Source organism: Brachionichthys hirsutus, chromosome 5, assembly GCF_040956055.1.
Source record: "Brachionichthys hirsutus isolate HB-005 chromosome 5, CSIRO-AGI_Bhir_v1, whole genome shotgun sequence".
Taxonomy (NCBI): domain Eukaryota; kingdom Metazoa; phylum Chordata; class Actinopteri; order Lophiiformes; family Brachionichthyidae; genus Brachionichthys; species Brachionichthys hirsutus.
In genome coordinates this window covers 9,650,141-9,721,441 of record NC_090901.1, presented here as the reverse complement: position 1 = coordinate 9,721,441, position 71,301 = coordinate 9,650,141, and the positions used below count along the sequence as shown (strand labels likewise).

Sequence of the window (71,301 nt, the reverse complement as noted above, 5' to 3'; positions counted from 1 at the left end):
CCTACGCAAAGTGGAAATCAGGCAGCAAATTATTGCGTGCCAGTCAGAGGTTCCTTCCCGCATGTTTTAGTTGCTTACCAACAAGAAAATATCAATCCTACCACTTCTATGAAAGCAAATGTGTGCATGCAACCTTTCAATGAAAATGTTATACATGTGTCAATGACAACCTGAAGGACACCTGGAAGTACAGGGGGTCTCCTCTAAGTGTCCTCAGACACCCCATTGTTCAGACAGTATCTAGTTGTTTTCACCTTTTTATTGACACTTCATCATCCAAAGGAGTGTCTGGGCTAATCAGGCGTTTGAGTTGTATGCAAATGAAGCGTTAGGGTTAGGGTTGGCCAAGGGCCATGCCGGTCACCAGTCGAATTGTCTGAACATAGGGGTGTCTGAGCAATGTTGTTATCCCGAGGTACAGAGACTGTATGTATTTTGCCCATAAGTGGCATTTGAATTAGCTTTTATTCATACTCTTTGCCCGAATGTGAGGTTGTGCTCCGAAGAGTTCCACGTTGGAGGGAGTTTGAGACAAATGGATGGATGAAACATGCAGGAAACTGGTGGTTCTCTCTCTCTCTTTCTCTCTCTCTCTCTCATTCTCTCTGAATGAGGGGAACATAAAAATAGATCGTTATCAAAGGAAAAGTCCATGTAAAAAGATGGAGCTGACATTACCGTCCCCGGTGTGCGTATGTTTCAGGAGGGTAACTGGACTAGATGTAAATGATGCTGGGACCTCTTGACCTTCACCTCAGTGGTAGCTGTCGGCTAATAGCTGGGCATTCCATTCATTTGAAGAACCCTGTTGCTGTGAATCTGTTTCTAAAGTCTAATGAAGGAAACAATAGAAAATCCAACAGCCGTTAGCGAGATACAAGTGTCTAAATGAGGTAAAATGTACTGTACAAAGCTAAATAAGAGATGTATTAAAGTTATTCTGCCCACAAATCAAAGATAGTACGAGTAAAATTAAATCTTGTTGATGGAGTCTATAAAAATGTGACTCTGTCTGCCCTTCTATGGAATGTAGCGTTGTCTCTGATAAGCGCGAGATCTCGCCGCCAAGCGTGAACATGCCATGAGGGGCATATTGATCTAATGATATGCTACACTTTTACTTTGCATCTCTGCCAAAAGAGTTCAGAGCAAGGGGCAATGCACAAAAGAGCAACCCCCATTTAAAAAACACATTTCTTTTTTCAATTAAGATAGAAAAATCTCTTACTGTGCCTGTTCCCCATATATCATTTTGAGATTTTTTTCTACTTGAGTAGCTTTTAGCTTCAGGCCACAGGGCCACTGCCATAGCAGTCAATGAAACTGTGGATTGGAACTTTATCTATAGTCAAAACTAATGAATTACAGAAAATGAAAATATGAAACTCCATTCTAATCTCTAATAATAATAAAGTACAGGCCAGCGATTTATGTCAAATGACCTATCTCCATGTCAGCCGTGGTTGCCAAGTATAGCTTAGCAACCACAGGTAACATGGAGTTCAAGACTAATCTGAGGATAGCAGAGATGTTATTAACTCTGGGTATGCTGTGTGTGTTGTGTGTATGTGTGCGATAACATTGCCAGAAGTCTCGACAAAATATAATTTCTGACTCAAATTAGCCTAGGGCAACTGAAATAGTTGTTTTTGAATGGACAGTGTCAAAGACTTCAGTGCAATATGGGGTCAAATGTTGCATGTTTGTAAAAGGTTGCAAACTGTTGTCACATACGTGATCATAAGCCCAACACCGCTGCACTGGTTTCAATTTCTTTCAATGTGCAGGCGCCTTGAGTGCATGCGAAATAACTGGTTTAACCAATCCAATAAACTGTTATTATCTCATATATGTTTACTGCCAACCCATTCCATTCAGTCTGGTTAGTGGTGCTAGAAAAAGGTGAAGGAAGAAGAATGGCTGTTAGAGAGTCAGGGGTTGTGTTAACAAATGTAAAGCTTAATGCTTTGAACGTTAAGGCATTTCCTTTGTGTATGTTAGTGACATGAATTTAGCATCTTCTGGGGATTGGCCATCTGAAAGCAATCATACCAGAATGAATGAAAAGCCTTGGGAGGAAGGTTTTGTTTTTCAGACATAAAAAAAGCCACAGAACGTGTTGATGATTATGTTTAGTAATGCTGACAAAACATTGCTGCCTGGAATAGTTTTTATAGGGGGGGTAACAAAAAAGATTCATGAGATTTTGAACCTTACATAAGCACATTTAAGAGAAGAGGCGGGCACTGAGTGGGATGATTAGCAGAAATGGCAGTCTGTCTTTCACTCAACACATTTGCTGGAAGTTTAAGATTAGTCGACCCTACTTTGTACAAACTTGTCCTGAAGCTCAAGACATTAAAAAAAAAAATCCCCTTTTTTTCTTCCTGACTAGGGGGATAAAGATTGCATATGAAAGTGATCTGACCATCATCACCCTCACAAAGTAAAATGTTCAACTCTTGGCCTGTTGATTCTTTCCACATCTTGTTTACAGATAGACTGACCCTGATCTTGCAGACATTTGCAGAGAAACTGTAGACTCCAGCAGGATTGAGGTGAAAAGGGGAAAAATGACCCGATGGGTCAAAGGTCAGCCTGTTGATTTTTACACTCTAAATTCAGACTGGCACACACATACATTACAGCTGGAGACAACCAGAATGTTAATTTGAAGGAAAGTCGCCTTTGATTATTTTTCGCTGCCTGTGAATGTAGAACACAACAAAACAATTAGGCCACAAAGGTGCTCAGACAAGGAGGTAACACTGGAGAGGAACTAATTTGCAACATGACTGCATTCGCTTCATCAACCAGACTGTTCGCTAACGCTGCAGGAATGTTTCTCAGAGCAATCTTAAAGTTGCGCTAGTGATGTAGGTTACTCCCATAGGCCACAATGTGTCCAGCATGTATGTTGTAAAGTGTACATGTTACATTGGTTATGCATGGAAGGCAGGCTGTGATTGGTCAGCTTAGTTTTTGTTCTTTCTCAGTTGACAGATTTTCCTTGAATTTTCAAGGAATATGCATTCAAACATTTTCATTCACTTTTCTTCCTTGTGGGTCACGGGAGTTTAATATTCAAACATTTATTATTATTAACATTTAATTTATAAACAATGTCCTGATTAAATTAAGAATCTGCACATTTCACACATTTATTTTCTATTTATTTCTGAAATAAGGTGACACATTTGTTTAATTCATTTATAACACTGCTTAACCTGCATTGTGGCTCAATCTCAAGCAAAGCGCAGCAGAGAGATAGCATCCAGTTTTGAACAAATCTGAGAATGTCTCCATGGACCGAACCACCCAAAGCCACACAGAGTTCCACTTTGGCCCACCCTGGACACTTCCTGTTGGGCCACCCTCCTCTTTAGTTATGGCTGATGCTGGATCTGAATCTGGAAGGACTACCTTTTGCATTAGGCAGTCTAGTTTGGTGGGCTTGTGGCAAAGCATGAAAGAGTGGATGTGGGTTTGATGCTATCAAAGGTGCTGCCCCAGACCCGTTGCTAGGGGTGGAGGGTAATAGTCTGTACCATGAGCAGCAGCCCCCCCTGTCTAACGACCCTCTGTCGGCTGGTAATTGTTACCTTGGCCTACAAGCCTTGGAGTGTTCCAGGAGTCGGCAGCCATGATCAAAGTTGTTTTTAACCTTGCAATACCTAAAGCCCTACAAAGGATTAGAATAAAAAAATAATAGTTCTAAGAAACCTTTCCTGTCCTCAGCTGAATCACTCAACCGCTTCTTGCAGAATCACTTTTGAAACACATAAAATTCAAAAAGTGATTTATTTTGGCAGTGAGAAACGCAAACACACAGAAATTCATATCACAGCTGCAACTCTGGATGATTTTAAATAATGTGCCACCATCCAGTCTCCAGTAAACTGTTGTCGTGTGATGAGCGCTGTTCCTACTTTATTGTATATTCCTCAGTGCATGAACCGTTCACGCTGCGCCCCAAGTTGCTGTTAGTTTTGGTTCCATCTCACGAGCCTGCTGTCGCAACCATCATCACTCCAGAAGCATAAGACGTAAACACAAAGCTCTGTGGTGCATTTCTGTGTTAGAGTTGCTATGATTTATTATCCAGCTGCCCTCGAATATGCTCCAACTTGGCAGTGACTTCTGTTGAGGATTAGCAGCAGCCGTGTCTAACAGCAAATGAATATTTATATTCTGCTGAGCATCGACAAACAAACCCCCTTGCGAGGGTCAGCAGTGCGAGCTGTGAAATTCTTCTATCTATGCACTTGTTTACTGAACTCTGAGAACATTTTCATCGCTCAATGAATGCTAGGTCTTAATGGTGACCTAGCGTCGGGGTTAAATGGCGAAGTCAAACAGTCTGTTCTATCGACATAAAGGGTTTTGGAATATGGGTGGTCACCCTTTGGTAAAAAAAAATGACCTCTTGTGCCACAGCCGAAGAGGGTGTCATGTTAGCAGACTGGACCGGGGGGGGGGGATCTTCCTCTGGTCCCCTACCCGAATGTGCACGCATTAACCTTTTCTGGTTAATCCTTATGCCCCAGAGAATAGAGGGGGGATTAAGACACTAACCCCAACAGAGAGGGGAGAGCCTCATGCTGAATCAGCGAGGGCCCTCGGCCAACGGCTCCCTGCTGGAGTTCCTCTCGGACTCATTGTCCCCTCACGAAGGCCAGCTGTCAGTGTCCTTGGGAAGACAAGATGAATGAGGAGCCCTTGAGCGGTGCGTCTGCTCCCTCTGTTTACTGAGAAGCCTCCTGCTCTGTACATCATGACTTCAGGGCAGAGCAGGACTTTACGCCAAAAAAAAATAAAAAAAATGCAACTAGCAAATTACTATGTCGTGTCTGGCCGAGAACCTATAAGGCAGAAAACATTATTGTTTATTGATTTAGTCGAACGCCCCATACATCCTATAAACTCTGCTTTAACTACATAAAAACAAACATGTTTACTCCTCGCTTCATACTGTTCGTACTTCTAATACCTGCAAAGCATTCAATGGTGACGCCTTACATATCGGCTCTTCCGCTTATGTCTTCAGCATAATAAATGTGTTCTGTGGTTGTGTTGAGAAGCTCACACCAGCTGCTCTCTAGACATATAACTTTGTGAGTATGGCCGTTTCACTTAGAATTAACCTGAGATCAGTGTTCCTCATTGTGCCTAATACCATGAAATAATCTGATATGTCCCTATCATAGCAGAAGGTGTAACTCTTTACTCAATCAATGTACCTGCAGGTGATTAAAGCGCTCAGCCTGTGTAGGTGGTCCAGTCCTCACACCTGCCTGTCAGCCAACAGCTGCAGCAATGGCGATGTCACTCACATCACACCATGTTTGAGCAGCATTGTGTTAGGAAAGCCAGCAGAGGCTCCCGTGAGCGATCAGTGAAAACACGGCGTGATAAGGACGCGTGAACCGACAGAGCTGCGTAATGTTTTGCTTCGCTGCCGTGTAATTGGTAGCCTTCCCTTCTCTGACCTCATTCGCAGCTTGCTTGACTTTTCTTGTTGTCTCACATCTATTGTGCCAGCTGAGAACCCGCATGTGCCCGCATGATCAGGCCCCGTACCGTAAACACTCTCCGGTTCAGCATGCGGCCAAGAAGAACCACCATCAGGATGGAGGAATCCTTCAGTTTGGCTCTCGCAGTCACCCGACATTCATTTAAGACTGTCAAAGCTCCCGTTGATGCTGAAAGCTTGAGATAACAATAAACCGTCTGCGACCATGGCGGGCGGTAAACGGGGAGCGTCCTGCAGTTGACTCAGCGCTTACTCAGAAGGGTGAGCAATGGAGGATGGGTGGTGGGAGAGCCTTGGACCAGCTGTTTTGCTGATGGTTGCCCTAAAGGTCTGGACCCTGTTGATGATCCTCACCCATCCTGACCTGGAAGTCAGCTCTGCTGTCGACAGCTCGTGGGAATAAACACGTTCGACCCTTTCATCTTGAAGTGCCCGTGACAGCGTGCCTTCTCGGCCCAGAAATTCTGAGGGTTCATTGTGACTCAGCAACCTTTTTGCCGGAGGCGCAAAGCTGTCCTTGCATGTTGCAAAGTCAGCTTAATAGTTTTTTCCTTTCTTTTTTTTTTAGATGCTCTTTATGTGTAACTCAGTGTAATGAAGATTATTTTACTCCTCCATGGAGATGCTGCTGAAAAGCGATCCAAGAAATGCCAGCGACACCTCCAGGTTAGTTAAGCTCGCCCTCCCCCAAACCGCCTACCCACTGTTCCCAGTGCAAGTGCCTTCCATTTGTCTGTGTGGATCAAATGTCCCAGCGACTCCTCTGTTGATCACCAAACCTCCTTATAAGGTTGGAGCAAAGAGAGTAAATCCCGGCGAGAGACCTACCGGCCCTTTCCCTTTATTTACACAGACACACACATGGAAAATACACGCGTCTGTCAGACGTTCTTTACAAGCTCCACAAATATCTCCATTGTTGAATGCTCCTAATGTGGCACAATCAATCAGGCTGTGTAGATCTTAAATTTTTTTCATTGCCACGCCATTAAAAACGGTTATAAATATTTATGTGTGTGTGGTTCAGTGTTTCAACCATATGCGAAAGGTTCCGACTGAGACATTCCTCCATCTCCAAGACTGAAACGAATGATTTCATTTCACATCCTTCAAATTTATAGATTACACATAACGAGGCTGTCACGGAACAGATGAGAATGCATATTGTGGCTCACGCAGCAATGACGGAGGCCCCTATAAAAGCATGTGAAGCAGGAATTTCCTGTGCCAGAGAGCTTGTTAACCTGAATCTTAGGGTTAATCTGTCTGCAAAAATGGTAATATGACTTTTTTCTCTCTCTATGTTTTATTTGCGACTGTTTGAGTAAACACGTATCCAGTGAACCTTGCATGAACAGTACCTGCATTCAGCTCTGCAGTCTCCCTTCTTCCCTTGAAACCACTTACTCCGACACACGGCTTTGGGCCTTGAAAATGATAGAGTTTTTAGGTTCCTTCAAGTTTTGAAGCAAATGATAGAGGGAATTAAACCCGATCTGTTTCCACAAACAGCTGCTTTTGATTCTTGTGTTGTTTTTTTCTTGATCAGCTAGACATGATTCCAGATCCTCGAAGGATAATTAAATGCTTCAAGCCCCACACATGCTCAGTTTATTAGTAAACCACTAATGAGACTTGGGCTAAAAGGATGGCGAGGCTTTTGTCGCCACAGCAGCTCATTTGCCAGGACTTTAATTATCACAAGCTCCCAGTCTACCCCGGCCAATTAAAAATGATGTATGGTTTTGTGCTAAGACGAGTGCTGGCTTTCAGGAAATGCACATCTATCATGGAGTCCCTCTCGGTGGCTGCTGTGCTGACGGAACTGTGAAAGAAAGTTGTGCATTAGGGATGTTGTTGAATTGTACTCAAGGTCCCAAATGAAGTTTCATGGTTTTTCATTGTTCATTCATTTACACTTTGTGTTGTGTAAGGTCATTAAATCCATTAGTGTTGGTCAGGTTGAGATCAGCGTTGCCGTCATGCTTCTACCTCTAACTGATCCCTGATCTCCCTGACCAGAGGCTGCATGAGCAGGTTTGCAAGTGTTACATAATGCTGATAAATGTCTATCAGGTGCATCTTAGGTTAACATTTTAAAAACTCATCATCATTCATTCATCCTATCTACACACAGCTCCTTTTCACACGCTCGTATTTCTGCATGCACGTCTCTCAGAGGCAAAGCTTTTAGTTTTCTGCAGAATTCCTGACATTGGAAAATGGATTGACATCCTTAACCATATCAGTGACGCAAGACAATTTTCTTTATAACTCAAATGTGAATGATCATGACTGGGATGTCTGTCTGCATTGCAGAGACTTGACTTGGTCACTGAGCTCGTGGTCTCAGACATGCAGTTACAGATAATGAGGGAGTGGAGCCAAACGGGGGACAATCCAACCTGTGTGTGTGTGTAACAACCATCAGTGCGTCAGTCCTGCATCATGGCTGGCACCCGCTAACTACTACCAGCAACCGGCAGCAAGTACCCGCCGCCACACCTAAATGAACGTCTGCACAGAGGCGCAGAAGAAGTTCGTTGAGTTTATTTGTCAAACGTTGTTCTTGTACTGAAACAATGAGATGAATTGAAAAGAATGGAAAAAAGCTGACCACATCTCTTAAAACAAATATGCAGCTTTCCCGATCTGCTTTGAGTCTGCGCATTTACGAAGCTAGTTTACAAGCCCCTTGTGAATGCACTTCCATTCGTTAATGTGGGGTAAACCTGTTAGGAAATGCATGCATGTTTCTTTGTGTCTGTGTGTGTGTGTGTTGGCCAGTAAAATCAGCCAGCCAGTTATAGCCAGCCGGGCAGCCAGCAATGCCCTGGGGCAGGCTGGGTAATTACTTGCGAGTCATGAAGGCCAATTGGAATGTTTACTCTAGCCCGGGGTCAGCGGGCGTTATGAGAACGCTCTTTAAAAAGCTTTGCATAAGGCTACTCTGTTATTGCTATTCTGCTCAGATAAGTGCCTTGTCACTTCTCTATATCTGCTGAAAAATGTTAAAAGCATGAACTTCTTCCCATAATGTAGGCACATCTTTTATAGGCTGGAGATCCAAGGAGCTCTTTTGTTGCATGATGAGGAACAAGTTCTTACTTTACGCAAAGCTTCCTGTCATTGCTTTTTAAATACATACTGTGTTTTTGTTCTGCAAATTTTGTTCCAGAGGCGGGACACAGGTAAATTAACTCAAGCCATAAACAACTTTATTTGACAGTCCCACTCATACCATAAGTAAACCTCAGAAATCAGTTGGCTGAGCGTGATCGCTAAACTAAGCGAAGCTAACTGTAAGCCTAGGCCGTGTCCTGGCCCTGGGCTCTTAACCCTTGACCACTAGGCGCAGAGTTCACTGAGTGCTGGACCTTTCAGGTCTGAGAGCGGACCCTCCGCAACTGGTTGGGAACCAGGCAGACGCCTCAAGGGCCAAGGGGGAGACAGCATCTGTGTCCGTATGAGCCATAGACTTTGTGGCAGTAACAAAACGTTTACTTTTTCAACATTGCCTGAGTCTTTGGAGTTGGTGGTTGAAAACCGAACGCCAAGCAATCACGTCTGTGTTTCAGATGTCATTCTGACTGGAGGAGACCATTCTAAGGGCGCTCCACTACAAGAACGTCTCCCTTCCCTTGAGTCATGTTTTGCAAGATGTTCATCTTTGTCACACCCACGTAAAACTTCAAAGTTATTGAATTTTAATTAAAACTCAGTCTGTACATTTATTTTTGCTACAAGAGCTGAGGACTGACACAGTGTGTCAAGTCGATCTCCTTTTCTTCAACTGAGCTGCTGTTCTTGGCAATAAAAAAAACTCCCATCACATCCAACACAAGTTCCAATCATTTTTCAAATTACCGGAAGTAGAGCCAAGTCAGTATAGGATTGCATTCTTGTTAAAGGATAAAGGGATTCTATATTTTCTTTGATTGCTATGGCTAAGTTCCTTTTCTTCAGGCCTTCAAGACAGTTTGTTTGGATGCTGCTTTTTTGCATTACAGCTGTGTGTAGGAGATCTTTAATGAGGTTGCACTATGTGTCTCTCTGTATCTGTTCATATGATGTAATATCATGAATCACTGTTTCCCTACAATTGAATAAATATGGGCTAAATTACTTCTACCGTAATGAAAGATAGGATCTGTTGTTTTTTTGGATAAAGTATGAGGGAATCGTGATGATACAGCAGCAACCACTTCAGATAATTTTATGTTCAAGTCTCTCTTGTTTACTTTCCTGCTGTCCAAAATCTCTGGGATCTCTGGGATAGCAGCAGTGCTTCCCTCAGCAACACTTCACCCCGGGGCATCCTGCTTTAATGCAAATACCCCAGCATAAACCATGCAAGCACATATCCGCTATAAACTGAACTGCATGCAAAATGCATCAAGCTACTGCAAGAAGGGAATATATATTGATTTCCAACCTGGAAGTTTCAACATTTTGTGGCCTCCAATAAACTTCTGCCGGTGCGATGAAGACCTGAACAGCTCATCCTCAAAAATCACACCATCCGAGAGAGGAAACGGAACAAGCGCTGTTGTTTTGAAAGCCTGCCCTGTTCAGGGTCGTCTGTGTGGTTCTAGTCTCGCCTCCTCGTCCGTACAGCACATCTCTATGGCATGAGGTCATCTGTGTCATCCGGGGTGTCATAGGGGCGACTACCAAAGAGAGCGAGACAGACAGTCAAGCATGCTCCCGGCAATGAGATAAGCCCGGGCATTTATCCTTTTATCACACGAGCAATCATGCAAATCATTTAGCAAATATGCTTGTGTAATACAAACACATGACCACATAGCCATACACTGAGAGATTCACAACCCACAGTGAAAGATAAAAACCAAAATGCTTTCTTCATTAATCATTTGATGAAACTTTTTTATTTATCTATTTAGGGCAGCTAAACCAAGTGATAAAAAATACATTCGACTTCAAATAAGAAGAATTGATTTTTTAAAATATTTTTCGTGTTTGTTTTTGTTACGCACACATCAGATCAAAATACACACAGACCTAGAGGCAGGCCGTTTTCAGAAAGTTTGGGACAGTCGACATTGTGCTCCAGTCCTCACCACCATTGTCCACACCTTGAGGGTTGTCAATCCATGCAGGGGTAAAAGGGTAAATTTGTCAAAATACTACTTGTTTCTCATGATTAATTTTGTATCAATAAAAATTGTGTTACGCTGGATAAGAGGGCTGCAAGATAACGCAACATTTTCCATTCAAGCCATCTGGCGAGCTGCTGACCAGAACTAAGGATGTACCAGAGGATGCCAATTACTTCCTGTTGACTGTCCATTTCCAGAATGTCGGAGGATGTCATCTGAATCAAAGGCCATCAAAGACTCATTAGCATCAACAGGGGATTACTATATCATGTCAACCATGATGGGCCTTTATATAGACTGGTTGCTCATGGTGCTGGGATGCTTCTGTTAGCTTCACAGAGAAAGTCTAGGTTTAAACCATAAAATGACTTCTGGAAGATTTGCAGCTTTATTTGGGGGATGGATCAAGCCAAAGATGAGCTGTCAATTGAAAAAAAGTAAATGAATGGAAAGAGGTGGAAGTCGTCTGTGTCTCCCATCTTGGGCTGCATTCCAATCTGAAATGTTCACTTACCTCCTGTATCTAGCTGCAGTTCCAGGCCTCGCTGTTTCCTGCTAGAGGAGGGTCCCTGTTTGAGTGAAAACGCATGCAGCTATTTTCAGCCCACTAATGGCCGAGATAAATATGCAGTGGATTTCTCTGGTAATCAAGGGATTTTAAATGTAAAGTTTGATCGTCCTGTGCTTACTGACGACGTGGTGCGGATGGGAAAAGTGTGCACGATTGAAAAATGTTGGGTGTCAAATTAAAACCAACTATCCAGCTGGGTGTAAAAGTAAATGCCTTCACTTTTTTTATGGGGGGGGGGGGGGCTGGAATGTGAAGATTTGAGAAACATTTTTTTGTGCACCTACAGAAGGTGGGGGAATGAAAACAACATGGAATGAATGCAGGGCCTCAGAGCGCTACGTCCGGCATGTGCTGACGAGAGCCAGACCTAATCCACACACACCCGGCTCAAACAAACAGAAGCAGATGCAGAAAAGTGCCTGCTCATGCACAAACACCGCAGAATTCTGCTAATGTTGCTCCAAACGAGACTCAAATGTTATGGGGGCCGGGGGGCCCAACATTTGACACCAGCTTTAAAGAGAATCTGCTAAATAACAAACCAGGCAAGATCCACTGGTGGAATTAACAAAAATAGGCTTGACAGCATTGGGCATGATAATTGGAAAGTATGGTGAGCTAAGTTACTCCACATAAAGTTAACTCTGAATCTGCAAGCAAGCTACAGTAAGACAGAAAAAAGTAGTCTAAGGCTAAGTTACATTTGTAACTGAACAAAAAGATTGATTCACTGTGGATGAATTCCAGTTCCCTTTCTCTATTAATGAAAAATGAAAACGGGTCCCACAGAGCCGAACACCACACAAGGGTTAAGCATAATGAACTAAATTATGTGAGGTAGTAAGTAACCTTCATGCCTTCATATAAAAGTCAACTGACTGGACTTATTGCAATCACTGAGTAGGTCGTTAAAAATGTCCTCACATAGAGAGACAGGGAATTCCTCTCCTCTGACTTGTGTTGTGACCTAAATAGAAGACCACACCTACAAGAATGGAAACATGAGCTTTTCAGAAAGCATGTAGGAAAGTATATTCGTCAAAGTGAAACCATATGACCCAATCCCTTTTAGCTATATCATCACTGTAAGGGAAAAGGTGTTGTGGAACACAGAACTATTTTCACCACACTGGGAACTGAAAGTTTTTTTTTATGGTCTTTGCATATTTAGATTATCTACGCATGAGCTGCAGTTGTAAATACAGTACAGTAACCACAGCTCCCATTGTCGGACACTGGATTGAGACGATGGTATTCCCCACGGGATTCTATGTTTACACAGTTGACATATAAAGTGTACAGCCAAACATATAAGAGATGCAAAGTCAATATCCAAATTCAGCTAATGTGCGACCAGAAGGTGCTAAAACATTATCCTTTGCAAAATCAAAATATCTACCCCTAGTCTGCATTCATGAGCATAGCAGCTTGGGGAAAGGTAATGCTGGTATGAGTGGGATTGTTAAAGGAAGCGTTCATTATATTTTTGAAGAGGGTTAGACTGAAAGTCTCCTTTGCTAAAGAAGAAGCAACGATCTAGCAGCCACTTTGCTGACCTAAGGAACAACCCACAAAGTTTGGTCAAGTAATCTAATCATCTGTTGGATGCAGATTTCTTTTAATGATTCTTTACCATTTCGACATAGGAACAAATATAGGTGCACAGATAGTGGCTGCAATGCAAGGAAAAAGCTGTAGAAGTAAACTACACCTTTTCACTTTTAGTGACAGATTGACCAAATCATGATTTTCCTGACGTTAGTTCTGCAATAATTTATTTTGGCTAGTACTGTAACGCTATTTTCCTGTGTTATATGGAGCTGTTTGACTCATCACCCCTTAAGCTAGCTGTATTTTTATTTATTCCAAACATTTTCTTGCATCTTAAAGAATAAAACACACAGCCCATAGGACTGTGACAGGTTTATAGCAGCAAATGTGTGTTTCATTAGTTGCATATGGGAAGAATCATCGTGTTATATTGACTGTCATGGAACGCAGACAGTTCTATATATGAAAATAAAAGTCACGGATTTTGACTTTTAAAGCAACACGCCTGCATCAAATCTGTCCACCTTCCCCTATGAGCAGCTGTATTATCAGTTAGGCAATGGATGGGTGGAGGGCTTCCACATGTCAAAAGCAGACGTTACTGTAGTTTGGCGGGAGAGAGAGATGGAGACTCTGGTGCACCCTAATTTAACCCACACCCTCACCCCTTACTCTCCATCACCACCACCTCCAGCTCCAGTCAATGCCCCCAGACCCAGACAGAGGGTGTGGGTTGTTTGGACACAGCTGGCGGACAGGCCGCGGACTCTTACAAAGAATTAGATTGAATCAAAGATTACTGATCCAGCTGTTGGATCCTCCTTTAAAACAAATCGCCCCCCCTCCCCCCCCAACCGTTCGGTTGTGTCTTCGAGAATGATTTCTTATTGTGCTTTAGTATTATTATAACCTGCAAGAATCATATTATTCTGTCCACAATACCGCATAAAAATAAATGTTCCATATAATTCATGCTACTTTCCTGCACCACTTGAAGTGGTACTGACTCCTCGAGGGTTTGGATCACTTTAGGTTATTTCAGCTGTGGTTTGTTCTCATGCAAAAAAGGGTGTAAATCCTCAGACCATGGAGCCAACATAAATCTTTACAGCCTGTCAGGCCATCTAGTGTTTCCAATTTGCCTTCATGACAGAGTACACTGCTTTTGTTCCTCATCGTGAAGAAGCCGAGATATCTAGGATGGACTTACACAGCGCGAGTTATTCCAACGTCATCATAAATTACAAAAATTACGTGTTATTCATTTAAAAGAGTACCTAATGATTCATTTCTGGATAACACGTCTACACTTCTTGTTCATGGGGGATGGGGTGTTAACTTTATTACTTTGTATTTTCTTCTCAACAGGGTATAGATAAAGTTATTCAATCCCATCAGTAGGAAGATGTTATTATTAACAACACAAGGAGCTGAAATTCAACTCCGTTTTTGTTTCTTTGTTCACTCTCAATTTAAAAGGCTAGTTCTGAGAAACAACACTGGTGAAAGAGCTTGAGCGACATGAGTCACTCTGGAGACTGTGTCACTAATGGCACCGTTTCAGTTCACTCATCAAAGCCTGACATCTGTCTGGCGTAGTTTTGTGGTAGCACCATAATGACACACTGGAACAAGTCTCATTTTTCCTCTGATCCCTTCTTGTCATATTCAGCACAGTTCAGCTGCCCTAAAGGCAAGACATGAATGCTGGTGTAGCTCCTTTATAAACTAACTTCTATTGGTTGCATTTGGAGGCAGAACTAACATGTTAGCAAAGAGTTGCAGATTTAATTTAAAAAAATCTAATTTAAGTCCACTATTTAATTCTGTTCTGTTATTTTATCTGATAAGAGGTAAGATGCTTCATTTTGTGCACCACCTAAGTTTCTCCTGTCATTAGTTGCTTGGCAGGTTTGTAAAGTGAGTTTATCGCAGCAGGAAATGAGGCAGTGCATATAAGAGCAGTGATAATGAGACGAAAGAGTAAAGCTGAAAGCAAAACCAGAAAGTAAAAAAAAAGCTAAAATGCTCCATAATTTTTATTTCTGTGTTTCTATTGGCATTGTGACCCAATCAGACCATTTCTCCTACTCAGTTGTACTGTTTCAGTTCTGGCTGAAAGGTGATTTGTCTTCATAAAAAAAAAAGAAAGGAAACAAGCATCTTTAATCCGAGCTCTCGTGAGCGTTCTCATTTTGCACTCTTGCAGGCATGCTTTAATCCCTCTCCATTATAATGGTGACAGACTATATCTGCGGTGATGGACACAGTTCTGATACTCCAACCTTCACCTTGTTGACCTGAAACTTTGTAGTTCGGTATATGTGTGTATCTGTGCAGTGCGTTTGTGCGACTGCGCACACGATCCATCGCAGAGCGTCTCAAATACCTCCTGCCTTTAGCGGGGAAAAGAGGGCGATGACTCCTCGTTGCTCCCGGCTGATCCTGCCTGGGTCCTCGGATCACTCAACGGCGGCATTCTGAGGAGGCGACAGTGAAGGAGTGTTGGATTAAACTGATGGATAAGCACTTTAACCAGAGAAAGACAGGGGTTGACAGGGATGAATACACAGACGTTATGCTACACCACCTGAGTGGCGACACCTTTTGTTCCTCTGATAGCTACTCGTACTTTGCTTTAACTGATCTCCAAGTGGCTGCTTGCTTCGAACCGGGAGAGAAAACCCTCAAGGTCAGTTTGTTTTAATGCAGTTGTGAAAAGCAAAGAGCAAGTATATATGAGGAGCATATATGACCTTCTATTCACCCCCCCCCCCCCCCCCCCCGGCCCTGTAATTATAGTGTAGAATGTGTGAAAATGACAATCAATAACAATTGGATCAAGACTAATGATTATGGAGAATTTGTTTAGTAATGAGAAAGAATTTGAGATTTATTTTCACATTAGTTTAGTTTCATTTTTACACTCACTCATTTTTATTTGCATAATTACATATTTATCTCACACATATATTTTACAATTTTTTTTTTATATTGTCACTCACTCCTACGAACATTTCGCTTTCAATCACAACACTTTTGCATGTTTTATGCTCATATCAATATCACACATTCATACATTTCTCCTCACTACATAAATACATGCAACGTGTGCTTTTGTACTGCATGTATACATTTAAAATTCTTATTTGTAGAATATAGACAAGCAAGACAGGAAGAGTGTAGCTGAAACAGGTCATTTATAACCTTGTGATTGGTTCAGAAGCTCAAGTAAGTTCACATTCCCAGTTCACTAAATAAAACCATGCTGGATTCATTCACAGGTTGCCAAAACAAAACCACCAAACCTGAAATTTTTAAATGTGCAAAACAGTTTTAGATGCACTGCAATTTAAAGCATTATCGATCCACAGTGTGCAATATGAGCCAATGGGTGGATTTGATGGATGCATCTCATCAGGCGGTCCCTGAATCCCCCATAAGTCATTCCCCCCAAAACATTTGTCCAATTTCCCCACATATGACAGATTCTGAAGAGGAGTCATAAATATTATAATAACATTTGCCTCGGAGCGTCACAGCAGGCTGACTGTTAATGGGCCAGCATGACCCTGACTGTGTGTGTCTGCAGCCACCTGCCACACGAGGCCTTTCTTTAAAAAGGACTTATTTTAAAAAGAGAATGCTGACACAAACACACTAATGTCAGGATTAAAAATAACGCTTGTTTCTTTGAATATTAGTTTCAGCTAAATCCCCAAGTGGTGCAGGTGTTGGGTTGTGTTTCCATTGCTTCAAAGGGTCAGGAATGCGTTTTTAGAATCTGGTCTCCGGAGAACGGCCTCCTTTTGACTAATTAGACAGATCTGTCCCTCAAAGCCCAAGAGTTGGCTCATTTCAGGCACAAGAAGCGAGATCTCTCTGGTGACATGGTTAATGAGCACACAGTCTACAATAGAAATCACAGAGTGGAAGTGGTAATGACTTGCTGTGAAACAGTCACAGCTCCGTGACTCCATGAAGAGTTGTGCAGAAGCTGCGCACATGGTCCAGCTTTCCTTCAATGTCCCCACCTCATTAAATTAATGTGAGAGTCGCAGACCGTTTGAAACGCAAAGACGCCCCAATAAAAGCAGGCGGCGTTCACAGATACAGTGTGTCTCAGTGAGAAACCGTTGTTTGACAGACAATCTGTCAATATGAGGCGACGTTCCCAGTCATGCAGTTGGTGTGTGTGTGTGTGTGTGTGTTTAACAAACAGCATGCAAGCCAAAAAAGACAGGCTTGAAAGCTGGTGCGATGCCATGTGTCACCCGTCCCTATTCTGGGCTGCTTCCTTTAAATCACACATAATGGTCAGCACTGATTAGATGGCTAAAACACATCAAGAACACGTTTCACCACCATAAATGTCAGAAAGGCAGTCAAGCATTCAAGAACCAGACAATTTAAAAACACTGGCACGAAGGCAATCAGAGGAGACCTTCCACAGCATCAATTGTTTCTTGCAATAGCCTGTGTGAATTTTTCCAAACAAGAAAAATGAACCAAAAAAGAAAATTCCAGTTTATTACAAATTGCAAATTATGCCTATCATGTTGCCACAGTCTGGTAATGTGGAGAATATTCAGGACCACAAAGTGGCTATGTCCTACTGATCAATGTGCATGATTTTTTGTCTAGCACACTTGCTTTTCTGTCATATTGATTTTGGATTGGTCTCCACAAAGCATACGTAAAAGCATTGCTTGTAAAGAGCTAGGACTGTCCTCATTCTGCCTTATTTTAATGTAAAGACAATATTAAGCAAATTTCATAACTATGCGGGGACAAATGAGGAGATAATAACAATCGCGAAATTTGATCGAAAATGACAGAAAACGAAATCCCTAGCAGATGGTTTCACGTATGGTGTCATGGAGCTGGAGCCAAGAGGAAGATGAATTGGACAAAGCTGGGCAAAGCGGGATGTGTGGCCGATGCTGTGTTGGTCCGGTCCGGTTAGGACTGGGGAACTAGGTGGAACAGGTCCTTTCTGGAGATTGACCAAAGAGATCAACCCATCAATCACACCTCACTGAGCCACTTTCTGTCTTTACTTTCGCACTACTTTGCTCCCTTTGCTTTTACTTGTCCGAGAGTCACGTTGATGTTTCAACCCCACAGGCTCAAGCGTCTGCGGCTGACCCTGTTCGCACCACATCGCCCCCCCCCAAAGCGCAAACCCATCTATGTTATTAGCATCCACAGGTACATTCATTCTGGGAAAATGGCTGCAAAGGCCGCAAATACAGTTTCTCATTAGGACTGAACTGTAGAAGAGGGAAGTTCACACCAATACCTCTTCCTGGCTCAGCGCTTGGTTGGTGAGATAAAAACAAAGGGGAAACGGCGGGCCGGAGAAGGGATTGCGACTCTGATAAAGATCTGTCAATAGCACATTTCCATGGGACAGATAGCGGGAGTGAATAAAGGGAGGGTAAAGGAGTTTTAGTGATTGTCGAAAGAGGCGCAGGGCAGCCCCCCCCCCCCCTGATTCCTGGTGGACAAAGAAGCATCTCCAAATGAAACATGTTCCACTGTTGTGGGTTGCAGCAAAAAAAAAAATGTAAGGAATGGAAGAGATTCTTTTGAGAGACTTTATCTTTCAGAAGCAATCCCCCACACCCCAGAAAACATTCCTCCATCAACCTGTGGCTCTTGCAGAGGTGCAGAGAGAGTGGCCCTGGTGCAACCCGACATTGATGATCCACAGAACGCAGCTCTAAGAACGCGAAAAAGCATGGAAGGAAACATTTCATTAGAGCAAATTCCATGATCGCGGCACCGCAAGTCGATCTAAAATGTGAAGTCCAGCGCCTGTTAGCGCCGATGCTACACCCAGAGCAGTAATCGGGTTATTTATTCTCTGGCAGCCTTTAAAAAGCCTGTAAAAATATATATATATGTGATATATGAAGTGCCGCCAAGAAGTGAGGCTGACCTCGTTCTGTTAATTTATTTTTTTGTGGTGGAGCAAAGCTGTTGATGGTATTTTCCTGAAGCAATATGACCCAGTGGTGAATTCCACAAGCACACATTACATTACAGCCTAGCATCTCTGAAAGCTGCACAGGATTGAAGTTGAAAATGTACAGCCCCTGGTTATGAGGGAAACAGACACTATCCAACCTTTGCAAGTGGTTCCTCATTGCCAAGTAAAATAAGATAATACTGAAAAGAGATTATACACAGCAGGCTAAGACTTTATACAAATAGCTTCAAGGCATCATCTGTCAGCTGCAGCAGTTCTCAGGCTTGCATTGAGTTCATTTAGGCGTGCATTTCTCCATCAATTTTGTCACCAAAATTGCCATCGTGAAATACACGCTGACGTTTTGCACGTTTTCCACGTGTGGATTTCCCCCACATTCTTCCAAAGTTCTTTCAACAAGGCGAATAAGTGCAGGAAGAGGGTCACCAACACCAACACAGAAATCACAAACCAGAACTGGAATGCTAATTCTATATGGTCTGACAGCTCAGACCGGGAGAGCGAAGGAGGACGGAATTATATGGGAAGACACGAGGGAAGGAGGAGGGAGAAAGGCATAAGCTGCATTCCGATTCGCCGCCCGCATCCTTCGAAGGCTCTATTCAGAGATTGGTCGCGCACAAGACCCGTCCCGTTTCAGGTTTTCATTTTGATTCCTTGAATGATGAGGACGGGAAGAGCTGTAGAAATTCTCCCTCAACCAGATTACCTCATTGAGGGAGATCCAGTGCGGCCTGGTCTTTGCCTTTAGTCAACCTTGACAAGAAGGCAGCCCTTGAATCGGGACTGTAAACGACAAGGAAGAAGAGACAGAGAGAAAGCAGAATCCCTCTTATGTCCTTTATCTGGATAACATAAGGAATCTTTATAGAAGTGCAGGTTGTGCGCTCTGCACTGTTTCAACAAGCGACAGGGGATTGGCCTGGAGTACGCTTAAAGGAGCTTCAGTTCACTGCTGGGGAATGAAAATCAAACGAATGAATAGCTGAGGCAGGATGCAAAGAGGAGGGGGGGGGGGGGGGGGCAGCAACGGAAACTCGCCTACATGCTGATCCTCTGACGGTTTATCCATAAGGCATGAAAAATTCATCAGCAAAGCGCACCCAGTTGAACAATGTTGCGGACTATCAGAGAAGGAATATAATGCAATGAAATCGGTCTGGCGGCCTGGTTTGACTGAGCCCCCCCCCCCCCCCCCGCGTTTCCTGCATGGAGGCCTACAGAGTCCCTCTTTAGTCAGTCTGCCTCTAACCGGGGAAGAACCGAGAACCCCTCCGCCTCTCAACCTCACTATCTGCACATGCACATTCCCTGAAGAAATTATCCAATTTAAGCTCCACAAATTGACCAATGATCAAAGGCAGGCTTTGCAGGAACATCAACGACTCAGTTGCCTGGCTTTTGATAGAGTTTGGATCATTGGCTCACAGGTAAATGATCTGTAAACGTGTCGACATCATTTTGGAACATTAGTTATTACCGTATTATAATTGTTTTGCATTTCACATTATCCATTCATCTAATTAGGTTTTAACGTATTTGTGAAAACATTAGGGATGCAGCAAAACCACAGAGTGAAACTTCCATTAGACAGATTTTTCACAGATGGTTCACAGAAGCAGGAAAAGACTAAACTGCTTTGCTCAGTTTAGTACAAAGAATGAAAGCAGTCTTTGTTTAGGTTCACTGGCTCTTGCTCAGGTTATTCTTAATTTGTATTCGTATTGCAGAACATTTAGTGTGCTCCATTTCTTATATATATTTATTTTGCCTCTTAATATTCTCTGCGTGCCAACATAAATGCCCACGCGTGCCAGCCCCTGCTCTACATGTTTTCTGGTGTTCCTCACTCATGTCTCCTCTGGTAACAGTGCAGGTACCGCTGCAGGTGTGCTGGCAGAGCCAAAACGAGACACACCTGATCCTCATCCTTCATCAACCCCCAGTCTATATAGAGTCTGCTCTCCTCTATGGCTCTTGCCAGATTGGGCTTTCTCCCTCTTTGGTTGCGACTCTCGTTCCGTACTTGTGTCTCCTCATGTTCAGGTTTTGGTTTTGCCAGTGCGCTCCTGGCCTCTCACTCGCGAGTGTTTAGGTTGCGCGTGCTGTACTTTAGTTTGGCTGCGATTTTTTTTTTTTGTTACTTTAAACTCTGGATGGCAGCAAAAAAAAAAACTTAGGCAGTGTAGTTTTTGGTACTTAATTGATGCCTTATTTGTGTTTTTTGACTATTGGGAAATTGATTCTTTGTATTTATTTCATTAAAACTATTTGAACTTTCCCTGCTTCTCTGTCTCTGCATCTTGGGTTCCACACCCGGCCTCTAGTTCGTAAAAGACTGTTCTGTTTCAGCTCAAACTCAGTACAAACTCATCTCCAAATGACGCTACAGGGAAATATTCTTATGGAATTCTCTGGTTTTATGTCCTATATTTTAATATACTGGTGAGTTGCAGGAAGCCATATCCAGAATCATTAAAAAATAAAATCTAAACATCTCCGCAGAATGGACTGCAGCTTGATATTCACTCACCCTGCGCTCGAGCAAACTCAAAGTCCTACATACAAAAAGAGCACGCATGAAAGGCAGGGCGAGTCAGTTGATTAAAACCCCACTAACACTCAAGTAAACATCCTCGCTCAACCTGGCAACCAAGGTTATAACCGTAATGCTGTTCTTGACGTGAGGCAGTAAATGGAGATTTGTATCAAAAACGGCCTAATTACTATAATTTCAGACCAAATATCAAACAGTTCTGGTCGCCGTGCTTGTGTTCTTGAATGTATGCCACTTCCTGGGAATAAAATATTGATTATAACTGCATGCTAAAGTCCCAAAAGCTTGAAAAACTGGGTCTCCGAGTCAGTGGGCTGCCTTAAAGTCCCGCAGCACGGCAGGAACAAAACAATTCCAACTGGGAAGAAGATATCGGTTTGTAAGCCGGTTGATGATTCATCTCTCATGCCTGTCTTTGATGCACAGCAGTGAAGTTCTATATGTTGCTAAACCATGGAGGGGAAAGTCACATGATGCATTCACGGGAAATATGCTGCAAAGTATGCTGAGCATCTTAATGGTCCTGAGTGATACTGCCATAAATACCTATTTAGTTAGGTTGCAGGTAAGGTCTGGCCAGTCCAGCGTTCTGGTCTAAGGCCAAATGTCTCAAAAGTAATCAGTGCACTGAAATAGTATCTGTCCGCTCCCCTGGTGTGTCACAGAAACCTGACGTGCACGCCCCATTTCCTGACAGCAGGCGTCGTTTCACATGTTGTGTTGTAACTTATACTTCCTTACTTTAAAATCATTCTCAGCTAACTTTGGACTCGTGGTTCGTAGTTTCGGTGCAGCACTCCGGCGACACTTCATATATCAATAGCTTAAATTCCGCGCATTTTCTTGATTTCTGATCTCTAATAAAGACATTACACAGAGAGCAGCTGCAAGGAAATATAAGAATAAATAATACTTGTATCCATCTGGTCCACATAAGAACTGGCAGCGCGCTATGTTCCACCACCAAATGTCAAGGCTGCGTTGAGAATGAGTGACAGGCTTGAGCTCACTAAACCTGTTCTTACTTAGCAACAGGGCTCGCACAGTTAGATTTTTTTGTAACCGCCACTGGGTCACAGCCAGGGTCAGCCAAAGATGCAGCGTCTGTTCCAGTGAAAGAAAGACAACAAGGTCAAAGGTCGTGCAATTAAACAGATGCATGTGCATTTCTGTTTCACGTTTCAGCAAACAGTTTCAGATCTTTGTTTCAAATACGAAAAATGAGCCAGATCGGGTTGAGTTTTTTTGGGGGTGGGGTGCAGTGTAACTCCCAATGTCACGGGAAGTCCTTGTCTGTGTCGTAACGGTATTTAAAAAGGTCAGCCACAAAAAAATGTCCTCACTTTTATTTTGGCGAGCAGTACCTTTGTTCTTTGAAGCCACTGGTATCAGCACCGTACCGAGAGTTCAAATCAACAAACCCAGTGGGTTCACTCTCAAGAACAAAAGTGAAAAGGAGTGTAATTAAGGCATTAAAAATATACAACTCTACTTTTATAAAATGTTCTTACACCAATTTGTCGGTGGTGCTCAGTTTTTGGGTTGTTGTTTTTGTTTACCTCCACCAAGGAGGTTATGTTTTTGCCAGTGTTGGGTTATTAGTCCGTCTGCCTGTCTGTTAGCAAGAAACTCAAAACGTGGATGGGTCTTGATGAAACTTTCAGGAAATTTGGTAATGCTACCTGGAACAGTTGATCAAATTTTGCTGATGATCCGAGATCCTGGATTATGGATTCAAAAATCAGTTACATACACATCAACTCAGATTCACTTTTCATGGTTGGTGTATAAAGATACAAAGAACAATTTAGAACCCTTTGATGATGATCCAGATCACCATGTGGATGGTGTAAATCTAATTATAAGGGGAATGAGCTGCTTGGCGGAGGTCTGCGCTGTCTGAGTGCTTTTCTAGTTGTAAATCTATGATCATCCCAGGACTTTTCTTTTTCCAACTGCAGCTCAGTAATGGCCTCTTTTCAGTGCATGCATATAGATCCACCTTCCATGGACTCTGTAAATATAGTCCAGTGTTACACTCTCTGTTTGATAGCATATAAAGCACAATGACAACATCTTGTCTTCATGTAAAGAGGGACGGAGACAAACAGTGTACAGAGATGAAGGTGAAAAATGAGGGCATGCTTAAAATGTTTTTTTTTTTTACAGTGAACAATTTTAGGTTGCTAAAGTTTAAGTATAGTCAACATTTCAATAAGAAAAGACAGAGTCAGACAAAACTGCTCCTTGACTCCCTCGTTTCTGCAGCAGCTGGAGTTAAATTCGCAGGAGCGCTTGTCCACTGCGCTCCAGACTGATCCGTCTCTCCGGGATTGGTGCAGGCTGTTGGTTTAACCCTTATGTTATGTTAAGGGTCAATTTGACCCGTTTCAGTTTTCGTGTTGACCAAAGTACTGGTTATCCTTGATTTTTCGTCATACAATTTTGTGACTTTTCCTCATCTTGGGTCATGAACTTGTGTGTAAAATCTGGACACCTTGATGTGTAGTATAATGTCTGTGCAGAGTTTGTATACGAATATGATGTTGGGGTCATTTTGACCCGGACACTTTAATGAGGGTAAGAAACTGTTCAGATCCAAAATAAACATTGATGTCTTTTATGTCCTTTATTTAGATTGCCCAATTATTTGTATTTTGACTCTCTCTGAATAGCTATTTTGACACAGAGACCCAGGTGTGAGTAGAGGAGGAACTTTTTCTCCCTTGTCCTTGTCACTGTTCTCATGTCATCTCTTTGACAAACACACCAAAAATGAGCTCCAGAAGGTTTACAGTTGATGCTACTTTGGCTTTAGTGATGCAGAGGAAGAGATTTCAGAGACCGGGGACAAAGTTATTGATGATCCAGATTGTCAATTTTCCTCCAATGAGGAGGATTCAGAGGACGAGTCTGCCATTGTCTCTCCATCAGATGAAAACCAAGGAATGCAGCAATAATCATCCACAGAGGGGACATGGGCATCTATAGATGGTAATATAAAATGGTCAACAGCACCACACCAAAGCCGAGGTGGACTGTCATCTTCCAATGTCATCAAAATGACTCCCGGTCCTACAAGATTTGCTGTCACACGAGTCGATGATATTCAATCAGCATTTCAGCTCTTCATATCCCCACCAACAGAGAAGATTATACTGGACATGACCAATTTGGAGGGAAGGCGTGTATTTCAAGAGAAATGGAAGCCACTGGATCAGACTGACTAGCATGCTTACATCGGAATTCTGGTATTAGCTGGAGTCTACAGGTCAAAGGGAGAAGCAACTGCAAGTTTGTGGAATCAAGAGAATGGAAGGCCAATCCTTCGAGCAACAATGTCTCTGGAGACATTTCACATGATATCTTGTGTGATCCGATTTGACAACCGCGACACCAGAGCTGTTGAACATTGAAAATCTGAGGAAATGGAGCAAGTCGAATGAAAAAAAAAAAGTGTTCATGAAGAGGAAAAAACTTCAAATAGTTCTTAAATATAGTGTTGGAATTAAAAATGTATTGTATACCTCTTTTCTAAATGTTCATATAATCTAAAATGAAGATGTTATTGGTTTAACGCGTTTTTTTTTACTGTTTTGAGTGGATTTACACAGTGCGGGTCAAAATGACCCTAACATAAACAACGTAATTATTTTTCAACATAATACAAGGGTTAAAGCCAATGGGCAGGGAGACTCGCTGATTTCATCTCTCTGTGACGGCACCACAGCGCACCGGGCGCAGCTGAGAGATGTGTTGTGACAGTGGTTGAAGTCAGAGCAGACGAGACGAGACCAATGCAGCCGGTATCTGCGGTTTAGTCCTATCGCTCGGCGGCGCGCCCTCTCTGGACTTCTCATCTCAATGCGAGAATCGCTTCTTCTTTTTTTTACTTATTTGAGGAGTATCAGTTCTGGATTTTCTTTTAACTGCGCCTGCACACTTTGAGAGGTGAGTGGACTTTGTGTTTTGTGTGTGTGTGTTTTCACTATTAATGAAATGAAACTGTCTATGCTCGCATCGGCCTGTTTGTCGGGGTTTTGATGGCTCTTTATTTTGAGGTTTTGCGTAAAGGCTCTAAATGGTGCTGCGGGAAAGATAACACTATTATACAGCGTTGACAACTCAACTTATTTGAACCGAAAGACGCTCTAGACTTGTCAGTTCCCAAAGTAAAAAAAAAAAAAAATCATCCAATTCTGACTGCGCTTTTACGCAGCAACATTACCAAAGAGACGCGTCTCACCTTCCCCGCGGGCATTTAGCCGCGGAATAACTTCGTTTCTTTGGCCTTGGAATAAAATTGGTCAGACGTGGAGTGAGCGGAAGCGTGGGGTCCCACGGGCCTCCAGATGTATGGACTCAGCTGTCGCCTGTCACGTTGGTGACAACTGGACGGCGCTCCGTGCGTGACCGCAGCTCCGGCCGCCGCTGAGCGACTCCATCGCTGCCAGCAGTGCAGCTTGGTGAAGGAGAAATGTCGTCCTCACTTTCTTTATTTCCAACCATGGTGGGATAAGAAAACCCCCTTCTGACATAAATAAATAAATGAAAAATACATTTGGAAGCTTTGAGGCAATTCTTTAGTCAGCCCCCCCCCCCCCCCCCCCCTCAAGGTAGTAACAGATTCCGTGTAGGCTGTTTAGAATGGAGGTTCTTGGGGCTACTTGTGTAAAAATAACCCTTCCTGGGTGAAGTCATCAGCCCTTACTGGCCTCTCTCAACACGCCGTAAAGTGTGTCCTTTAAAGAACGATGATGACACACGTCCGAGATTCAAACACTTCTGTTCTCGACTGTGACAGAAAGTGCTAAACTTACACGCCACGAGAGAGCGTTCACTGTTTATTGTGTCATCAAGATAATATTTTGCTTTCAGCGAAGCACAGGAACCATCATCATAAGCCGAGACCTGCGGATGCCCCTCATGGGGGGCTGACAGACTTGACAGACCCACTTGGATCAGGCTGGCCTGATCTGTCATTAAGGCCACAGCTGACAAAAAAAACACGCTGCTGGTCCCAGGACAGTTCGGCATTAAGCCTGACAGCTAGGCAGCTGGTGCCGGACATGAACACTGGTTAAAGAAATGGAACGAGAGTTAAAAATGGCCTTGCTGATACCGTGCAGCCTGTAGTTCATCTTCCTCATTTGTCTTATCATAGCTGTGTTGCAGCTAACGTCGTCTCAAACATGGTCCCTTTGATCCACAATAGCAGTCCAGAAACCAATAATTATATCTACTTAACTTTGGATCAGCTAAGGAAGAGTGACAAGAAAAAAAACCCACTCATGTGTGTTGTGGACACAAATACAGGGAGGACAACCAAGGTGGTGGTGTCACCTAGTGGCTGGAATAGAGGCTGACGCCGTCCCTGCTCAGGAGTTTCAGAAACTCGTCCCCACCGGCTGAGCAAACAAAATGTCTCCTGAGGTTTAACGTGGGATGAAGCGCAGCTGTTCAGCACAACCCTGTCGTTCACAGTCCTGCCCGATGCAGCGTGAGGTCACACATCTGACACTCAGCAATGTGACGCTGACAGACGTCTGGCGCTGTCACGCAAAGTGTGATCACTCATTCAGATGCACTTTCATGTAAATGTTGGATGCACGGAGTTGCGTGTCTCTCTCTCTCTCTCTCACACACACACAGCTGCAGTTGCTTAAAATGTAGATGATCTAGCAGGCAAAGCACGTGTTGAAGGACGTATGAGCCAAGCTGATCAGCTGCAGGTGAGAACTTTCTGTGACTACGTGGTTATTTTTAGGCCGAGTGTTTTTAAAAGTGGCGCTTTGGGTGCAGCCCCAGGTTTCGTGCCGTTTGTTAACGTGTCTTATTTGAGAAGTGCCATTAATAGAATCAGAAGACGTTGTGTTTCGTCATTGCGGACGGAACAGTGAAAATAATCCTGCTTCGTTCAATCGATGGGATGTCTCTGAGCCTTTGTTTGATCAACGTAGAATATTTTTGATGATTTATTTTAGCACCAGAGTCCATAGAGACCTGATGCTGTTGAACCTGGTACCAGAAAGGAACATAAATAGTGAGGCGTGTGAGGGAGGAGCAGACCTACGCGCATGCATGGCTGCTGTTGGGTGTCGGAGACTGCATGTGTGGCAGACACCCAGCTGGGTGTGAGCGAGTCAAATGCAAGTCCCAGTGTCCGCGCATGTACGTTCCCCGCTGTTGCTTTAAAAGACCAGTACCAGTGAAATGTACACATAGGCCTGTTTGTGCAGAGCCAGAATGAATCACCCTCACGTCCATGTAAATCGCCTGTAAGCCAAACACTCTGGCAGCTTTTCATCCCCAGACGTGGTCCAGCTCACCGCAGCCGGGCTAAAAGCGGGAGCGGGCCGTGTGTTGTAAGGAGCTGTCAGACGAGGCCGGTCTTTCGTGGCTCTGGACCGGGAGATGTGGCACGGAGTCAGGTTGCCATAGACAAACTCCAGAGAGCAGAGCACATTGACTGTAAACTGTTTGTGGCAGGTTGGCAGGAGGCTGGAGGACGTACGGCTTGTTTTTCACTCAGGTGGTCCCTGAATCTGTGGTCCCAGGGGCCCCGGCTGAATGGACGGTGGCCTGGCTGGCCAAATTAAAGCCACCGTTCCGATGTGCTTGGAAGCTTGTGGAGTGACGACAGCAGATGCTTGCTCTCTGCAGGAGAGATGACGGCTGTTTTCACCCATCCTATATAATTGTTTAGAAGTTAACCCCGTGTTAAGTATGACCCACCCATGACCTGGAGATATTAAAAGCAGCTAGTACCCATAGTCATAAATAAAAGGTGTGCAACTTGCAGGCAACAGGGTGAGATAAACGGCCATATGCCAGGGACTGTAAAGGATTGCTACTGCAATGGCTCTAATTTCTGTTTCTGTATGAACCTGTCCAGGAACCGCAGAATGCCCAATAGTGGATCCAGCCACATCTGTCGATGTGGAAAGCAAAATTGTGTCCTCACCTGACACGCCTGTTTTAAAAAGGAAAGACACACCTTGAACATTTACTTACATTTACAGAGCCGTCTGAACATTGTGCTCTACCAATGTCACAAAGGGACCTTCTGCAAACGGCAGTGCAATCTGGGATGAATGGATCATGTGTCATTACAGGCCTTTAAAAGAAGGCTGTTATTTACTGGTAGGAACCGTAAACGTAACTGTAAACAACGCAACATTATGACGAGGTGAAAGAAAAGCATGGGAACGAAAGATGAAATGGACTTGCTGTAACTTGCCGAGCCTTTTGACAGACAAGCCAGATAAACTTCAAGGACTAATAAAAAATCTAAGTGGACACTTTTATCCTCCCTCAGACTGTCACGGCATCAGGAAATGGAAAACCATTATCCTTCATGCCATATTAATGATTTTTATTTTATTTATTTATTTTATTCAGTTAAAACTAGGTAGCTCATCTGTATTTAGACCAGAACCATCATCGGGTACAATAAAGACATATCATGGAGAGGAGGAGCGATTCTAAAATGTGCAAGAACTCATCTTTGCAGAAATATTGTGCAGTTCAGTCTCCTGTAACTTTCCAACCACGTCACGTATGGGCGTCAGTGGGATGGGCCTGCAGCAGCGGCACACGTTGGAGCCACATGTTGAGGATTATTCTAAAATGATTAAAGGTAGTTAGAGATTTAGCGCTTCCAGACACAACTCTGTTTATTAGGAGCCACAGGACGATGTTAGAGGGGAAACTGGTTTTGGCTCCAACACAGGCATTTAATGCACACAGCAGATCTCTCTGGCAACCACACGGCATCCTAACCATCAGACCACCATGATGATGAAAGTCACACTTGACACACATGCCGCATTATCACCACCATGCACAGGCGTGATGCTCGGGGCTGGATGAATGGTGCATAATAACTGTGGTGAAGTGCTACAAACCTGCACGCTTGCCCAAGATAATAAGTAATAACACGTAGAGACGGCCGATGTCGGCATGTTTAGTGACGGGGTTCATGGAAAGAGATCTCTTCATGCAGAGAATGTCTTCTCCGTTGTCCTCCACCTCTCTTGGAATCGACCCAAGCCATCACAACAGCATCAAGGGTGTTCGAAGCAAAAGAAAACACGTTACGCTGAGAGCTCGTTGCTCTGGGACCCAACAGGGGATGGAGTTAAAGCTTTCCGGACCCACAGCTGGAAATATGCAAAACGCGCACACCCCTCCCTTTCCTGCCTTGGCTTTGGAGGGGGGGGGGGGGCTGCAAGTCGGCGAGCGTGGACAATATGGGACATCAGCTGGACCAGTCTCAGGCTGTTCCTCTCAGAATATTTGCCAAATTAGCACTTTGATCTGGATGTATTTTATGGTATGATAAAATATGTTAAATTTATGGGCATTTGAGATTTCATTTTCCCAAATCCTGTTTGATTTAATTAAGACGGCTACTTAAACACAATTTGGAGATGTTTAAAGAATGCCAAGTCACAGACGATTCCTCGATGGGATCTTCAAAGTGCTGCCTTTACTATTCTGCAGCACAGACTTTATATTCATAGTGCGTCTCTGGACTCTTCCTGCTTCATGCGACGCATCAGATTTAGTCGTTGGTGCACATTTGCACATCCTAGTAATAGTACTTCATAAAAATAATCAAGATTTTAAATTTGACTCTCTCTTGAACTAAAACGAAGAGGTTTCAGGTACTCGTGAGGTTATCGGTCTTCTTGATGCTTCATTTTCAAATGGGCACAAATCAAAATCTGTCATGTTTTCCATACACTTGTTTAAAATATGGCAAAATAAATATGATCTGGTATTCAAATATGACTTTATTTTCTTCTGTTATCTGTTTTTTAATACGCTGAGCCTGTGTTCTAATAATTTCAATTGCCTTTTAGTTTTACTATGAGTGAATGTGTTTATCCGTCTCCCCTGCTTGTAATCTCAAATAATTCCTCTTCACACTGACGGAATGTGTTGTTTAAACTAAGAGAACGTCTTGCATCACAGTGAAGGTATAGCTGTTGCAGTGTAACATACATTTGGGTCAATATTGACAAAGGCTAACTGAGGACATGTCTTGCAGAGCAGCAGCCGGAGGTCCACAATGGACCCACTGAGCTGAGGCAGAACCCGTTCGTTTGACCACAACAACCAGACGGCAGCTCCTAGAGCGAGAGACCGGTTCAAAGAGACGGGGCTTTGTTTGCCGTGCTCGCAGTGTCTTCCTGTTAGGGGCTGAGCTCCCAAAGACAACAGGGGCAGTAGCACGCCAGATGTGGCCCTCCGCGCTGTCATCTGGCTGAACGATGACTTATGACACCGAAAAGGAGGAAAAAGCTCCGATTTTAGGAACATCATTCCTTTCTTTTTTTGTTCATTATTTGTCCTCGACACAGACTAAAATTAATGAGCTCTGTTTTAGCAGCTACCAAAATAGCACAGCGACGCTGGCAGAAGCTGCAATAAGTTTGAATCACGTGCAGCGTTTCTAAGAATAAGCTCTGACTTGGAGCGCTGGCATATTCAGGGTGGCAATAAAGCAGCATCGTGTCTCTTGTCCACTGCTTTCATTCATCCTGCCAATACACACTCACACACACACAAACCTTCACGTCATGCAGCTGTCAAATCCACATCAAAGACTCAGGAAAAAACAAATGAGGGATAAGAAATCACCAGGAGGATGCCGTGCCCTACCGTGCAAATGTATTTGTTTAACCATTAATATTCATAAATTTAAAAAATGCAAAAGGTGTAGAGAATAATGCGTCAGAAATTAGCACCAATAAACAAACCCTGAGCCAACACAGTGGCTGGAAGAAGGCAAATTGTTACCACCTGTTTCCATTTAGCACATTACTGAACTTACTCAAATGCAAAAAGATAATGTCACAGAATCCCCCCCCTGTTTTCCACACAGATAACTCAATGTGGAAAACAGACATTTAGATAATCGGATGAAAGATTGCCTCCCAAGATGCATAACCTCGACAGACATAATGGATCCACATGTTTTCCCCCCCTGTACATTTGAATTGGAGTCACATGAGGAGGTTAAAGGGTCAACAACATCAGAGCAGCGGGGAGTCTTTACAGGAGAGGTCGCTGGGCCTCCTCTTCACTCCTTTGGCTGTTTTTACTACCAGCTTAATGACTTAAATTGTGTCCTGCTTAAGCAGACTTGGAGACAAGCGTCCCTGCTCTTTAGTCATCAGCGTTCCCCCTGTGCTGGATCACGTGTTAAATTACAACACTCCAAAAAGACTAGCTGTGTTTCTCCAGGAATGTTAATAATTACTGGGATCCTGACTTGAGCGACTTTTAACAGTTTCAGAGTATTGTTGGATTCCACGGACGTCCTTTGAAGCCGGGAAAATGCTTCCACGTGTAGGAATACTCGACCCTTCTTGTGTTTTGACTTTCTCGAAGAAATCCCGCCCGATTATTGCTTTTTCTGTTACGTTGTTCTCATTCATGTGTCCCCGTTTGAGCCCAGAGCTGGAAGCACACAGGAAATCGTTTTCTTGTCGTATGAAAGATAGAGTTGAACTTTTCTCGGGGGCGAAAAGTAGAGCACGGAACCCTCCAGATGTGCGAGCTCTTAAAACGACCGCGGTGTGAGGTCATAATTAAAAAATTTTTTTTTATTGCCATCTTAAAAGGTCATGATTGTTGAACGTGGACATCAACAGGAGGGTGTTGGGCGGGGTGGGGGACAAAACTCACAAGGCGTAGGGGGAGGCAATTCCATCTTCTAATCATGAGCACATTTTAGTTGCATTTAAAACAGGCTCAACAAACAGGGCTCAGGTTTTCACCATCGTTTGTTAACCTGCTGGTTTGTAATTTCATGCTCTTCCCAGGTTGTCCCTGGAGACCACACATGACAGTCTTGTCTTTTGCTGATCCACTACTTCTGTCAGTGCAAGTGAGTCGTGTAAGAACAGCCCATTCATCCTGTGTGTGCAGACAGCCACAGGCTTTTGTTTGAGTTATAGTGTCTTTAAATAAAAGGGGCTTCCTCCCTTTAACAGCCCCTGGAGCTCTGGAGCTCCACTTCCCATTGTTCCCAATGAGGTCCGCCTTTTACAACTAGGTAAGAGGGTGTCAGATTGAGGGTGAATTACGAGCTCGTCCAATCGTACATCCCTGCGATGTTTGGGAATGTTATTAGAAATCAATATTTTATTACAAGGCAGGACAGTGTCACAGAAAAATGCTAATTGGTTCCACTAATTCATATCTATTGCAGTTTATTAATCAAGTCACGCAGCTTTGAGACTTTTGGATTCAAGTCTTATGAAATGATTTAAGTTTTAGTGCAAAAATGTAATTTTCAGCCAGCAATGAAGAGTTCAAATACAAACATATCAATTTAGTCCAATAAAAGGCAAATCCTTTCCGTGTTTTAATTTTTATTCTTCCCTATTCACAGCTCTTGAAAACCAGATGACTGGTAGAAAGGCCAAGTGTTAGGGGGATAAATATTTTTCCTCCGTTTCCACAAACGTCTCTAGCGTTGTCAAGTTTCCCTGAACTGAAACGTGAAAAACGGACTTGATTTCCCACCCAAAAGATGACTGGATTCCACTCAAACACGTTTGATCTCTTTATTAATTCACTGTAGGAATAACGTTCCACTTGTGCGTCGTTTACTTTCCTAGAGGTTAGTGTAGGTGTAGCGTAGCGTAGGTGAAGAACCTTCAGACAAACAAAAGCAAAGAAATACAAAACCATGTGCTATAAAAAGCCTTGAAGTTAGAGGGCTTTACATAATAATTTGCATTAAGCAACACAGTTGTCTTTCCAGATATATATTTTTATATGAAAAGGAAAAAATGAGTTTACTTCTATTATTTTTACACTTAAATTTTAGCCTTAAGACAATTTTATTATTATTTTTTGACTGTTTTAAATAGAGTTCAAACATATTTATTGTACTGATTCAAATACAAAAATGTGCACAACCCTGGAATAATATTTAATCAAATATATATTTTAGCCCATTTCACCGCATTGCGACATTCCCGGATAATCGGTCAATCAATCAGTCAATCAATCAAACAAAGACCGTCTTTTATGTATCTGAAAATTATCACTATCAAAAATAAATTCACATCTTCTTTTACGCATGCCGGGTCATTCATTATCAGTCCGACCAACCAAACAGGTTTGCGCGCGCCGGCACTGTAACGCGTCAGGCTCGTCAAGCAGCAACAACAGTCTGTTGAAGTTCTTAACTTCAGAGTCTTACCGGCTGCCTGTTCTGGTGAGAAATCTGCCTCTGCGTGGTTTATGTGGCAGAATTCTCGCCGCTGCTCGTTGTGGGTCCAGCGTTACCTGTTGTCTGCCATCAGCGTCTTTTTGGACACCAGGTGCCTTTTACGCACCGCTGATTAGTTCCTTCCGGCCTGTGCAGGACTTTAACTTAGAGTAGCGTATGATTTTAAACAACTAAAATAATTTAAATAAAATTTCTTTAACTTGAGGAGATGATTTAATGGACTGTTTATTTATTAATAAATTAAAAATGCGCATCTGTGCTATATTTAGTCTTAATTTGACTGAGAAACAAGGACTCAGTTTTAAAGGCTCTTCAGAACATGCTTAAAACTTTGAGATATTTTAGAGTTTACATTCACTTAGCTACAGATTCTTTTTTTTAGAATAAATTAAATTATTCATCTGCCTCAGCCGTATTTATTTCCATCTGGATCAAACAAATCTCGAGTTTGACTTCACAAACTTACATGCAAATCCTTCCTTCGGCGGCCTCCAGTGTGTCAGAGTGAAACCGTAAAAGGGGTTATGTGAAGGTTATAGGGCTAACAAGCCCACAGTCTGACCTGAGTTTGTCAGCGGCAATCTAGCTAAGTCAATATCAATGCGCTGACTGCTCCACCGGTTGACCTTTCCCTCCCTCTTTCAAGGCGTAAAAGAGGGTTGTTGTTACAGTAGAGTGATAGGCTTTTATTGGCCTTTATAACTGAGGCCTTTGTTGGGGTTAGGTCCTGCTAATACCCGTTGGCAAGTCATTTAAACCTTTAGAATGCCTACTTTTTATAAGGTAACTCACACACCAGTGAGAGCTGATCCCAACAATGGTCATCACTGATGGCGAGTTAGAGAATGACCTTCCCTTTGCCCCCCTTTTTGAGAGCCCATTCTCTGGGACTGGTCTCGTATAAACATGTATCTGCACATCTTTCCACACGTGAGCCTTGCAGGCTTCCTTACTGTGAGTTTCGCTCAGCGACTGCGTGCTTTATTTAATGGATCCCCTTCGTCAGGGACGTGTTTGGACCAGAGAAGAATGCAGTTGTGTCGTCGGGTGGTTGTTCTTACAATACTCATCACTGTCCTGTTTTTGTCAGGGCATGCTTGTCGTGGGCTACCTTGCCACTTTTTTTTTTCTTTTTATAGGGGTGAGAAGGTACAGACCAGGTGTGAGGTGGTCTTTGGGGTCATTGTGGCTATGACAGGGGAATGGGTTGTAAACCCCCCGAGGTCATGGATTTATGGGTCATCTGGTCCTCTCTAAGGTCAAAGAGTCAGCGATGCGTGACTTGTCCAGCTCAATATTATTGAGTCAAACCTTGAACTTTGCGACCAGCTACTTCTGACTGTAGTCTTGCATGAGACTCGGGATTTTGTCATTCTGCTGCAAGCGAGACTAAAAATAATCCACAGATGCCTTTAAATAGTCGTCCTCACATAAGTTCAGTTTTAAGGCCGCTGGTTTGCTATTGTTCTTTTTGTGTAAGATGTCTCCACAATTTGATGTTTCAAAGCTATCAACGATTGTTTGAGCTGTTCAACCTGAAACGCTCTTGTAAATCTGAAACTTTTGAATGACAAGGATTCCCACGTGGAAAAAGCTGTGCGCACACTTGCTGATTCATTCTGCATTTTGGGGGTGAATGAAAATGTTTCTGAGTTTAACATTTATCGACAGATAATGCTGATTTCAATCTGCCTTTTTATTTTCATGGGGTGAGAAATTAGAGAATGGAAAAAGGCTTTATGGCATCCTTGACCACGATTCACAGGTGAGCTAAGATGGATCGATACTTCTTGCTGATGTTTGAAGGTTAAATAATGTTTAATGAATTAACCAAATTATCAAATCATTTGTACTCCTGCTAAATCTGTAATTACAAACTGCTTGCTTCAATTGTATTGCCTTTTCTCAAACCTTTCTACTGCTATATAACAGTAGTGACCCATGTGAACCCCATTATATCAGCCACACTTAAAAACCCCACAGTGTGGACGCTTCACATATGTTTATCCTCCCGGACTTACACCCTGACGTCAGCGCCGCAAAAAAAAGAATGAAAAGGCTTCTAAAATGTTCATATAAAAGCAGTCCTAGCTGTTTAATAGATTTCTTTCTTGCAACTAAAATGCTGTGCTGCTTTGCTTGAGGCCTAAACAGGCTGGGTTAACCCTCCACAGCAAAACCTCAACACAGTCCTGGGCCACTGTAAAAACACATCCTTATGGGAGAAAGTAACACTGAATTTGCAACCAAAACAACCACGAAAAACTTGCATAAATGTGCAACTGTCCTCCCAAACTGAGTTTGACCTGAACCGGCCACTTTTGTTTTCTTAGGCGACAGGAAGAGAATCCTGTCGTAAGCATTCCTGCAGAGGTGAAGGACAAGCAGAGGTCAACCCTAACCCCCTGAGATGCTCTGAATGTGTGGATTTGTACGTTTGCCTCTCACAGAGCAGAACTACATCTAAATTAATGTCCGGATTATTATCTTGTGATGTAGTATTGATCTCCCTAATGGGATTAGGTGCAGTAGTTTGACTGGGACTTAAAGACAATTAGCATTGATTTTAGATATGCAACTAATGGAAAATAGTCGATCATCATAATTTGACAAAAATGAATGAAAAGATTAGCCAGCCAACGATTTGGATAATCATTAATCAATCAATGGACTAATTGTGTTGTTTCACCTTCATCGAGCAAACAACATTGCGCATTTTGAATAACTTTACTCATCTGATCTTGACAGTGATGACGGTTTTACGCTGACGGCCACAGCTTTGTGGTTGAAGTCTTTTTTTTTTCCCTCCGTTGTTGTTAAGGCTTGCTGTTATTTGGAAGTTAAAGGCCAGGTAGACCTGGTTATTAGAGGCCGTTTTGTTTTAGTTTACTTGAGCCAACATTCACATTAAACTGCAGATAGCAGATCGCTGTCTTCAACTTAGTGACATTTTTAGCACTCCAGAAAAAGTACAGGAACCACCAGAGAAACCAAATTCAGATTGTAACATGCGTCACCTTCTCTACGTCTCTGTGTTCTTGATGAGGGGCGAGTGCAAAAAACTGTGGCGATGTGGACGGCGTGGCAAAACGAGCTATGGCGTCGATGACGTGACGCTTAAAGGTTCTTGTGAGCTGAAGCTCTGCCGGCGCTTCTCACCTGAGCATGTTTGAAATACAAGGGGAGCTTCGTTCTTCCATGCAGAGCCGTGACTGGCTGCTCTGAGGTGAAGGGGCGCGTTTAAGACAGTTTGGTTGGAGAGAGGGAGGAGAAGCAGGAGGAGGAGGAGGAGGAGGAGGAGGTGGTGGATGAGACAGAGAAGGGTGGGTTGACCATCTGTTTGAGCTCTCCCATGTACACACACACACACACACTCCCCTCTCAAACACTCTCTCCCACAGCCTCAGACAACCAACTGCTTGGCTCTTTGCAGTCTTGGCTCTGCTATGCGTTGTTACTGTGCTGACAGCCCTGATAGAGAAGGCTGACTTCTTCTGTGGTGGACGTGGAGCAGAAATATGGGGCAAAGAGGCTACAGAGGAATCTAGGACGGTTAGAAGTGGTGCTATAAGGACCGTCGTCCTCCTAAACCCCTGGAGAGTCAGCTGACAGAGGTGAGGCCTGCAGGGAAATGACTGAAGATGTGTTTTCATGTGCTTTCTTTGTGATGAGGTTTAATATAAAAAGAAAATACCCAAACCCTAACTTCTACAAGTGGAGATGTTAAAGTACTGCACCATCCTGAACTTTTATAATGTGTAAAATATGCTGCTGTCATCAAGTGAAGACTTCAAAAGTGAAATTGAAATCTCTTGCACCATTGTGTTAGGGGTACAGTCTCACTATTACTCTGCATTTTGCATGATTCACAAGAGGTGACACACACACACACTCACACACTCACACACCATGCATAAATGGAGCGTTTGCCCTCTTCTGATCTTTTTTTTTTTCCGCGCTGAGGTGCTGTGAATGGGCTTGTGGTTTAAAGAGCGGATTTGAAGTTCCAAGTCCTGCAAACTTAATTGACTTGGGTGACAATGCGTTTGACGACTGCTGTGTGACAGCACCACACGTGTGGCGAGTTCCGTTCGACCAGCAGAAGCAGCTGGTCTCCATAGTGTAGATCTCTGCGGGGATGTCAGTCCCATCCATTTGGTCTTGGAAAAACACTCCTCTGGCCATGAAAGCATCTCACCGCAGCACAAAATGAGTTCCTCTCTTGTTCTCTTGCCAGCCACAGACTTTAAAGCATTTAAAAGTTGACTAAATTCAAACCTTCTGTGCAACGACGCCCTGAATGAGCATCCGAAGTTAGATGCTCAATTTGCTCATTGGATTGTTCAATTACGAGTTAAACCTGAAATGCTGATCACCTTAAGTATTCGATTGAAGTTGTTGAATCTCTAACCATTCCGATTTCCAGTGGGATGCAAATGTTTGAAGACTGTAGACATTTATATACAGCAGAATGGCAGGGTTCACAATAATATGCTGGTTGTTTACAAAGTTAATAAATATCTTGTCGGGTATAAAGTCAGATTTGTCTTTGGTTCAACTACACGGAAGTGGGGACCGTGAAGAGAAAATCTTGTTTTTCTCTTCAAGTGAAGTCCGTCCTGCTTTGCTGAGTTTGAATGTGCCAAGTTAAACATGTTGGGCCGGTCCAAGCTGACAGAGAGCACTGTGTTGGGTTGCGTGCATGTCCATCACTCACTTCCTAGACCTAGAGGAATATAGGCCCTAATTCAGACCAGAAGCTGCTTATTTTCCTGGTCCACTCTCTCAAAGGTTGTTAATCCAAAAGCGCCAGTGTCTGGACTCTGGTTAAAGTGCACTTTAATACGCTTTAAAATGTCGCTGACAGCGATATTTATTGGCTTCTTCAGGAGAGGTCTTGTGAGCCGTTTTTAAGTCCTGTATGAGGGATAAATAACGTTCCACTTGGTTCAGAATCCCTCCAGTTCGTGCTCAATGGTTAACACACACATCTGTGCATTGTTTTGGTCTTTGATGCATCAAGTTTGGCGTCGCCTGTCCATTCAGCTTCTGTTGCACTAAGCTAATTGGAATTGATTCTTTCTCTGGCATAAGCCTGCCGGAGTCATTTGCGTTCCCTTTTTCCAGAACAGACTTCTTCATTCACTTAAAATATCTGTAGGGGTTAAGATATTCAATGAAAGAATTTGTTCCCGCTTCCCTCTTTCACCTACCTTGACTTTACATTTAATTTCTTTTGTGCAACAAGACACATTAACATTTTCATACAGGGCAGTCCGATGGCACCCCAGGCCACCCTCTGGCTCTCTGTGGGCAGATCAGTCAGATATGCGGGACTGCAGCTCCCAAAGCCATGTTAACAGGCATCGCTACAAAAGAGTGAGCGGCCACTAAACATTCAGGACTGCAGGGGTCTGTTAGTGTGGGAGGAGGGCAGTGTGGGGGGGTGGAACAGTCAGAAGGGGGAGTGTAAAAACGAATCTCACAAACCATAGGTCCCCTTGTTGGGAGGAAAAACTTAAGAAAGCGAGCCAAAGTGATCAGTCGGTGACTTGTTAGATGATTCGGTGCTTAAAAGAGCATTCTCTGCAGCGTCGGAGGAATGAAATGTGTGACATCTAAAGGAAAGCTTGGCATGCGAGCAGATGTGGGTGCATGAGAGGGAGGCTTTGCTTAACAGCCGTGTACATCATTTATTCCTCTTTATGGGCCTGGCCTGAGTTCAAGCCTGACATTCCTGTGAGGCAGGTTTAGCTGAGTGATGCATCGTCGAGGGGCCTTGGAAAACACGAGAAAGCAGACGTCTTTTCAACAAATGCCTGTCCCTGATCAAATGAGAGGCTTGCGATGTCAGAGTCTCCGCTTCTGACTAGAGTTTGCTGTCTCCCCCTGCGAAGGCCAATCTGCTCGCATACAAGGCCGCAGGTTATTTCGGTCTCATTAGAAAGTCAATAGAGGTGAGCAGAACATGAGAGTGTGACATCTCCTGCCTCGCCGTCTCATCTGAAGACAGTTTATCTGGGTTTAGGGGCTTCGGCTGTTGTGTATGAGGAGATAACAGACGCCATCTTCAGGAGAAAAGAGACTCAGAGGCAGATAAACAGGCTCTTGATGGAACAAGCCTTTGCCGGATTCCTTCACAAAGGCGCCATTGTTCAAGACTTAAGGTCGGTTAATTGGACATGCCATAAGCCGATGCGCTTGACTTGACACTTTGAGTAACAATAAAAAAAACTCTAAACAAAACCAATGACTCCACCGCAGGCTCGAGGAGGCCATACCTGTATTTGGTGGCGATAGGGTCGCAGGGATGGATCTATGATTGGCTAGTAGCCGCCCAGCCTGGCTTGCCCTGTGTACAGCAGAAGAAGTGTGGGCACATACAATTATCCATAGTGCAAAGTGGATGATGCTCCGCACACCACGGCCGCAGCCGCGTTCATAGAGCATTGTGCACCTACAGCTGACTCTGACACATGTCGCTGCATCTGTTGTGTTGTGAGCCAATAGGAGCCCAGCTCTACATGCCATGCACGCGTCAGCGTTGGCTTCAGCATAAATGTATATGTTCCCTTTGCATGCATAGAGGCCACACACTTCCAGGGGCAGCCAGGCATCATTCCAGGAGACAGTACAGACATTCAAGACCTTTTACTGGCACGCTAGTGTTCAAAGGCTGCACTCGAGTGTGTCTGGTTTTCTCAGCTGTCTCTCCGCTGCCCTCGGTGCCCTTGCCAGCCGTAGGGGGTGGAGGCCTGGGGGGGGGGGGGGGGGGGCAGGCTGCCTGACAACGGCTGGGTTCCCATTTGATCTCAGCTAGAGCCCTTGGTCTGAGAGGTGACCACAACTGGACATACATTCATCATATCGGCTTGGTCCAGGAAAGCAACTCAGGAAATAGCCTGGTCATTTAGGATGAATGGGGTTAGCAACTGATGATCGCTCATTACTAACGTGATACATTTTTTTTCGTTTTTTTTTATGGGATTTCTTCAGAAGCCTTCAGATACCGATGAACTGAACTGCTAAAAGGTGAAAACGCCAAAATAAATAACATTGTGCTGCAGATCATTGAGTTGATCAACGCTCCTCTAGCGGAGATGCGTTGAACCACCGCTTGTTCTGTAATGCTGACTTTGAAAAGATGCACCACCGCCTACCTACGGCCTTGTTAGTCACACTGCAGCATTTTCAATAGTTCAACACGTCACCAGCCTTTGATCGTCTATCAGTCCTCCTCCTTCTATTGCATTGTCTGGGTATACCAGCTGAGTATCCGCTGACCCCGTCCATCCATGTCCCATCTCCCTCTTGTCTAACCACTTCACCTGTCTGGCTTTGTTCTGTCCATCTGAAAGATGAAAACAGGATCAGACACTCACTGCAGCAGGTTGGAAAACAAACAGACCAAAAAGAAAAGCAGAGATGAAAAGAAAAGCCAGGCTTGTGGACATTCCCCCACATGGTGGCCTCGTTTATATAGAGTGCAGGCTCAGCATCCCGTGTGGCGTTCCGTCTTGGGACACAGAATGGCGTAGCGCTAGAAAAGACCTCAGTTCCACAGATAAGCAGAAACTCCTGGGGCTGTTCTTGCGTCTGTTGAATTATGGTGAATTACAGCATGGCAAAGGAATGCGTGAGGAAGACCGGATGAAGAACATAAACAGCCATCATTCATCCTGCGTTTATAAATCAAGTTTTGGGAATTTGGTCACTACAGCCTCAAAATCCACATGGAGGAAACATTTTTAACTGCCTTCAAACTGGGAGTGAAAAGGTGCAGTTGTCTTATGACTGTTTTTCGGAAGTCGACTCACCAGAAGTGAACCCAGAAAGACGTTTGGTTAGATACGATGATGACCTTTTGATGAAGACTGTGAATTCACTGATGTAATGTCTCGCTTGTTTCTTGTCTTTCGTCTACATCCCTCTTCTTCCCATCCTTTTCCATTTTTTTGCCTTGGCTATCTAGTGACCAGAACGTCTGATGAGCCTGGCGAGTGCGACTGTGTTGGCTGCTGGCCTTCAGGGCGGGGCCCGCCAACGAGACTTGATGATGGAGCAGAAAGTCAGTAAGGTGACCGCTGGCTTCCAGTGCAGCTCCACCTCTGACGACGACTCGGGCTGTGTTCTAGAGGAGTACGCCTGGGTACCACCTGGCCTGAGGCCTGAACAGGTGAGTTTTTCTTGATGCTAATGGCCATGAAAATTATAAAGGCATACAACAAACAAGCCTTTTACACCAAACGACACAAACATATTTGATTGTAGTGTCTATTTCAGGGGTTCTCAAATGATGCATTCCTGAGCCGTCACACTGAATGGTGGTGACTCATCCTGACAGGCAACAAAAATAGCTATGACCTGATTCCAGCTCCACTGCAGCCCATTTGCATGGCCTAAATTAATCCTATCCATCCTCACAGCTGAAAAAATACACAATCTCTGGATAATGATGCCGATGGGACGGACAACAAATCTGTAAATCCTGTTCCTTTTGTTTGAGCAGATTTGTCACGCTCTACCTGCCAGGCAATTACAGGGCGGATGTGCTTAGTGTCACTTACTAAACCTGCAAAGCCTGCTTGTGATTATCAGACTTCTATTTAGAGGAGGACTCAACGGGTAGAGCCCACTGCTGCTGGCGCTTCGGGAACCAAGACGATCTTTAAACGAGCCCTCTCCTCCACTAAAACAGCTACATTTGTACAGCTCATTGTTAGTATTGCTTGCCGGGTTTCTATCCGATCTCACACACACACACACACACACACACACACACACATGGCAGTAATGAGGAGCAAGAAGCGATGTGCTCAGAGCAAAAGAAAACCTTTTGTTTTGGAAATGCATGTGTCGGCTGCAATGCCTTTACTGCAGCCATCGCCTTGTATTGAGGGTCAGCACTGCAGTGACTAAACAGATAGGGCTGTGGTGGTAGCAGACTGTTCTCCAGCCCCCAGGGAGCTGGATGAGGGGTAATAGCAACATGAAAATGTGCATAATTTATGGTGGGGGGCAAACGTTAGGTTGATTGTCAGGGTAAATTGCTGCTACCCCCCTCCAGACAGCCAAAACTGCAGGAAGCCCACCCGACACACAAGACAAGTACATCCCACCTTTTTATCTGGCTGGCTGTAATAGCCCCTTCCTCATAAAGTTTAGTTTTCAGTGGTGCGCCCCAAGGGTCAAAGTGCCACTGTGACAGGCTGCTTTGTCCTGTCCCTATAGAGACAAGCGTATGAGTGGGGGGAAAACAATCCCCAAACTGATTTGACCTGTTGACCTGTTTGATGTATTTAATGCAATGTGACATTCAGCTAATTGTAAGAAATAAATATCTGATTTAAGGGAACTCCAAACAGGTGAGTCGATCTGCCAGTGAAGATTCGTTGAGATGTGGGGAAAATATCTAGGCTTTATAAGATTTAGAAATGTCTTTAAGCAGGTAAAAATCAATTGAAAAATAACATGTCGGTTTGTTTCTGTCTGTTTAGTGAAAAGATAAAACAATGCTGCAATTCAATGAATGAATTTAAAGGCATCTGTGGATTATTTTTTGTCTAAGTTGCCCTCTCCTTGGGGCAAAGCCGGCATTAAAACAATACTACATTTTCATAGCTGCACATACTTAACTTGGGAAGTCACATTTGTCATGTGATGATGATGATGATGACGATGATGAATATATTCATTAGATAGAATGTTAAAGTACAAGTACAGTCACACAGTAGCATGTATTACAGTACAAATAAAGTCAAACATCCTGCCTAAGAGGAGCATTTCAAAAAAGCCCTTGCGGTCTTGTTTCCATTGAAAGTCCTTCGTACATAAATCATCGACAATTAACAATACAAATTTAACAATACTAATAAAAATAAAACATAAAAATAAAACCAATATTCGATAACTGTGCTGTGTTTCACTGAGCGCTTTAGTTGATGGGCTTTTCAGCAGCGGCCTTGAGGTTCTCTAAACAGCCGGTGTTGTTAAATCTAATCTTGCTCCATGACATCATTTCTCCAGGTCCAATTATATTTCTCGCATCTGCCTGAGGATAAGATCCCCTATGTGAACAGTCCAGGAGAGAAGTTTCGAATCAAGCAGCTGCTCTACCAACTTCCACCACATGATAATGAGGTGAGGATATTTTGTGTGCAACTGTGTCAGAGCACGTTTTATATAGAATCAAACCTTGAGATGATTTGGGGGGGGGTGCTCATCAGAGTTTCTGAAACGCATCTCCTAAAACTTTATAAACTGGCTTCACAAAGCTTTTACACATATATGAACCACATTGGGTAGCTGTGCCTTTTGAAAATGTTTAACTCTTTACAACTTTCTCTCTTTCTCCCATTTCATGTGAATGGGATTTTTACTGTATTTTTTATTATTAACAGTGAGCCTTAATGGCGTTTGCCTTTTTACTTTTGTTCTTTCTGTGGAAACTTGAGTTCTAAGGTGCCTCGATGATCATCTGCTCCCCAGCACACATCCAAAACAATCCCCCTACTCTGGGCTGACCAAAAGAAGGGATAACTTGTTTGAATGGTCATGTGCTTGCTACCCGCTAAGTCCCCCCCCCCCCCAAAGTTAACACCTTAACCAACTCCACACTCCGTTCCTCTAATGTGAGCTCTTGGCATTCAAGTTGACATCCCACTAGGGGATTTTTGTTCCACAATCTTGTAGACATTTAGGTTTGGCACAATGCAACTTTTGACTTGATGATTTTATTATGTTTGCCCCCCCCCCCCCCGATACACACACACACCAGTAGGATTCCTGTTATAGCAGTCTTTTTTTTTTTATGAGGGCTTCTCAGCGGGAGAGATGCACTCTGGTTGAAAGAGGCTTTTTGTGATGCCACCACCAGAGTGGCACCAAAGTTCGACTTGACCGTCTCCCTCTCCCTTTTGTCGCTCGTCCTCTTGATTTCGCTCCAAACACAATCCTTGTTTGTGTAAGCGTCTGCTTTCCCTCTTGTTAAGGCTTTGGGAAACATCAAAAAGCCCTGTTGTAAAAATGATGTTCTCAATCAGGGGCTGTGGGGGCGGAGGTTTAGGGGCTGTAGGAAGGGCAAGCTGGGGTCAAGAGCTGCCTTTGTTCAGCAACTTCTGGCATTCACTCTGCCCTCTCATATACTTAACTAACTTTATAACCTTTTGTTAGCAGCCAATCGGATCTTTCAGTGGGTGTAATGTTACTTGAATTCAACACCTATACTCAACTGTATATATATATATTTTTCAGTGTTTGAAAAAACATAAACCTATCCCTTGCTTTTAAAGATTAGTGTCCACCTTCCTCCCCAGCTGCGTTACTGCCAGTCCCTGAGTGAAGAGGAGGAAAAGGAGCTGTTGCTGTTCAGTGTCCAGAGGAAGAAAGAGGCACTGGGGAGAGGCACGGTGAAGCTGCTGCCCCGCAGCCTTTTGAACAACGTCTGTGAGCATGTACGTTTCTTGTCTTGTTTACTACTTGAAATAAAATGGTGGTGAGATGGAATATGGAATGGTGTCATAGCAATGCCCACACACTGAGGGATGTATTTAATCATGCATGATTGAGATGCATGCCACTGCAGTGAGAAGCACTGTTGCCTCATGGCGAAAAGATCCTGGATTCAAATCCACCTGGGACTTTTTAGTTTAGACTTTCTTTAGTGTTCCCACCACCAAAAACATCCAAAATCCCCAAGGAGGCCCTGCAATGAAAGCGGTTAAGAAAATGAATGAATGATTTAGATAGCACTGATTGTTTTGGATCTGCAGCTGACGCACAACCTCATTATATTTACAATAAACCATGTCTTCTTATTACAGTGTGGTGAGAACATCACTGGGGGAGAAATGGCAGTATTCACCTCAAGGGCAGGCCCTGGACTGTGCTGGCACCCTGCATGTTTTGCCTGTTCTACATGCAGTGAGCTACTAGTGGATTTGATCTACTTCTACCATGATGGAAAGATCCACTGTGGAAGACACCACGCCGAGCTGCTCAAACCACGCTGTTCAGCCTGCGATGAGGTAAAAACCACAACACTGAGATAGCGAGGGAACACGATATCACAAGGGGAAAGCACCCAGAGCCTAAAAGTTAAGTCCTCTTGGCATCCCGTGTGTATCTACATCTACATCTACAGATCATCTTTGCTGATGAATGCACAGAGGCGGAGGGGCGTCACTGGCACATGAAGCACTTCGCCTGTTTTGAGTGTGAGACAATTCTCGGGGGCCAGCGCTACATCATGAAGGATGGCAGGCCGTACTGCTGTGGCTGCTTCGAATCGCTCTATGCCGAGTACTGTGAGGCCTGTGGAGAGCACATTGGTATGATAATGGTTTACTAATTCAAACAAAAACTCCTGGTTTGATTTTGATTGCTAATTATTTCACTATTTTCCCCTTTTCCAGGTGTTGATCATGCTCAGATGACCTACGATGGGCTCCATTGGCATGCCACCGAGGGATGCTTCAGCTGTGCCCAGTGTAAGAGCTCCCTACTCGGTTGCCCTTTTCTGCCACATCAGGGCCGGATTTACTGCTCCAAGGCCTGCAGTCTCGGGGAAGATGTGCATGCCTCCGACTCCTCCGACTCAGCCTTTCAGTCAGCACGCTCACGTGAATCCCGCCGCAGCGTGCGCATGGGCAAGAGCAGTCGTTCAGCTGACCAATGCAGGCAGTCGCTCCTCTTCTCGCCATCTGTCAACTATAAGTTCCCTGGCTTGAGCGGAAATGCCGATGACACCCTGACCAACAAGCTTACCCACATGAACCTATCAGAAGAACATTTCTGGAGAGGGCGTGGCGAGGAGGTGGAAGACCAGGAGGAGGATGAGGAGGAAGAGGAGTGGGCTGAGCATGAAGACTACATGACTCAGCTTCTGTTAAAGTTTGGAGAACATGGGATCTTTCAGCAAGCCAGTGACTCCAGACCCACAGATTTTTGGATTTCAGAAAAAGATGCTAAGATAAAGTCAGATCCTTCAAAAGTTGGAAGTGGCGGAGGAGGAAGGGGGAACTTGGCTAGTAAGAAGTACCAGGCTGACATGTACTGGACTCAGTCACAGGATGGGCTGGGGGACTCAGCCTATGGTAGTCACCCAGGACCAGCAAGCAGCAGGAAGATCCAGGACTTGGAGTTGGATCAGGGAGCTGGAGGAGGTTTCCAAGAGGAAGAACCTAAATGGTACAATGACTCTCTTGAGTGCATCGCGGATGAACTCAAGAAGACAAACCAGAGTGTCCGAGACTCTATGGACTCACTGGCTCTTTCCAATATTACTGGTGAGTAGGCATGACATCAGATTTTTGAAAATGTTTTATGTGATGGCAGATATTTTGTAATGTTTCTCTCCACTCTCCAGGGGCATCAGTAGATTGTGATAGCAAAGACAGACCTTTGGCCTATTCTCTGCAAAGCTTCCACGAACTGGACACAGAAGACTGTGAAAAAACCAGCAACATGGGAACTCTTAACTCTTCTATGCTACACAGAAGCTCAAATTCGCTGAAGAGTCTTGTGTCCGAGCAGGAAGAGGAACGAGAGCAAAATGTTCCAGAGGCACAGGGGGCGGCTCTTCCAGAGGACAGACCCAAACCTAATGTCCCTGCACTTAGGAGGACACGTTCGCAATCGAAGCCGCAGCAAGTCAAATTTTCTGATGACGTGGTGGACAATAGCCATTACTGCAATCTCCCGGTGCGCCAGCCACCTATGAGTGAACGGACACGCCGGAGAGTTTATCACTTTGAGGAACAGGGACATGAACTTCACTCTGGTCGCCATCATCATCATCACCACAACGGGAGGCATCGCAGTCGCAAGTCTCGCTCTGACAACGCTCTCAACCTTCTGTCAAAGGAGAGTGGCCGGAAGTGCTACAAAGTGGAGCATACAGGCAACGCCTTCAGCGCCACGCAGCACCAAGCCTTCGGCGGCCACCCCAATCCTTCCGTTATGTCAAAATACAGGCTACCCCCCATCCCAGGGAGATCCTCTGCTCTATATAGGGAGGACGACGACTGGTGCTCCACATGCTCTTCTTCCTCCTCTGATTCTGAGGAAGAAGGCTTTTTCTTAGGTCAGCCCATCCCTCAGCCCAGGCCCCATAGATACTATTACACCGATGACTTGCCCAGCCCTTTGACGGGCATGTCCTCTCCTTTTGGCGAAAGGACTAAGACCAAAAAGAAGAAAGGACACAAGGGGAAAAACTGCATAATTTCATAGACTTCTATTTCTCTCAGCTTTATGTAATACTCTGACGCTCACTTCTTCCTTTAGTATCCCGTTTATGTAAACATTTAAACAGTCTGCTTGCTATTACACAACTCACAATGCTAAATTTACGGAGCCGTTTGGACACATCTATATTCTGAATCATCTCTGGTGTTCACGTGGCTCCGCAGTAGAGTGATTGGTTAGTGTTTAACATGAGTATATATTTATTAACCACCTTATAGATGCTGTAATGATAAATCTATTCATGTAAATATTGTAGAATTGAACACCACCACGGTTATTTTTTTATACCTTTGAGCTCATGATGGCTTTGTACCAAAATGGCACTAACATTTAATAATTGGCAATCGGTGTGGAGTCATTTTACAGCAAGTACATGTCAAATGTATCCTGCCCAAAGCTCCGCAAGTGTTTTTTTTCCAAGGTTTGTGTGACGCTAATATAAAAAAAAACACTAGTTGTATTAAAATCCCATTGAGTGGTGCATTTATGGATCACTGTATTGTCAGCAATTTGGTGTAATCTGTATAAATGTACAAACTGGAATATAAGGTTAAAATGGATGATAATTGTAATAAAAAATATATATCATTATTTGTGTATTTTTTTCCACTTCAAAATATTTTGAATAGACATAGACACAAGGCTTTAATATTTATTTGCAAAAGTTAAAGAATGAAATACAATTTCTTAATGTTGGATCACATCAAATTGACTGAAAAGACGTGCATTGTGGGTAGTATAGGTTCTACGCGTAGATTCAACTGCAAGTGGCTGTGTCAGACTAGAGAGGTGGACACAAGCCTCATATTCACACCTACAGGCAATTACTTTGTAGTTTGACTGTGGGAGGGGGGTGCAGCAGCACCAAAGCAAACTGACACCAGGTCTGGATTTGAAACCACAATGTACTTGCCATGATCTGAAAGTGGTCCAAAATTTTATCAATATTATATTATACAATATAACTGGCAGAAAGTACATTTTGCACATGAGGGACATTTCTTTTGCATAACTGTGTGCTCAAAGGGCCTTTTGATTAAAGAACTTTTCTCTTTAACACAGGAGATATATTTACTTATATTAATCTAAAACACTTTATTTAAAGTAACTCAAAAACTCAAACATTTCAGAAGTTAACAGAGAATTGATTATCACGAAAAGTTTCGAGCAACAATTAAATAATCAGGTTAGCCAGCAATATTAAAAAGCAATCCTTGATTAATCAACACTAAGTATTACTGGCTTGTTTCATATAAGCAGAGTGAAGTTCCTGCTTTATTTTAGCACATCTAAAGTTGAAGCACGTGTTTATGCTCATGTCTTAAACTCATTTTGATTGCCTTGTTATGGTGCACCGGCAGAATGCCCTCACTCTTTAATTCTACTCCCCTTGGGATTTGGCAGTTGCTTGTTTGGTGATGAGGCTGCAAATCCTAATGCCACCAATAGACAGGACTTCACACCAAGGGCCTTCGGCGTGGGTGTAAAAGATTATTTTACAAGCGACATTCTTCTTTTTCTTTTTCCTCCAGCCTTTCACATATATCACATGTCTTGACGAGGCAAACTTGCTGGTAGCCTTGAGTTCCCAATATTCTCTGCCAGGCTGGAGAAATGGCAGGTGGCTTGGTACCTTCCCTGGTTTGGCGTAAGCTATCTTGCCCCAGACTTGGGGATCTGAGAGTCGACTATTGCTTAATATTTCATCATCGAGGCCATGAAGCTGCAGGGGGCTTTGTTGGTCATCTTCAGGGCCTTGCTGAACAGGAAGAACCTTGGACAGCAGCACCTTTTGTTCATGGCTGTCTTGTTCTGACCCAGAAATAAAGCTCATTTGTCTACCAAGACCATGGTTTTCTGAGTCTTCCATATTCTCAATTTTATTTCCTGTGCCTTCTCCTTTATTTTCAAGTGGAGCAAGACTGGAGTCCTCTGCATTTCTAGGTGAACTTGTCACATCTCGTTTCCATTCAGTGCCTGTTATGTTATTGGAAATAAGCTGTGGTAAATCGTCTTCCATCTTGACAAAGACAGTAGATATGTCGGCGCTACCATTTTCAGGCTTGTCTCCACTTCGGTCAAGCACCTAGGTGTGAGACGGCACATTAGTGATCTGGACAGAATCCAAAACCGGTCAGATATTTGAAGTAAGAGAATAATCAAGCCCCACATTTTTTTAAAGAAATAGCCATGATGTATTGTTTTTACAACTACACCCAAAGGACCATCTGATGAAATCCACAAGCCAAAAACGCTTCAGTTCACTCACAAAGTTATTCCTGATACTGAGAGAGAAAGAGCAAGCAAATGGTCTCTCTCTCCTGACAGAGCCAAAGGAAGTGTTGTTGAAGACGCCTTGGACGAATGGACGGAATAAATTTAAAATAGACGCAATTGTCTTTCAATAGATCAAGTGATCTATTTGGTTTTATTTACCAAATGATGTAACATAGTATACGCAAAGCATATAACAATGAAGTTTCAATTGTTGTTGTTTTGAATACTAGCATTCAAACTTTGAAAAACCTCGACAAAAGATATACAGTACGAAAACCATCTGCAAATCTTAAAACGAGTCCAGTCAAGCACAACCGTACCGAATTCCAGTGTTCCATTTAACACGAGACGTCAGTCTAATGCCACATAATGTAACGCACAAATATTGTTTATGAATGATCCTTATTTGTCTGATAAATAAAGGAACGGTTACGATGCCTTGACCCGCACCATGGTGTGTTTCCATTCATACGATTAAAAACTCATCCGGCATGCATGCATGACTTGCACAGACTTAATTATGCGACGTTCAAAAGTTATTGTGCAAAGCTAAAATTAGATAACGCTTTTACAGTTCATCTGTCAATTAATCTTTGTTCCTCATCTGCTAGTTTGGCAGCGATCCTCGGCAGAATTGACTCTGGACCAAAATCATCGTCCAACACTAAAGAAATATCTAAAACTCTATAGTCTATACTGTCACTTCAGCGTTTGTTGACTTGTGGATTCTAATACCTCGTCCAGCTCTTTCATAAAATGCTTGAGGTCATCTATGCAACGCTGTCTGAGCTCTAACAAGTTGTCGTTCAGCGGAGCGTCCAGCAGGCCCTCCAAACTGGGCTCCTTCGCCACCAGCATCTTCACCACCGTGCTAAACGTCTCACAGTCGCACCTGAAATGCTGCAGAGAACAAAAGTGATGTCAGGAACAGTCTCTATGGCGACTCAGGGCTAAATAACAATTGTGCATGCGTGAATTCATGCGGTGAACAAAAAACATGCGTAAAAAGCACTGAATTTAAAATGTCAGTTGAGAATATTTCAAGAAGCATAAAAACAGCCAGTCAGCATCAAGATGATCTCTTCCATCACAATGTGGGACGGAGCTCAGCTGGGCGCCGCTTTGAACACAGTGAAGGTCAGAGAGACAAAAGGATACGGCATTCAGCTTGGGGCAATAAGGATGGAGGCAATTTGCCACATGGAAACCATGTTTTTGCTTTGAAGGAAGGTCCCATGTAAATAAATAAAATAAATGGTCTTTGATTCACACACACAACGAAGAAGGCTAAATAATACACATTCAAAAATGTTGGGAGCAAAAGTGTTAATTTTCTGCTACACCTGCTGCTTACAGCAATGTCTCCACACAGCCCCCCCGGTGTCGGCTCTCTGCTGTGACCCTGATCGTTCCCCTCACCTATCACTTTATTCCTGCATCCCGAGCCCACATTCTGTGAATTTGGAGCAACGTCTACTCCAGTTAAAGGTCATTGTCCTGTTTTGCAGACACAGAAGTGGCGTAAACTCCAACCGAAATATCTCAGACTGTGGGAGATGTTTGGACTCAGGCTGATGATTTATCGTCTGCAGATCACGTCTAGCGACTTTACTGGCCCACATAATTATGGTCTTCAGACCCGACCACAACGAAGTGAGAGACGCAGGACACGCGTGGCCGGCTGAGCTCAGGGTCAACTTTGTTTCCCAACACATGATTCCGACTTTGTGCCATCTCTTCCAGGCTATCCTGAAGCGTTTTTTATTTTTATATATCATTTTTATTTAATATTGCACAACCTACATTTCTGGTGGATTCCAATGCCACAAACCCAAAAGTGCAAATTTTAACTTTCAGAAATATTTTTACACAGAAAGCATTATTTAGCAGAGGAAATGTGGGCAAAAAAAAAAGAGACAAACATGTTGTGTAAGTCCCACAAACCAGCCTCTCTGTAAATACTGAAGGGATAATTACGTTTGCCATCTTTCAAAACAAAACATTCATAAACCTTTCCAGAGCTTTCATGATTTTACGTCAGCCTTATGCAGTTTTACTTATAATAATAATAAAAGGCAGTGCTTAGAAGAAGGTGTGTCATCAGTGCTTAGATTTTACATGACCACACGTGCGAGAAAAGGTTCCTGAGCGGTTCTGCCTTGGATTGGGAGCCTCGCGCTGATCTTTGAGTCCGATAGAAAGGGGCCACACAGGGTGGAGCGGAAACCCGAGAGAAATAAGCAACACTAGGGGCCTTAAGGAAAAGGGATTGAAGAAAAAAAAAAAGAGTCTACCCAAATCGGTTGTTTGTGGAGGTCCAAATGGTGCACATACCAACCGGGCTGCGTGCAGAGATTCTGGATGGGGGTTGGGAGGCTGAGTGAGGTTACACATAAAGTACTCGCATGGATATTTAGCGAGGCTCTGTTCAAATGAGCACTGATAGAGGCAGGGGTCCTGCATAATAAGGGGAGCAGGGTAATGACTTGAGGGCTGGAACACATTAGATTTTAAAAGAATCATTTTAACCACCCATGCTTCAAAATGGACCTGCTGGAGGGGCTAATAGTTAAAATGGATGTTTCATTTGTGCTGATTGAGATGATGGAAAGAAACCATTCCCAGATATTTCGCCAAGATTTGACCGGAATATTTTCTGAGGTCTTGTACTGATGTTAGTTGTTACTACATGATTTGTTCTGTGGTCGGTCCCTAGAATGAGAAATTGCTCTATTTGCCATCTACACACACACACACACACACGCACAGAAAATAAAAAAAAAAAGGATTCCATGCAGTTTAGCATCAGCAGTCTGAGAAGCAGGAATGTTTGAATTAATATGAGGTTTCAGGTTGAATTAAAACCCTTGAAACACCTACAGTATTTTATACCAAGATCTATTTTGAAGCATAACGAACGACACTACTAACCCACGTCTGGCTGATCTGACCCAAGCTAAAAGGATAGGACACACAGAACTGCTGATCAGGAAAACAAAAGTGATGGAGTCTTTCATTTAGGTGTAGATTTTACACCAACTTCTCTGGATCGTATGTGAGTCCAATCCACTCGTAGGAGGTCCGACATTAAGCTCTGTTCATTGCTCGATCATCTCGGTTTATCATCTCATCTACAGCAGTTATAGATTAAACTTAGCCTGGGGGCGGCTGATACCGTAAAGACACTGTCGAGGTTTATACCGCTCACCACAATTTAGTACCAGTTGGAAATGTCCGGGTAAGCACGGGTGTGTTAATGCCAAGAGAGGAACCCACACTGTGGGTGGGCTGCCTGCATCCCGCAGGGCAATTCCTCCCTTGGTTTAACGGGAACAGATAAGTGGCACTGTAGCACAGAGCAAAGAAGGGGAGGAAGAAAGTGCACTCCAAATAGAAGGCCACAGGAGGCATCGCGACTTGGGGTGCAGAGCATTTTCTGCTGACTTATCCTTCTCTCTACCAAAAGAATGTTTCTAAAAATCATGTGTTCATTAAATGTTACGTGTGGCATGCCAAGGCACATTTACACACATCAACCCTTTTATGCTCGGCCAAATCGTAAACGGCGTGTAAAAAGGTTGCCTAGATCCATGACCCACCTTGAGATCGTGGGTAAAGCACACACACATACATGTGTGTGTGTGTGTGTGTGTGTGTGTGTGTGTGTGTGTGTAAGACTGCCACAACCACACAATAAACTGGGGGCATTTGTAAGCTACATCTGGGGTTATAATGTCTCAGCTGCGTTCTGTGAATTAGAATTCTGAACATAGTTCAAGATTCAAGATTCAAGATACTTTATTGTCATTATGCGAGCATAATAAAATCGTGAGAAGGCCCACGGCTTAAGGCACACATCATAACATAAACTAAATTCTCTCTCTTAAGAAACAATATATATACACACAGAGAGAGTGAGAATCACAGGCAGTAGTGCAAACATAGTGCTTTATGACGTGTGTCCTTTAAAGCTAGATGGACCTGCAGCCTGATCTGCGCCCGCAGCTAATGTAGCCGTGACGCTATGCTACGATTATAAGACAGAAGAAAAGTCATGCCTGAACCACGACGAAATGAAGCAGAACGCTCCTTTTATTATCAACAAGGCGTCATGCAAATTCAAAGCTTTAACGGGAACCAGGGAAAACATCTCGCCTCACTGGTTAATCCCGAGAAAAGAAGATTGCAGAACTTGGTTAGCGCTAATGCTCGGTTAAGATGACGATTGTCAGAGACTACCTTTTCAATTTCTTGAACCTTTGCTACGATGGCCTTTGACCGACGAGCCTTCAAGTCTTTTTCTTCTGGTGCCGGCGTTGGCTCCACGCTGGAAGCCACCATCTCCAATGCCTCGACCACGGAAGCAGGAATCTTTTCCTGAAAGGTCAAGGGGTCACGGGGTTAGACTGGAGGTCACTGGGTTCAGACGCTGGTTCTGATTTCAAAGTGTTTCAAATAGAGACAGCGCTGGTGCTTTGCGGGTGTTGAGTTTTTTTGCTTTGGTACACGTGATAATTGCGTTTGCTTTATTTGTCAACGGTAAACCGGAACGAGACGCACCCAGCACGTCCATCAGTGGAGGGCGTATCAGAAGAGCAGACTGAGTCCACCTCAGTGTGTTCACACCTGCAAAATGTACAGCATTTTGTGTAACAGTGTGAGTGTGCTATTACAGAACAGCGCTGACCAACTCACCAGCTCCCCTGTGTTGTAGGTTTTACTGAGTGATTGTATTTTGAAAATATAACCTGCTGGGGCATTACAGGTTGAAATTGCGCCCCCCCCCCCCAATGGATTTACCTTTACAGATCCTGAGCTGATAGGAGAGCCCTCCACAGAGCTGGCGGGAGTCTCGCTGGTCGGCACATTGGGCTTAGCTGTGCAGAAAGTACAGACAACAAGGAGCCAACAATGATTCTCCATTAATGAATAGAAATAAATGGTCAAGAATAAATAAGGGAGGCCATGTCACATTAACTGAACAGTCCCAAACTCAAAGGTTCAGTTCATTCTACCTCCTATGAGACCATCATGTAATCCCTCTGGTATCAGTGCTGATACCAGATTGTAAAAGTCATTTCTTCCTGCATCCAACAGCCTTTTATGACCAGCTTTTATTCCACTTGTGCACTTTTTATGTTTTGCTTGTGCGTTAACTCACAGCCAGCAGCGTGTCTCTGCTGGCTGTGAAACGAATTGCCCCCCACGGAGATAATAACGTTTTTCTGATTCTGATTTTCTGATCATCACGCAGTAGCTGAAAAGAATGAAACAGGTTTTTATTTATAGGATCGCCCGACACATCGGGCGGTCCAGCTGTGCCTAAATAGAAATGTTGTCCTCTGTTCCAATGAATCCCAGGGGAGACGAGATGCAGGCTGTAAGATTGGACCGCAGGGATATCAAGCAGCGTGTAATCCTGGGCTCTGCTTCAAAACTAACTCGCCAATGACGTGATATTCAATCGCGTCCGTCAGTTCACCCGATTCCAAGCAAACGGTGGCTCCATGCGGCAGCAACGCTTCTGAGCACCGATGACAATGTTCTGAAATGCTTTGCTGTCCTGGCCTAATTAGTATACCATACGGGAATGGGGGTGGGAGGTAGAACTGTTTTATTGCAGCTTCAAAGAGCGCTTCAACGCGGAGCTGCGCTTTAATCACGCCAACGTGTGCGTTTTAGAAATCCCAGCACTGGAGAGGTTTGTTGTCTCCACTGACCCAATAATAACCGCTTATTGTCAGAACATTTTACAACAAGATGTAAACTGTAAATGCATAAACTTCATGAGCTCCACGTTGTTAATGCGGGTTGTAAAACCCGGCGAAGGTAAAGTCAAGTGTTTCTGAAGATGTCTTCGAGTCAGCACGGAGGAAGAAAAGGTCAGCTTCTAAACCCAAAGCCAAACCACCTCGTAAAACGAAGGTATCCTTTTTCCCAGCCACTAAAGAGTGTGCAGCGTAATTAACATTTTTACGTGCTTCAGCACATTTTAACCCTTCACACTACACAAAACAGATGCTTTCTCCTGGCCTAATAACTTTACAGATTGCCATTTTATGTAAGCCTCGGTAAAAAGGGGCAAACGATCTCTATAGTTGCCATTACGGAGCACCAAGAGCTGCAAAGACAATCACTGCATTTGATACGTGCCGCTTCCTCTGATCCCGACGGGGTCAGAACAGGAACACCAGAGTGAAGAACAGTCGATGCGGGTTGGAACACTTACGTTTGCTAACGGGCTGCTGGGAAGCGTGGCTTTTGTCCCTGTCGAGAGATGAGCTTTTGCTGCTTGTGTTGGATCCAGAGCGGACTGGTGGATGCGTTTGCCTTTTTCCAGGAAAGCGCCCCCCTCTGACTGCTACAGATGTCGACGTCCTGCCGTGGTCTTCTCTTTGAATATATGTAAAATTGTGGTGACAAAAAACAAATGATTTAGCTTCTTAGTGATGTCCATAGACCCACGAAACAACACACAAAAAAATAAAATAGACAACCAATTTCAAACTATGCCAGCTGGGAGAGTTAGCGGAGTCTAAGTGTACTGTATATCAGACGTGCGTACGGATGTGAGCGCAGCGACTTGGGTTTTCTTTCCAGCGCTGCGCTCATGGGAGGGCCTGATTCTCGACCTCTCTGGTAGAAACACGGACTGCCTCTGCTGCGGCTCCTGAAAAACAGACAAATGATTGGCAAAGCTCTTCCTACGATTCACTGACAGCGATCGATCTGCGGACTCTTTTACTTTGGCCAAATCAACGGTTTCTTGCTTCTGTAACCTCGAATGAGACACAATTAACCTCAAATATCGAGATGAGGTCAGGAAGTGTTGTCACCAAACCGGCAATGAACAATTTATTCAACGTTGCATTCGATGTTTTTCCTCATCGAGGCTTAAATGACCCAAAGGCACCTTCATCGCAAACTCTGCCTGAACTCAAGTCACATCTCCAGCGTAGAGCAGGTCTAACAAGACGTCAAACGCTTACGACTTGTGGTCTGTTTGAAGGTGCCAACACTCAGCCTGCCATTTGCCTGGACAGAATTCACCACTGCCATGTATGTCAATTCATTTCATCTTGACTGATGGTCAAATTAAATTCAGATGGACCTATCCAGTGCATTTTAGTACGTACAGTGGCACACAACATTTTCCAAACATGAACTAAAGGTTTTTACCATTGTGTATATCAATGATAATACAAAAAAAAAACCACGTAGCTTGACGAATACTAGAAGTTAATACTAATATCTACCTCCCCCTAGTGGTTGATTGATGCATCACAAAAGAAATCAGAGGAGCAACCAAGTCTGACATAAAAAGAAAACCAAATACCTTGAAACTAAACGATGCCTCAGATCCCGTCTGCTGTAATGCTGCTGGGAATATGGGCCCTCCTGAAAAAACAATCACATAAAGTTCTAAAGTATCCTGTGGAGCTTTTGGCTCTTTCTTTTTCTATCAAGTGAACGAGAACACACACGGATGCATGAATGATGTACACACATTGCCGTTGATGGATTTACACTATTCCAATGATCAACAGGCGACAGGTTATGCTTCAAGCTATGTTGAGATTCACCAGCAACAATGGCGTAGATTTGTCCAACTCTTAAAAGTGGACGGAGCTGATGCAGTATTTGAAAACTTCAAAAACGTGCTCTGCGAAGTTAATACGTATTACACAGCGTTGGAAAGCAAGGACACACGCAAGGACAAATGATTAATCGACTATGAAAGCATAAAACAATGAATATACAAATCATTCCAAAGGGTAACCGATTTTTAGTTAATAAAGCTGCAAGCATTTCTTACATTTCGTGGGGGTGAATCATTTCTGCGGTAATGCTGAATGTCATAGTATTGACGATCAGCGGATTGCTGAAATTCTCTTGTGTCCTGGTAAGGGCGAGGACTATCATACCAACTGTCTTCATATACGCCCCCCTCATACTCTCGAGACATGGGGCTCCGCTCAACAATACTGACAACCCGCTGGACTGAGACCTGAAATAAATACACACACAAAATAATCTATACCTACAAAGAAGAAACAGTAAATAAGTGCATTAAGTGAATTTCTAATGTCATATATATATATATATAATATATTCATATGACACTAATCACCTGAGGAACAGCACCACGATGCTCAATTATTATACTGAACTAACTAATCTATTCTTACCTCTCTTTCATCTATTCCAGGAAAGCGATCTTTATATGCCTCTTCATACATGTCCCGATCCTGCAGATACGCCACTGCAAAAGAATGGAGCGAGTTTGGAATGTTATTCTTCAGACTACGAGTTCAAAAGTACATCACGTAATCACTTCAAATGAAATAATGCGTTAAAACGTGGAAGACCTGAACAGCAAAGGCAAGTTGTTATTGAATACTACAAGCAAAGACTTTATGAGCTGCAGATTTGGGCGACTGCTGTTTAATTCATTTAGCTAGTCAGGTAAAACTGTGTCATCGGGTGAAATAATGACTTAATGCAAGTGTGTCAGAGTTCTTATTCACCGTTTTGGATTCTGACAAGATGCAAATTGGATTGCAAATTGGATCGGACCGGACATTTTCATGAATTCCCAGAGTTCACCTAATAATCTTCACTTACTATTTGTTGGAGGAAGGTTTTTGGTTCACAGTTTAGCAAAAGATGTCTCCTGAGAGAACGAGGAACCTGAAGGACAGAGATCGGTAAAGACCTGTTCATGGGAGTCGGCATAAGGAACGTTTTCTCCGGTGTTTGGAAGATACAGTAGTGAGGTAGAAAAATAGGAACCTTAAAATCCTATTCCCACAGAAACACCACATACAAGTCTGCCATCAATATAAAAAAATGTTTTGTTCCTTTAAGTAAGCCATTATTTGCAATTTGCTCCAGAGTAGGTGTTAAATTGGTATATACAGTAAAAACCCTGCTACTCTGACAGGCACGGCGAAGTAGAATGTAAATAGGTTGCTGTTATCTTAGCTTGAAGACAAATCTCAGTCTTACTTGTTGACAAACCTAGCTAACTAGCATAACAACCCAAAAATGACGAGAAGAGACTCACTTACGAAATACGGTTTTGAACTCTCCAGTGTACGCTCCACACCTATGAATCTAATGTTCTAGTAAAGTTCCTGTGCTCGCAAAAATAAAACAATACAAACATAAAACACCCCACCCTACATGTGCTACAGAAATGTTCTCCCTCCGTCGTTTTTGTCAGTCGACAATCTGTCCGACATCTTTCCTTTCCTGACTGCTCTTCTTCGCGGAATAGCGTACATCCAGAAACAGCGCTGCCTCCCTCTAGTGGTGCTTCGTGGTCATTTCTACCCTAAAGGTTGTCATTTGGAATAGATAATTTACAAATACATAATTGATAATAGTATCAAAGAAAACTTGTTTGAATTTAGGTAATATAATACAATGTTTATGTGTATATTTAGATCTTATTCAGTAATAGGATTTGCAACTAATCTCTAAAAGCTTGCAGATATTTTACATGTAAATTTGTAAAACTGAGCACCACATTATGTACAAATGTATTAATTATTATTATTAATAATAATGTATTAACATATTAAAAGCGTTCCATTCTGTCACACATTGTTGTGTCTGTTGTGATTACAGTGACGGTGATTGGCTAACTCCGTGTCACGTGCCCGTCCTTCGCCCGGAGTTTCCGCGACAGCTGAGCGGCAGCTCAATGCTTGTAACGTAGATTCTTTCCTCCTGAATTCATCGCTCAAAGTTTCTCAAAAAAAAAAAAAAAATGGGAGACAAGAAAAGCCCCACGAGGTAAACCTTGCCCCCCCCCCACGGTGTCCACGAAGGAAGACTTTATCTGGTCATTTAATCACAGGGGGACCCCGGTCCGCGGATGGAGTCGTTTCAACTGCTCATGGCGGCTGGCTGCAACGCAGGACGACTGGTTTGTGGGATTGTAAAGCCCCCCCCCCCCCGTCCCCTGTCACCGAGGGGGGCTTTCCAGTTATCGTGTCTTCCCTGCTCTGGCGGTGCTTGTGTCGTACATTGTTTCTTTGATCACAGTGCGTTTGTTTTTGTTTCTCTTTGAAGGCCGAAGCGACAACCCAAGCCCTCCTCCGACGACGGATACTGGGACTGCAGCGTCTGCACGTTCAGGAACAGCGCTGAGGCGTTCAAGTGCTTGATGTGTGACGTCCGGAAGGGGACGTCGACCCGGTAAGAATAGAGTGGGACACCCGAACAACACAGAACCCAATCTGATGTTCAATACCAGATAAAAAAAAAAAGAAAAAAAAAGAGCGCACTGCATTACAGATATTTGTGTTGTTGTTGTTGTTCAGTCAGAAATTTAGATTTGTTTGTTTTGTGATCCTCGGTCATTTCTCTGGGAATTTAGTTAATGTCAAAGTTGTAGGGAAACGAGTGTCTTTAGGGAGAGAAATGCAAAGTCTTTGCTTCAAATGACACTTTATTTACAATTGATATTTGTGCACAGCGACCATTATAATGTGCCATATATAACTGTTAATAACCTGAGTATCATAACTTGAATTGAGCTCTCTGATAATTAAGCATCTCTACTAACTATAAATCAATAAATAATAATGTTTTATTGATGATGATGAATATATTTATTAAATAGAATGTTAGAGTACAAGTACAGTCACACAGTAGCATGTATTACAGTACAAATAACGTCAAACATCCGGTCTAAGAGGAGCATTTCAAAAAAGCCCTTGCGGGCTTGTTTCCGTTGAAAGTCCTTCGTACATAAATCATCCACAATTAACAATACAAATTTAACAATACTAATAAAAATAAAACATAAAAATAAAACCAATATTAAATTACGCAATTGATGCAACGTAACATTAGAAAAACAAAAATAAAATGTTTTTACACCGCCAGTGCAAACTAACAATTAATCTAAAATAAATTACACCACTGATGCAAAATGACAATAAATAACTTACATAAATTACAATAAATTACTAAAGCAATTAATACGTGCAACGTAGGTGGACAAAAAAAAGGAGGGGGGGTTTGATCCGGAGAGAGTCGTGATGACTATCTCCGTTTCTGTCCCCCTAAAAGGTGTATTTTTAGGGCCTTTTTGAAGGAGGCCAAAGAGGTGCATGTTTTGAGGGCGGGAGTCAATCCGTTCCACCCTTGGGTGGCCGTATTGTAAAAAGATGATTTACCCATGTTAGTCCTATAGGAGGGGGTAATCAGGTTGTTGTTTGAGCTCCCTCTAGTGTTGTGGCTGTGGGTGTCACTAAATCTGTGGAGGTGTTCCGTCAGGTATGCAGGGATTGAGGGGACTGAGGGCAGAGCTGCATTGACTATTTTAAATGCCAATCCCATTTTGAGCTGTTTAACCCTGTCTTCTACCCTGAGCCATTTTAGGCTAGCAAAATGTCCAGGAAGAAGGTGGGTCATGGGCCCCAGATTGAGGAGTAGCCGAATCAGTTTGTTTTGGGAGGTTTGGAGCCTGGTTTTCAGGGACATTTTGATGTTTGAATACCAGGAGGTGCTAGCATAGTCAAAGAGGGGCTGAACGAGGGCTCCAGCAAGCGTCCGGAGAGCACTTTTGTTGACAAAAGCAGACATTCTGCCCAAAAATCTTGTTCTCTGATTGACTTTTTTGATCACCTTAGTTGCCATACTATCACCAGACAGGTATTTGTCAAGAACACAGCCCAAATAGGTAATCTCTTCTTTGCTGGAGATGACTGTATTATCGACTGTGACCTTGAAATCATTAACATTTATCTCACGTAGAGAGTGTTTAGACCCAAAAAGAATCGATTCGGTTTTACCAAGATGTAGTGACAGTTTGTTATCAGTAAGCCAAGTACGGATTCTGGTGAGCTCAGAGCTGAGAGCCTCCTCAACCTGCACTTTGTCCTCTCCCGAAATCAGGAGTGCTGAGTCATCAGCAAACAGGAACAATTTGCAGTTAAATATTAAGCATATTTTAATCAGTCAGCTTTATATATATAAAAAACAAGCTTATCTTTTGGCACCTGGTTTTGTACCATTTGGAAGGGAACCTCACAAATAGTTATTCCAGTTAAGTTTTTAAAACTCATTACATATTAAACATTACTATATAACATGTATCAAGGTTCTTAACTAAACAAAAATTCTGTTTAGTTCAGGTGTGTCACCTGACAAATACATGGTGCCATGATCTTGGTTGAAAATCAGGAATGTTTTTTGTGTTTCATTTGACACTTTTGTCGTCATCCAACTCCTTATAGCCCTGATGAATAGTCACACAATGCTAAATGTGATAAGCTACTTTTATTTCTGTTTCAGAAAACCACGGCCGGTTTCTCAGCTGGTCGGACAGCAAGTAAATCAGCAGTTTGCGCCACCTTCACATCCTAAAAAGGAGAAGAGGGAAAAATCAGACAAGAGTGATAAAGAATCAACACTGAAAAAGAGCAGCCATAAATATTTGAGGTGTTGAACTTAATCTTGGACTCAGGGCTTTTGCCACCGTGGAAATATTGATGCAATATTAAATTATAATTATTTGTTTCTGTCTTCACCAGGCCCAGGTTAAAGAACATAGACAGGAGCAGCGCCCAGCATCTCGAGGTCACGGTTGGAGACTTGACTGTAATAATCACAGACTTTAAGGAGAAAGTCAAACCCATTTCCACTCCGACAAGTGCTGCCTCAGCAGAACAGCACACCCCGAGTGGCTCGAGCTCTGATGACACTGAGTGAGGGGGCTCCAGGTTCTCATCAGGCTCATTAATCAATGCACACCCTGTTCTTCTGCACTATAACCTCAACCAGAGATCATACTCCAAAATGGAATCGAAATCACCCTGGAATACCATTTTTAGATCGACCCATAGAGATGTTTAGCAGCTTCAAATGGCGTTGCTATGCACGCTTGAACCGACCAGTGACCACTAGTAATCAATCTGCAGCTTTAATGGCACAACTAATTTCATTCACTGATTCATAGCAGGTGAAACTGGATAAACATTTTTTTTTACCCCAAACGTAGTTTGTTTTTATAACTTCCTCCGAACTCGACTGACGATGAACGGCGCTCAACTCCCTGAAGTAACGGCGATCTGCTGTCAACTCCGTGGAGAACCGATAGACCAGGCAAAAGCAGAAGCCAGTTTGACGAAATGGAATCCAGTCCCACGGTGGTTTGACGACGCACAGACGCGTTTCACGCTGCTTGTTGCAGACAGTTGATTGAAGTTCATTTGGCGATGCTGCTAATATGAACCTCTCGGCGGTGGGGCCCAAACCTCACGCCACGGGGATGCCTTCTCTGTCGTGAACCTGTCTATGTCTGGTCTGTCAGTGCATTCTGTCCCACTGGCACCCCCCCCCCCCCCCCCCCACTGCCTTCCCAGAACAGTGAAGAATTCCGGCAGAATGTGTGAACTGCAGAACTGATGCAGCTACAACTGAAGAGCTGTGGCCGTGGAAACTGTGCACATGTGGCTTTTGTTTGAAACACATTTGTTACATCAGCAGAATAAAATGTGCATTAATAGAGCAAATGCTGAGACGTCATCTCAAAATTGTAGTTTATCCATGATTTGAGTTTTTTGCACTTAATGGTTTCATAAGTTCATAATATCATTTTGTGTTATTTTATCTCTCTCGTCAGTGAATTATAGCACAGTTAATTACAGACCTGATCCTATTCATATTTAACCATCAGATGCCATTACATGTTTTACTGCCTAACATCTGAGTAGAAATACTGAATCTTTATTGTAATTATTCTCCATCACTTGTTAGAAATGAGCATAATTGAATCTGTAGAATGGTTTAATTGTAAGATAATGTAAAATTAAATATGTTATTACTTGGATATACTTTTTTTTTTTTCAATTAGAAATAGGATGTACTAAAGGAAAGTATAAGGCTATGCACCAGGCTTCCAAGAGGAATGGCGGAGGTGGGCTGGTAGTAACGGCGGGATGATAAAGGGTACTTCTATCGTGCTCTGTAGTGACAGACGGCAAGTGAAACAAACTGCAAAAGCAGACAGGAGGGCTCTTCAGAGGGTCATCAACACAGCCCTAAAGGTCACTCGCTGCTGTCTGCCCTAGAGTTGTTCGTGTTTATGTGTGGGTTTTTCTTGTCTCGTCACTTTTTATCTTGTCTTGAATACTTTTACTATTTTACCTGTTATGACTGTCTTTTAGATACTTTTATATGACTATAGTATGCGTTTTATTGTATGCTAAGCTCAATTTGCACTGGCCTGGAGAGCACTTTGAATTTTGTCCTGCCTTGTCCTAATGTGATGACAATAAAGTTTCTTCTTTTTGAAATGGCGCATGCGCGTAACAGAAGTGGGTGGGGCTGAAAAGTGTAAACAACATGAACTCAGCGACTCGGTTATGTTTAGCTAGTAGTAAACCAATTATTGTAGCGAATATCCAGTAAAATGTTAAGTTAAAGCGTGAAGCTTGAAACGAAAATGAGATGTTATCCGCATGCATTTCTCTTATGCGTATTTATTACCTTATTTTTGCTTTTATATATCTTCCATCAACTAGCCTCCACTTCGGAATGTAGAGAAGACAGGGACCTGACAGAACAAAGTGTACCGGAGAGGAGCGGTCATGGCACGGCACATCTTCTCAGGAAAAGACCAGGATTGGCTGGCCTCCGAAAGCGATTCGCGCATGGCAGGTTGCTGAATTTGCTAGAAAAACTGTCACCATGCTTTCATGTATTTCAGCTACCATAGCTATCTAATTCCGTACATCATTATCTTTAAGCTGGATTTAAAAGACTACCTGTTGAGCAACTTGAGTACAGCATGCAGTTCCAGATAAATCCAAATCTAATCTGCTATAATCTACAAACGTCGTTCTGTTGGCCGAGTTGTTGTTGTTTTTTTGTTTGAACGAGGCTCCAAAAGACAATTTCTGTATTCTGTCAGGTGTAAGTCAATGTCAGTTTCTTACTGGAATCCATACTGGAGACTGCCTGCTGATGTATGTGAAGTGAAGTGCTTGCTGGAATCACCTCGTAGGTAAGACCTTGTGCATTTTTACAAGAGCCATGCTTATTTTTTTACAATCAGTTGACTTTGACATAAACATTTTTATCCACTTCCTCGGTCGAGTGTTTGGAGGAAAGGGTTTTTGGCTTTGATTCGAATCTTCAGGGTTTTTGCATGTATTGTATCCAAAGCCTTTTGGATTTATGTTTACGTTTTTTGGTATCAGGTGATAGCATCGATTGAGGTTTTAAAACTGCAATTCACAAGATAGTGATACGTTCATATCACAGCGAACATCTGATTACTACACGTTCTGCACACTGTTCAACAGTGGTGCAAGAGTGTTAAAGTGCTAGACTGGACTGCCTGCAGTCCAGACCAGTTGGGTCTGAATATTCAACAAAGGAGACGATCTCATATTTTTATTACTTACGTTTTATGTTCCGTGTGACTGTGCTGTTTGGGGCTTATATCTGATTAATTTTACTTTGTCTTTGTCTTAGAGTGAAGTCAGGCTCTTCAATCAGGGAACATAGGGATGAGAGAAGTCACCTGGCTGTGGTGGCTTGTGGCCCCCGGCTTGAGGAGGCTGTCACCATGTTGAAATCAGCTGTTCTATTCAGCAAAAAGCCTCTGCACTTCTACATCTTTGCTGAAGATGATCTGCAAGACGGCTTCAGAAATGCTGTAAGTGTCATCTTCTAAAAAAAACGATACCTCATTTCTTCTTATGTCTGCATATTCTAGGTGTTCTGTTTCCTAAAGCAACAGAACAGTTTTGACTGTAATTGGTGCAGATGGCTTCTTGTACCATTGTCGGTGCCATTCAGATTGAAATTAAGAAGACATAGTTGAGCCACAAATTACAAAAAGCAAATTAAAGAAATAGCAAAAGGAATTTGTGAGATAAATTCCTAAAGTTCATGTAAAAAAACAAAAACATTTCTTAAGCACATTTTCTTGTGAGGGAGGTGCATTCATGGACTCTTTTTTTTGATGGGCTCAGAAGTGGAGTTACTAACTTTTTATGTTTAATTGAATGGAAGCATCCATAACATTGAGCTAACTTTACATTACAACATGGATACATTTTAAAATCTTTCAATATTTAAAGACAAACAAGGCAGTTGTCATGCATCTATATTTATATTTATATTTATATTTAAATTTTCTTAAAGCTGGACTCCTGGCCCAAGACCGTTCGGAACAAGTTTAACTTCACCGTCTACCCCATCACTTTTCCGAAGGATAATGCAAAAGAGTGGAAGATGCTCTTCAAACCTTGTGCTTCTCAGAGACTCTTCCTGCCAGTAAATTTGTAGTCATCATTCATACATTGTAACTAACAATCAGAAAAAGAAAAGTGCCCCTAAGTCTTGTGCGGTCTGTTTTGCAGCTGATCCTGAACGAGGTGGATTCTTTGCTGTATGTGGACACGGATGTTCTTTTTCTGCAGCCGGTAGAGGACATCTGGGCGTTCCTGTCTCTGTTCAATTCAAGCCAATTGGCTGCCATGGCTCCAGAGCATGAGGAGCCACGTATTGGATGGTACAACCATTTTGCCCGCCACCCGTACTATGGGAAAACGGGTGTTAACTCAGGGGTCATGCTTATGAACTTGACGCGCCTCAGGAAGAAAGATTTTAAGGTATTGTCTTTTTAAATTTTAACAACATTCTCACATTTGCTTAATAATTTCATTATTAATTTGTGTAGAGAGTTGAGAGTGATGAAGATATCAGAAATAAATGTAACACCAAGATTAACCAGCAGAGGGCGGTCTTGTAGTTCTTTCTAAATCCTCATGAGAGTTGACTGGCAGAGCAGTTTCTTTGAGATGTCAGTCACTGACAAAGATAATATTCCAGCTGTATGTTTTTTTTATGGCAGGCTACTTACTGTCATTCCTTTACTTACAGAACGATATGGCAGCAGTTACACTGCGATGGGAGGAAATTCTGATGCCCCTTCTTCGGAAGTATAAACTCAATATCACCTGGGGTGACCAGGATCTCCTAAATATCATTTTTCACCATAACCCAGGTTTGTGCAATCTCTCACACAAGCATTATTACAATCCAATAATCCAATTTCATTTATGCCGCAAAGAAAGCTTTACCAAAAATGCATTTTGTTGTAAACATTTACTATCCAATGTTTAAATACTTGAGGGCTTTTAATCCGTATTAATGGAGTCAACCCAGTTATTTGTCACCAGTATCAAGGCCCCTATCTAGCATACCTTCTGTTGCATTACAGAAAGCCTGTATGTGTTTCCCTGCCAGTGGAACTACCGTCCAGACCACTGTATCTATGGCAGCAACTGTCAAGAAGCTGAACACGAAGGTGTCTTCATTCTCCATGGTAACAGGGGAGTTTATCACAATGATAAACAGCCAACGTTTCGTGCCGTCTATGAGGCAATAGAAAAGGTAAAGACAACCTATTTAATCATTCATCTGTGGTTTCTTCAAGGCTCTACAGTAAAATAAAAATACTTTGATAAAAGTTGGCACGCCTTACAAAAATCGTTTAGTGGACTTGAGAATTAATTTTGTTAAGAGCATTCCAGACCTTCAACTCCAAAAGTTCATGTAAGGGAAAGTAATGCTTGAACAGTTTGTTTATTCTAGTGAAGTGACTTGCAAACTCTGTTTTGCCTCTATTCCTGCCTGGGGATGTTGTGTCAGTAGACCCGACAGCTTGAGGAAACATTTAGAAGTCATTACATTATCAATAGGCACTCGGAGCCATTGTTTTTCTCTTACGGATGCTTCCGTCCAACAGTGCTTAATCAATAGTCTGTTAAACATTTCACGCATCCTGTCTCAGCTCTCCCAAACCAGACAAATGAGACTCACCCAGCTTCGATCTCGGGACCGAAGGCTTGAGATGTGGTCAACTAAAAGTCTAAAATCCATGGAGTGTGTTGCAGAGTGATTAGAGTCGCAGGGTGTGTGGAGCGTCAGTATATAAGAGTCTATTTCATGGTCAACCTAAGTTGCATTAAAACGGTCAAACGCTGTTGCAAACTAGAAGCATTGACCGAAACAACTTAAAAGCTGACTGTTATAGTAAAAGAAGACGTTTACACGCGAATAAAAAGGCACTTTTAGTTCTTGTAAACAAATACCACAAGAAAACCCAAACCATTAACATGTTATACTCCTTAACTTTCCCATCCTGTCTGTGCAGCCCAACTTGCCAGTTCATTGCTTTCATGGCAGGTTTGAAAGCAATAATTGCCTCAAACATTTGTGTAATTATTCAGCAAACATTTACTGGCAGAAAAAAACAGAAAGGGAAGAACAATTTGAGTCGCTCTAGGGTTTGTGCTTAAACCAGATTTGACTTCATTGGAACAGCTGGTGAGGTCTGGCTGTCTCTTTATGCCTTCTGTAAAATCTAAACATTATCAGAACTGTTAGCATCCTGAAGTTGCTATGCCTCCCCACAGAGCATTATCAGTAATTAGCTGGCACGGTAAAATATAGAACAGATAGCATCCGTCGAAATTACTCCAAAACCATTTCAGCTGTTAAAGCTTTAAAAGTCCAGCGGACCTTCTTCAGGAGTGAGTTGGCGTGTCGGCCAGAGAGCTCTGTCGCTGGTGCATTGGCAGCTCTCTTCGATCCGCTCTTGTTGAGGTCGGCACACCGGGCAACATGCAGGCAGCAATCGAGGGAACAGGGGAGGCTTCATTAGCTGGTCTCCATCCATTACCGCCACAGGGCCCATCCTGGCCACTATCAGTGCGGGCAATGTTCTCAGCCATTAGGTAAACGAGCGAGCTTCATTATGTGGCACTCGGCTCTCATGCCTCCATCAGTCTCTCTTGACGGCCCAAAGGCACGTATAGCATCCAAGACATTACCTATCAGACATTACCTGAGTTTAGGAGGTGGGGGATGGTTTTCTGTTAATAAGACACATGTCTGGTATTAAGCAGAAAAACATACAGAAAGGGATCTCTATAGGACAGTTAGTTACAAAGAAAAAAGAGCCAGGCGTAAGTGAAGCACATTTTATTGCTTATTATAAGCTAAAGTGTGTTGAAGCTTCATCCCTTCCTGTTGATCCACCTCCTCAGGCCCCCCCTTCCCCCTCCCACTTTGTTCCCACACAGTCCTTTAAGCACAGCATCCTAAAGCCCGGAGCAGGCAGTTCTGGAGGAAGCGCTCATTTCCACCCCACCAAGAGCTCCTTACTCAGCTGCGCTCCCAGGGCAGGTTCTCCCAGGCAGCAGAGGAGCTAGCAATAAAGGGAACCGCCATTACCCAGCCAAGCCCACAGAAGGGTTGTAAAATGTTTTAGTGCTGACGCTAGTTTGAGACATCATGATGGCTGTGTGGACAACCTACCAGCAGCATGCACATAAAAATCAATAGTAAGCTGTTAATGGCGCTTTATTGCCTCCTGCAGTATATGAAAGATCATAAAGAAAGTGTGCTTTGAGTGACCTGATGCTTGGCCCAACCAGAATCAAATGAGATGTGATAAAACAGGGATTTATTCTTATTTACTAGAGCAGTAAAATAAAGCATGTATAAAAAACAAAATGTACACATTCTGTATGTAGCTTATTTGCATTTTGCACGCATTGGCTGCTAATAATAATTAATTGCTCACCTTTTGGTATTAATAGCTATTCATCGTCTGAACACTCCGAAGTGACAGATATGAATCAAATGCAGAATTTTAATGCCCTGAACGGACAGCGATAAATGCGCCGCTTGATTTATGACACCTCTTATTGTCTCTTTTATAGCGGTCGGGAGGTGGAGGTGTAAAACCACAGATTCATGCTTTATTTTCTTCAAAAGTATGTTTTGAGCCTTTCTGATTCATAAGACTGGCCTGAGTGGAAAGGAGGCGCAGCCACCAGAGACGAGTGGCGATATAAAGCTGCAATAGATGCTAATCTTGACTCTCAAATATAATACCTGCACCTTGTCCTCTTCGTTGCAGTACCCGTTCGGCGAGGACATGGAGGCTTCATTGCTTCAGCCGCTGGAAACGTTGCTGCGGACCACCACAAATACCTACTGCAAAAGAGTCAGTCACGCGTTTACCAGGAAATTAAAGCGCAGCATTGCGACCGTTCAGCGTGACGCCACACGGAAAAGATGATCAGGACAGCACTCCACCGTCATTCTATGATTACTGTCTGATTACTGACCTGGATTCAAGAGTCTCCCGTGGAGACGGCGAGCTGGATGACAGACTCGCGTTAACACGTGTCCAGCAAACACACAGTCGGGTCGCGAATGCACTGAATCCACTTTGCTGTGTAGAGATTTGAGACTTGATACTGGACACAAGGACGAATGCTGTAGACCAGACAGTCCAACAATGTTTTACTTGAGGGACAGTCAGACGTGTCTGAGATGACCCTCAACCCTCTCTGGAAGCACAGACATGGATCTCAAAGAGGTGCGGTCACTTTTTACAATGTAATCACGTCATTGTGGGGGAAAAAAGAAATGCAATACAATGCAATGTTCTTATGAAGAGGATTCTAATTCTCTACAGTTTAATATGAAAGTGTTTAAATATGTTTGTCTCTGTACTTGTTTGACCTACAGGAATCCCCCCCCTGTTCAATTGAATGTAAATAATCAGTATTTATTGTTGAGAGTCCATCCAACGTTTGCACTATTGATTTAAGAAATCAATTTATTCTTAATGGCACAATGTCATGTCTGATGTTCAAGTAAAAGCCAGCATAGACATTTAAATGTATTTTACATGACTGGAAATAAATATTTTATTGATATGCACCTCTGATTGTGTTGTTTTTGTATTATGTAGTATTTAAAGTAGAAAAACTGGTGATTATTTACAACAATCATTTGTAGCAATGCCAACTAATCGTTGGAAGTTTTTGAAGTTGAGTTTCTTTGATTATCTGTCTCTTCGTCTTTATAAACTTAACTAGCTCACACAGATGAAAAGCCTGAGCCACATTCAGTGTGAGAAGGCTTCCCGAAGTGTGGTTGGTTGGCCCAAAAGTAGCTGCTGTGTCAGGACAGTCCTCTCTGGCTTTTCATATCAAAAGCACATTGACAAATGTGCTTGGAATAAGCAATACATCTGCATGATAAATTAAAAATGGTTCTATTCTCAGAGCTGATGATACTTTTTTGGGGGGGGGCAGGAAAATCCCAAAGGGCAAATGGCTTGCATTTTAAGATTA

General features: G+C 43.1%; 4 protein-coding genes across 4 annotated transcripts; 3 read left to right on the top strand and 1 right to left on the bottom strand.

The window, feature by feature from the left end:
- The first annotated feature begins 41,642 nt into the window (after positions 1-41,642).
- Positions 41,643-47,818, top strand: prickle1a (prickle homolog 1a). Its single transcript, XM_068739018.1, has 8 exons — positions 41,643-41,762; positions 43,613-43,726; positions 44,902-45,039; positions 45,409-45,612; positions 45,729-45,915; positions 46,000-46,509; positions 46,543-46,872; positions 46,953-47,818. Exons 1-8 carry the CDS (start codon positions 41,643-41,645, stop codon positions 47,816-47,818), a joined length of 2,469 nt encoding a protein of 822 aa, XP_068595119.1.
- A 659-nt stretch (positions 47,819-48,477) lies between these two features.
- On the bottom strand, positions 48,478-58,350 carry LOC137893502 (periphilin-1-like). The gene is made up of 9 exons (XM_068738913.1): positions 58,300-58,350; positions 57,927-58,118; positions 57,447-57,508; positions 56,676-56,780; positions 56,340-56,503; positions 54,911-54,987; positions 54,350-54,487; positions 50,846-51,010; positions 48,478-49,919 (listed from the first exon to the last, which is right to left on the bottom strand). The coding sequence occupies exons 1-9, from the start codon at positions 58,348-58,350 to the stop codon at positions 49,215-49,217; spliced, it is 1,659 nt and encodes a 552-aa protein (XP_068595014.1). The 3' UTR covers positions 48,478-49,214.
- A 1,480-nt stretch (positions 58,351-59,830) lies between these two features.
- On the top strand, positions 59,831-62,892 carry LOC137893929 (YY1-associated factor 2-like). The gene is made up of 4 exons (XM_068739383.1): positions 59,831-59,911; positions 60,191-60,316; positions 62,423-62,569; positions 62,662-62,892. Exons 1-4 carry the CDS (start codon positions 59,886-59,888, stop codon positions 62,837-62,839), a joined length of 477 nt encoding a protein of 158 aa, XP_068595484.1. The 5' UTR covers positions 59,831-59,885; the 3' UTR covers positions 62,840-62,892.
- A 1,652-nt stretch (positions 62,893-64,544) lies between these two features.
- Positions 64,545-70,854, top strand: LOC137893927 (glucoside xylosyltransferase 1-like). The gene is made up of 8 exons (XM_068739381.1): positions 64,545-64,789; positions 65,043-65,135; positions 65,609-65,792; positions 66,284-66,415; positions 66,502-66,753; positions 67,025-67,148; positions 67,365-67,537; positions 70,074-70,854. Exons 1-8 carry the CDS (start codon positions 64,575-64,577, stop codon positions 70,233-70,235), a joined length of 1,335 nt encoding a protein of 444 aa, XP_068595482.1. The 5' UTR covers positions 64,545-64,574; the 3' UTR covers positions 70,236-70,854.
- The last annotated feature ends 447 nt before the right edge of the window (positions 70,855-71,301 follow it).

Coding starts and splice junctions, on each gene's coding strand:
- LOC137893929 (XM_068739383.1), top strand. CDS start 59,886: ATGGGAGACAAGAAAAGCCCCACGAG. Junction 59,912..60,190: donor GACAAGAAAAGCCCCACGAG/GTAAACCTTGCC, acceptor TTCTCTTTGAAG/GCCGAAGCGACAACCCAAGC. Junction 62,570..62,661: donor AGCAGCCATAAATATTTGAG/GTGTTGAACTTA, acceptor TGTCTTCACCAG/GCCCAGGTTAAAGAACATAG.
- prickle1a (XM_068739018.1), top strand. CDS start 41,643: ATGGAGCAGAAAGTCAGTAAGGTGACCGCTGGCTTCCAGTGCAGCTCC. Junction 41,763..43,612: donor CTGGCCTGAGGCCTGAACAG/GTGAGTTTTTCT, acceptor TCATTTCTCCAG/GTCCAATTATATTTCTCGCA. Junction 45,613..45,728: donor GCTGTTCAGCCTGCGATGAG/GTAAAAACCACA, acceptor CTACATCTACAG/ATCATCTTTGCTGATGAATG.
- LOC137893927 (XM_068739381.1), top strand. CDS start 64,575: ATGAGATGTTATCCGCATGCATTTCTCTTATGCGTATTTATTACCTTA. Junction 64,790..65,042: donor AAGCGATTCGCGCATGGCAG/GTTGCTGAATTT, acceptor GTATTCTGTCAG/GTGTAAGTCAATGTCAGTTT. Junction 67,149..67,364: donor CATTTTTCACCATAACCCAG/GTTTGTGCAATC, acceptor GTTGCATTACAG/AAAGCCTGTATGTGTTTCCC.
- LOC137893502 (XM_068738913.1), bottom strand. CDS start 58,350: ATGTATGAAGAGGCATATAAAGATCGCTTTCCTGGAATAGATGAAAGA. Junction 56,504..56,675: donor AAGTCGCTGCGCTCACATCC/GTACGCACGTCT, acceptor ATATATTCAAAG/AGAAGACCACGGCAGGACGT. Junction 54,988..56,339: donor CCAGCAGCCCGTTAGCAAAC/GTAAGTGTTCCA, acceptor CTTTCTGCACAG/CTAAGCCCAATGTGCCGACC.